Source organism: Electrona antarctica (genome assembly GCF_951216825.1).
Source record: "Electrona antarctica genome assembly, chromosome: 3".
Lineage (NCBI taxonomy): Eukaryota > Metazoa > Chordata > Actinopteri > Myctophiformes > Myctophidae > Electrona > Electrona antarctica.
In genome coordinates this window covers 54,395,098-54,467,186 of record NC_136808.1, presented here as the reverse complement: position 1 = coordinate 54,467,186, position 72,089 = coordinate 54,395,098, and the positions used below count along the sequence as shown (strand labels likewise).

The 72,089-nt window shown below is 41.6% G+C and overlaps 1 protein-coding gene and 1 long non-coding RNA gene across 2 annotated transcripts; one reads left to right on the top strand and one right to left on the bottom strand.

Moving 5' to 3' along the window:
- Positions 1 to 40,097: 40,097 nt before the first annotated feature.
- Positions 40,098 to 48,015, bottom strand: LOC306919863 (E3 ubiquitin-protein ligase TRIM39-like; the record flags this gene model as incomplete). The annotated part of the gene is made up of 2 exons (XM_079496412.1): positions 40,098 to 41,213; positions 47,827 to 48,015. 2 exons carry the CDS (start codon positions 48,013 to 48,015, stop codon positions 40,098 to 40,100), a joined length of 1,305 nt encoding a protein of 434 aa, XP_079352538.1.
- A 719-nt stretch (positions 48,016 to 48,734) lies between these two features.
- On the top strand, positions 48,735 to 55,180 carry LOC306920874. The gene is made up of 3 exons (XR_013789704.1): positions 48,735 to 48,915; positions 54,865 to 55,016; positions 55,049 to 55,180. It is a non-coding gene; the product is annotated as an uncharacterized lncRNA (long non-coding RNA).
- The last annotated feature ends 16,909 nt before the right edge of the window (positions 55,181 to 72,089 follow it).

Here is a 72,089-nt window from a genome sequence, read left to right as displayed (position 1 = left end):
GTGTCGTTTCGTCATGATACTGAGGACAAAGGGGGGACATGTAGCGTGGGACCTGGACGGATATGAACACAGATGGATTTTTGTTCATAACCAAATGAACACATTGGAGGCACGGTACATAACCCCCCCCCCCATGTTCTCCCTGACACTGCTTGACTGACTCTACTTACAAGAGAAGGGGGGGGGGGGGGGGGCTGAACCAGGACCCCTACGTAATGTGAGCTTTATTGCCCATTGGAATGCAGGCTACATAAGCATGCAGGATGCTGAGAGCAACCTCTCTAAGACTACACAATGAGACAATAAAGTTTGAATAAAACTGTTCACGTATTATGCCTTTGAACCACGAATATATATATATATTTGTATACTATCTATTGGGGTTCAACCATATATATATATATTGTGTTGAATTAATGTGATGAGTGTATTATATATTATATATATAATTATATTCTGGCTTGCCTGACTTCTAATTTACATACGGCTGTACTGTTTGATATCTCCACATGTGGAAATTCATGCTGAGTGCAAATATTTAGTCAGATGTATTAATAGGAGCTCCCCAGAACCACTAGTGACGAGTTAGTATTTCATGTGCTTTATGGTTCATGGGTTAAGGGGACAGCCCTTAACCCACACGTCCGGACCCTGCAGCTCCTTGCATGACAAGGAGCCAGTCTCCGCCTCTTCAATATATATGAGATGGCCAAGCAGCCATCTCTCTCTTAACTTCTACTGGGACGACGGAGGACAAGGGAGGGTTTGACGCACGTCCCCGCCCACACACACACAGCTGTCCTCTGACCAGGCCCTGGGTTGACTCTGTCCCCACCACAGAAGTTCCAAGTTTCTGGGTAAGACCTCAGCGCCACAGCGGCCGGTTCCCAGAGACCGTGAGGCAACCCAAAACTGACCAGACGACAGGTTCTCTCTCTACGAGACTCTCAGCGCCACAGCGAGGATAAGACATCCCAAGTCTCCTCTGCCGCTCGAATCTTCAAGAGGGTCAGCTTAAGCCAAGCGCCACCAAGCTGATTCCGACGAGGGAAACCGATGCCTGCACACAGCTGCCTCTGACGACTACTAAACCACTGCCCAGTGACATCCTTCTGGGCCTGCCATCCACCGCCCCTAGCCTCTGGCTAGCTCGACAGCACCACGGCCCAACTACCACATGGTCACCGCTACAGACAATGGCTGCCATCCACTGCTGACCTCTACACACAGGCGAGCATATGTCACATGATAGATGGCAACTGAGTGTAGCAGGCTAGGGTAGATGTTATTTTGGAAGGTAGATCTGCTATTTTCGAAACCTCTCTTTTATTATTTCATGTTTCTTTTCCCTTTATTCGTTTCATGAGCTATCACTATTTACCTTTACCTGACCTTACTTTGATCAAAAGGTTTCATTTAAACCTGTGTCCATTTTTGGGATTGTTTGTACACATTTGATATATTTTGTTATAATAAATTTATATGATTTTCATTAAGAAGTCGTTGTGTATTATATCTCAATATTTACAGTACAAGTACCGTTGGAATATTTATTGCAAGTCTGTCCAAGAATTCATGTTACATTACAGTGACGTGAGCAATATAATTATTATATTGTAATATTTTAATAATTAATATTCATAAATTATGAATATTGATATTTGAAATATTACGTCCTGACAGCTGTTACCCAGCTATATTACACCAGTGAGCCCCTGGGGTAAAAAAAACAAACGTAGGTTTCGTTTTTGGCTGGGTGGCCAAGTCTTCATCCAATCAGGATGAGAGGGGCCTTCCGCCAATCATGATCGAGCAGAGGCGGGCGTTGGTGTGCGTGCTGTTGGCCTGTTGCACTTCCCCCCACTGTAGAGAGTGTGCATGTGCACATCTTGTTAACGGGGCGGACCAGGGGGTTTTCCAAATCACCCAAATCACCGAATGGTCCTTTAATGTTTCTACTGTCGAAGAATGTGTACACGATTATGTACACACCTACATACCGTCTCTGCCGGCTGGAGTATGATAGGAGATATGAGGTTTCTGCCCGACAGCAACAATATTATGCTATTGTTCTAAACATGACACACTACAGTATCCTTATGTGTTTATTTACCCGCTTCTATCCCATGTTTCTTGATGTTTTCTCTCTTCTACTCTCACTCTACCCCTATATCCTCTCTCGTCTTGCGGGAACACCACAAAACGATGGCACTGGCATGAAAAATAAATACTTCCACCGACTCCTTTACAGCTGTACAGCTGTGTGATGTGACAACACCCAGAGGATTCCTCTGAGATCTTCAGCGAGGGACAGCTTTGGTGTTTTTTGCCGTTCTACCGTCGCTCGCACAAGAACGTCTGTCTTCTTCAAGGTCTTGTAATGTTCTTTGGCGCGTGGGCTGATGTGAATTCCACTTACCATGTCCTTCAGCTGTCCCTCCTCCTCACGTACCTGAACCCTTGATACCCATCATGCTTCCTCCTCTAATAAAAGTTTTGTTCCTCCATAGGGAAAGGCAATTAGCAGAAAATCAATGGTGTGCATACTTGCCAAGTTCCTTAAAATCTTAATTTGCACATCATACGGCCACCGTCTTTATACCTGCTCAATTTGCATATTATACCATACGGTATCAATGTCAAATAGAAGCTTCATTTACCATGCAGCATCTATATCGTATTCCTTCGCAGGGATGCTGAGCAAGCTGCACCAGGGGCACATGAAACTAGCTGCACCAGGGGCACATGGAACTCTGCAAGCTGCACCAGGGGCACATGAAACTCTGCAAGCTGCACCAGGGGCACATGGAACTAGCTGCACCAGGGGCACATGGAACTAGCTGCACCAGGGGCACATGAAACTAGCTGCACCAGGGGCACATGAAACTAGCTGCACCAGGGGCACATGGAACTAGCTGCACCAGGGGCACATGAAACTAGCTGCACCAGGGGCACATGGAACTCTGCAAGCTGCACCAGGGGCACATGGAACTAGCTGCACCAGGGGCACATGAAACTAGCTGCACCAGGGGCACATGGAACTCTGCAAGCTGCACCAGGGGCACATGAAACTCTGCAAGCTGCACCAGGGGCACATGAAACTCTGGAGTGAATTGTTGGTGTGCGTGCGTGCGTGCGTGCGTGCGTGCGTGCGTGCGTGCGAGTATATATGAATAGAGACGGCACCCGAGTTCTCCTCCCATCCACTTGCATTAAGTTGCTCAAAAGCGCATGAGGCTATTTCACTGTGCATTCTGGGTAGGAACAGAGTGCATTCTGGGATGGATTGGGACCAAACACATGAACGCGCTGCCGCTGACTATCATTGCAGGCATTCAGCGTTCACGTGTCATCGTGAACGTGCACAATGATAGTCAACGGACCAGCGCGTTCATGTGTTTGGGCCCACGCTGCAATATCAAATTCGGCCACTATGTCCATTTCGCCTCAGGGTTTCATCCGGGTGCCGTCTCTATTCATATATACTCTAAGGTGCGTGCGTGCGGGCAGGGAAGGGCCATAGGGGAGACTCATTGCAGGCTTATCCCCTGCCAGGTAATATCTGGAATGAAAGGTCTAAAAGTCAGAGGTGGGTCACGGGAGGCATGTAGGGCACTTTCACATACAGTATCGTGGCACTGTCAAACAAAAAGCTTGTATCTCCGTCTTCCAGCTTTTGATCTTGTATGTAAATGAATGCCCTACTTTGTCACACACGTTGTGATCTTGTAGATTATTTTTTAATTGTTTTTAAGTAAAGTGAAAGTGCTTAAGTATGTGTCTTATAAGTAAGTATGTGTTTTATACATATTGAACCAATAACATGAGCTTGTGACTATAACTTCGACTACATTTACAATTATTTTTTTTTAGCAGACACTCTTAATTCATCCAGAGCGATTGACAGTAAGCAACATAGAAATAGTCATCAAGAATCATAAGCAAGCTATAGGAACCTAATATCTGTCTAACAGTAGATTATCTGTGCAGTGACGCTATTAGCATGTAGGCCTATACATAGCCCCTTTCGGGACCCTCCGTAAAGATTTTCAGAATTTTGATCTCGCTCTACGTAGGGTCCCTGTGCTTTACGTAGGGTCCCTGTGCTTTACGTAGGGTCCCTGTGCTTTACGTAGGGTCCCTGTGTTCTACGTAGGGTCCCTGTGCTTTACGTAGGGTCCCTGTGCTTTACGTAGGGTCCCTGTGCTTTACGTAGGGTCCCTGTGCTTTACGTAGGGTCCCTGTGCTTTACGCAGGGTCCCTGTGTTCTACGTAGGGTCCCTGTGCTTTACGTAGGGTCCCTGTGCTTTACGTAGGGTCCCTGTGCTTTACGTAGGGTCCCTGTGCTTTACGTAGGGTCCCTGTGCTTTACGTAGGGTCCCTGTGCTTTACGTAGGGTCCCTGTGCTTTACGTAGGGTCCCTGTGCTTTACGTAGGGTCCCTGTGCATTTATTAAACGCTCTATGGTAGGCAGATGTACATACCCTCCGTTCAGGCCGTGCTGCGGCCTGGTGGTGTTGGGGAGATGTTTCAAAAGATGCATAAAGCGGCTATAGGAGACAATGGAACTTTGTTTGACCGTTTTCGCTTCTCTCTTCCTTGACTTCCTTATTGACTTCCCATTGTACCGCCTCCCGAGTGGCTAGCTGCGCATCCTTACGTTCCTGCCTCTGATCTGCTCTGTCTCAGCTGGGGCTAGCCTATACATTGAATCCATTCGATTTATTTTTTCTTTTCATTTCATGAAAAATTCGATTTATTTTTTTATTTCCATTTCACGAAAAGTAACAGTTTGGACATACAGTACAAGGTTTCCACCCGACAAGCGACTGTTTTGTTGGCATCCATTAACCAGTTTAAATCAGAACAGCATAGAGGATATAGTACCACGTATTGTTCAATGCCAACAGGTATTAAGTATCACCTCATCTTTCAGCTATAAAAGCATGAATTGGCTCTGCCTGCTTTTTAGTAGGTGACATGCCCTTGGACTGTTGCTTGCAAAATGTTGTCGATATGGTTTGTTGTTGTTTAAACAGTGCAGCTGTATTGGTTTTAGTGGCATATTCTTTTTATACAATACATCATCAAGGTCTCCTTCCTTACAGTGTTGCCAGCTGGTGACTTTCCATTATCCCTTTGGTGACTTTATTTTGAAAAGGAGGCTATAGTGATGAATCTAGCTGCTTTTTGAGCAGACATCAGCTAACTTTTCTGGGATGAGATTTGCACTGCTCTGTGAATCTGCAGTCTTCTCTGTGTTCACCATGGTCGTCCATAATGGAAACTGCTGAGGTTAGTGGGAGAGATGAGTGGTGGACAAAGTACTCAAACACCGCTGACAGTACTTGAGTCAAAATCTGCTTTGTCATTTGAACGGTGGAAAATGTCTGTGGAATCAGGTCGGCCTTTCACACATAACTGACGCACGTATTAGTTACCACTTAATACGTTAACGTTGCTGTATAACAGTGAGAAGAAGATGCGCGTATCGAATGCAATAATGTTTTTACTTCCTTCCACAAAACATGACGGATGCATTTAATTGCTTGCACCCATACATACAAAACAAAAACGAAACAGCTCTACTATAGGCCTAATGTAGACTTTGAGACCTATTACTTTTCATAAAAACGAGCCATCCTTCGAGCTGAAAAAATAGCATTGGTCTCTATGAACAGACAAGTGCACAATATTTCCAGCTCAAACGCTAACAAAAAGCAGAATGAAACTGAATTTCAGTTAACTATACTCTATCTCTCTCTCCAAACAGCTTTGGAGGAGGGGAGGCTCCACTCGTCGACAACAGAAGCACCATCAACACATCCACTCGTTGAATGTAAATTCACCTGACAATCACTGACTGCATCCGTTACCACACATTGAGCCATTTTGCGATCAATCGGACATTAACCAGACTTAACTTAAGGGTCCTGCCTGCATAAAGTCCGTTACAACATGTCCAATCCTACTGACTCGGAATGTTACATTCTCCTATCCCCTTGCATTGAGTTGCTCACTCAGGACATGAGGCATTTTCACCCCTTCTTCCTTGGTTGTATGCATTTAGGCCATGCGTGAACGCGTTGGGCCAAACACATGAACGAGTACCGTGCGTGCGTGTGCGAGCGAGTCATGAACGAGAGCCACCGTTGTTGAGTGAACTGCAGTACCTACTTTCGGCCACCATGACTTTTTCGCTTCAGTGTTTCCTCTCGGTGACGTCTCTATTAATATATACTCTAAGGCCTCTCCGCTTTCAGTCAAAAGTTTGAAAAACTCCCATAATACAGTGCATACCATAGAGTATAAAGAAGGATAGAGACTGAACTGGCGCGAAGCTCCGCCCCCCAAATTTGACCACCAAATTTTGGTGGTCAAATGCGGAAGTGCAACCGAGCGATCAATGTTAAAGCCCAGCTGCACGGGGTTTCCTCGTCATGAATCCACGGGTCCGCCTGCAGTCCTTCCTCTTACCACTAGGGCCCAGTGCTTCAACGTTGGAGCGCCTCACTGGCCCCTTGGTGCATACGTGTGAAAGTAACTAAGGTATCCTGATAAAATATTACTACTGAAAGATTGTCTTTAGGAAAGAGGTCAGGTATAGTGATTGACAGAGGTGACAAAATAAAGTGTAACAAACATTCAGCCCAAACCACAAAGCACATGAGTCCATAATGGGCCTTTGTTATCTTTGGATGGGTGATGATGGCAATGAGCAAACAATATGTTCCATGAGTTGCGCTGTATGGCAAAGTGCAAAGGGAAGAAGTGCAAAGGCCTTTCACTTCCACTCAGCCTTGATTGCTTGATTGAATTGATTGGCAGTGAGTCTCCATGAGCCAACTGCAATAGACCCTATTATATTGTATGTATTGTATGTCATGATGATGAATTGAGTACAATGGACCACGACTGTGGCTCAAGAGGTAGAGCAGGTCGTCCAATGATCCGTGGGTCGGCGGTTCGAATCCCGGCTCCTCCTGTCTACATGTCGAAGTGTCCTTGGGCAAGACACTGTACCCCAAATTGCTCCCGATGTGCTGGTTGGTGCCTTGCATGGCTTCCGCCGCAATCGGTGTATGAATGTGTGTGTGAATGGGTGAATGTAATGCACAATCTATGTAAAGCGCCTTGGATAAAGGCGCTATATAAATGCACCATTTACCATTTACCTGAAGAATCCAGGCAGTCAGGATTCCCACTCTTACTCAAGCCTTTACCAGATTGTCTTGTCAAGCTCTCAAGCCTTTTTGTCAAGCCTTTACACCGTGACCTGTCTTCTAGATGACTAATATGTTACCAAGCCTATACAGTATGTGCCTGCAACTCTAGCCTCGGAACCCCAGACGTTTTTATTTCCAGGGAGAAAAAAAAAAGTCTGGGTCCGAGTCCACTTCAATTCGGCATAGAGAGCGCAAACATCACTCACTCTCTGCTGATTACTGATCGTCTGCACCTTTGTTAAATTGACACACACGCACACATAATACACACACACACTCCTCTCTCTCTCTGTCGCTCTAATTAATTAGTCTCATGTCTAGCAGCTGCGCATAGTTTCTGCCGGCGGATCTTGCCGGGAGCTGCCTATGCCATAAAAAGCACAGGTGAGTTCCCGGCTACTGCAACTCTGACTCTCTGTCTGACCCTTAATTTGGAGGAAAAAAAAATGATATCGGCCTCCCCACAGTTTTTTGCTTCTGCCTGTTTTTTTCTTTTTTACTTTTAGTCGTTCTCTGTTTCTCAGTCCTCCCCACCGTGCCTGACCATGTGGCAGTCTGAGGAGATTACAGAACAAAATGTATTTGATGATAGTGAGAGACGCGGTGCCTTTCAACACAAACCGACGGCGATTACTGTCTACTGCCATGCTTGACTTGATCAAGCTAGACTGCAGCATTCCGTCAATGGCCACCATAACTATAGTCAGGTGTGAAAGTGAAAGAGCTGGAGCTGTAAAAAGCAGTTAGCCAAGTGCCAAGACCCCATGGCTCTGACAGCATGACAGCTGGACAGCTCTTAAAACGGGCAGCTATGTCTCAGATACATGCCACTATTAAAGGTCTGGCAGGTTAGATCAGACGTTCTGCAAACACCAGAGTGTGATTGGAAGATCGACACACCTAGGCGACAGCCGCTCCGACAAAGTTTACAGATGCTGCTAATACTAATACTGTGGACACCTGAGGGGACTGACTGGACAAGCGATTGCATTTTATCGGTGTGGGGCGGAAACCTTGTATGGCCAAAAGTGTTAGCCTGGCTAATAAGCCAGACCGAATCAGCCGTTGGCAAAAAAAAAATTGCCTGCCGACGGATTACGGTCTGGAGAGGCTCAATTGTACGCCCATTTCCTACACCAGAGAAATGGTGTGGCCAATCGGGACACGGTATGCAATATGAGCGGGCTTTGGTACAGTGACGTTCAATGCTTGAGACCTTTGACTGACAGTAGCTCTGACCAATTGCGTCAAAGAGAAAATTTGTGAACCCGCCCCCCGGGAAACAAGATCCATACACAGCATCTCCAGACTCAAATACCACACGACAGTGGGATTTGAGTCTGGCTTATTAGCCAGGCTACAAAAGTGTTACTTTTCAGGAAATGGAGGGGGGGATAACCTGTGTTCCAATGGATCCAAGGTAGTTAATGTAGTTTTAGTCACAAGCTCTTGTTAATACTTTTCATGGGTTCAATATTTATAAATACTAGTCCTTACCCGTTCTGAATATATGAACAGCAAATGATGTTCAGTGTGGGCAATCTATCTAATAATTTAGCGATCGCTCGCCCGCTGTCTATTTTGCTCGGTCGCTGTCCGTGTGGGTCTGTTACGCGGAAAAGTGTGTCCCAGTATTAATCTGTGTCCGTCCCAACAATTATTTCACTGGTGACCCGGAAGTGGAAGAACAGACAGCGACCGAGCAAAATAGATGGTGACCCGGAAGTGGACGGACAGACAGCGACCGAGCAAAATAGACAGCGGGCGAGCAATCGCTAAATTATTAGATAGATAGGCGTACAACCAACAGACAAAAACTTAACTGACTGAAATTAATTGACCAAAAAATCTGTACAGATACAAGGTTTCTGCACGACAGCGACGGTTATGTCCACAGCGATGCATGCAACACTGTGTCCACCAACGTGAACTGGTCTTCCGTTGTGTGCGTTTTTGCCTGCGCGCTACAAACAGCGGCGAAGGATGACTTTAACCCCCTAGACGCCAGTACTGTAGGGGGGGGGGGGGGGGGGAATAGTCAGAAAGTGCCAGACAAATCAGAGCAAGCGGCAGAGAAGGTGAGCAGTTGTTTACTTCCATTTGAACCGGAGGTAAAAGTCGGCCATTTCAGTGCCAGTGTAGAGACGATTCCCTATATTCCTATATATAGGCGGCTGTCTAAGGGCTGTGGTGTAGGCTTGTAGGAGGGAGTCTAGATGTATGCTTGAGCCTGGAGTATGTTGTCCCAGGTACCTCTCTTTGTACTGGTGATGATGATTATATATTATCTTTATATGAGCCGGCTCACTTCGTGGCGCTTCGAGTTAACCTCTTCGAGTTGAACTTCTGAGTAGAATCTCCTAGACACTTCTTGAGGTCAATCTGGAACACTTCTGAGTAACTTCCTGAGCTTATATCCTGGAATGCACTTTCTGATCGTCTGCGTCAGGTTTTATAGGGTAGCGTGACGCCGTGGCCCGTCGACGTCACACCACTGACCGTTTCCGTGGTAACAGTCACACCACTGACCGTTTCCGTGGTAACAGTCACACCACTGACCGTTTCCGTGGTAACAGTCACACCACTGACCGTTTCCGTGGTAACAGTCACACCACTGCCCGTTTCCGTGGTAACAGTCACACCACTGACCGTTTCCGTGGTAACAGTCACACCACTGACCGTTTCCGTGGTAACAGTCACACCACTGACTGTTTCCGTGGTAACAGTCACACCACTGACCGTTTCCGTGGTAACAGTCACACCACTGACCGTTTCCGTGGTAACAGTCACACCACTGACCGTTTCCGTGGTAACAGCCAGCCTGCAGACGGTGTTTTGCCGTCTGATCATTGTCATAGCTATGTCAAATTAGGGTCTATAGTGACCAGATTTGACTGAGAGACTGCCATCGCGCGAGGAGAAAACCTTTTTTTTTTTTTTTTTTTTTTTAATGGGTTTATAGCACAGGCAGACTCTTCACATACTAGAGCATGTCTGAAATAAGTGTCAGAGCTGAAATCGACATGTAAATATGAAATAAATGCTTAAACATGTAGCTAGGTGTAATGTTAGAGTCCACAGAAGTGAACATTTCAAGCCTGTTTTCTCAACTCGCTGTTTTCTGCAAGACATTACTCTATAAGCCATATCTCCAAAACTGGTGGGTCAAACTGAACAAACAATATGTCAATTTGAAGCTATAATTCCCTGCTTTCATATGACATGAAAAAACGAAAATTCAAAAAAATCCAATGGCAGTCCCTCATTCAAATTTAGTCACTATAATCAAGCCCTGAATATTGCATTTGAGCACATTATGAGCCTACTGTTAGTAAAGTCCACGTGCACGTGTCGTGCGTGTGAAAAGACGATTACGGATTTTGCCTGTTTCTCCCATGGAGGCTTGTGGGGGGGGGGGCTAACAACAACGCTAAAATCAGCTGAATATAACTTTTTAAACTCCGGATAAAGGCAAAAATTAATCAAATCTCAGGATCTCGTTCCCGCTACCTGTGCAAACGTAAGTTTATCTCGTTTTCGGGTCTCACAGAGTTAATGGGTTGCGGCTGCTGTCGGATGACCTGCTAGGCAATTTAAGCACAGCAACACAGTAAACTGGAGGCCGAGCACCACGACCACCATGCACCTGCCAAAGCTGCAGTCCTGTAGTAAAACAAGATGGAACTCGACGCGCAACATGTTTTAAAGGCTTGCCGAACAACTGGTGGGCCCCTCACAGCTGTGCGGTCTAACCTGAGAGTAATAGGAGCTAATAGGAAACCAGGAGACCGAGATTCCTTGATAAATACTGACTGATCATGGTGGAGATTACGATGAAAAGAGGTGTCCACACACACTGGGGTAACTTTAATGAGGACGACCTGATGAAGACCCACATTGGGCTGAAACGCCGTCCTTGTCCTCATTAAAGTGATTTCATGGGAGCTCCACTGCTGCAAGTTCCTGCCAGCGTGCGGTTCTTTTTGTCTTTGATGCCATTATCAGAGATCCACTTTTGAATAATACCTCAACAAAGAAAAAGAAAGAAAAGCAATTACTCAGAAGTAATCAACATAAAAATTGGTCACACATTGGTCAAATTGTCAAATAATATAAGAAAGAGGCTAGTCACAATATTTATTTGTGGAACTGAGTCAAACAATGCAATGCCTCAACTCAACTTGCTTTACAACGTACAATTTAGGCATTTAGCAAACACTCTTAATCCAGAGCGATTTACAGTAAGCAAGAACAAAAACATGCAGGTAATACATCATAGGCCTATATATATATATATATATATATATATATATAGTCAATGTGGCAGTTCACCTGACAGTTGACCTCTGAATTATTGTTTATATTGCAGAGAAAGACATTTGTTGGACTTTATATATATATTATTTGATGCTTGATTCAATTTGATTGATAATTGGTTGACTCCATTGTAGGGAGCAACTATCAGCTGTGGGGTGTGGGGAACATACCAACTATCAGCTGTGGGGTGTGGGGAACATACCAACTATCAGATGTGGGGTGTGGGGAACATACCAACTATCAGCTGTGGGGTGTGGGGAACATACCAACTATCAGCTGTGGGGACTGGGGAACATACCAACAGTATGAGGGTTTGTTTAGAGTACTCTGATTTATCATTGTGTATATTATGTAGATAATGGGTTGAATATTATGTAACACTTTAAATGTGTACGTGAAATGTGATGTCTCTGGACATTGAAAAGTAACTGGGGTAATTGTGGAATCAATTTAGGGTTGGTATGGTCCGTGGGAGGGGCTTAGCCTATATAAGTAGGGACTAAGGAGACTTCCTTCTGCCGATCAGTCAAAGCAGGACTGCAGATGTGTGTGCACCTATAGGGCCAATCTGCCCAGTTGCTGTGTAAATACCTTCGTTCTGTGAAAAGGTGAATAAAGAACCGACTTCTCTGCATCCAAGGTGTCTGTCTGACAGTGTTCTCCAGTTTTTGGCTGTTCTTCCTACATGTGCCTTTTATTTTTGGCAAACACTACCCACACTATAGGGCAAAGTGTGACAGTCATCATGAATCAACGTAATCTAAGAAGTGGAATATCTATAGGCCTATAATGAAACTATGCGTATATACTATAGAGTGCTATGTCTACATAAAATGCTATCTAAGTTACATAAGTTGAGCCTTTGCATACACCTGTAAGGTCGCCGAGGCTAGGGCAAGTGCTATGGGCTAAGGTGGAGTCTGAAGAGGTGGGCAGCGGTGGCCGAACGGTTTGCGGAGCGGTCTTGTTATCGGAAGGTCGCCAGTTCGTATCCCCGGACCGGCACGTTAAAAATTACCACCGCTGAAGTGCCCTTGAGCACCCCTACCATGAAATGTTCTATGAGCAGGGTCTGGCTGTAAACAAGCATCTCGAGCTTAGTCCATTCACCCTGGGTAAACAAAGAACTTTGTTTTGCTTTGCTTTAGTTCAGACTACGGCGGAAGATTGGGAGTGAGGTTTGCAGGCTTTGCAGGTTTGGGCGGTCCCCAGTTCAAATTATTTATTTTGGGGGGTCCCAGCCTGATAATGTTGAGAAACACTGATGTACTAAGTGGTGAGTACACTGTACTGTACTGTACTGTACTGTACTGTACTGTACTGTACTGTACTGTACTGTACTGTACTGTACTGTACTGTACTGTTCATTTGACAAACATATACTGTAGACTATATATAAGCTGGGTGTGGCTGTGATTTAGTAACTCATCTATTGAAAATCTATTTGCGTACTTTATCTCTGGGATGGGTTCACAGACAAAGCAATTTGCACTCTTTTTTTAGACTGTCCATTTAATGTATGCCTGTGATCAGAGGCAGACAAGTTCAATGTTGTTTTTTCAGTGGATTCTTGCTGACTGTCAATCTTCTGTGTTAAAGGGAAAATGGGCCAGTCTAGGGGGAAATTGCCTAGGTAGTCTTCAGAGAAAATTAACAACTACAGCATTTTAAGTACCCATACCCACCGGGAAAGCATATGTTTAGATTTTACCTTCTTAGCAAGTACAGAAAACTCTTAGGATTTATATAGCAAGTTATTCAGAAACTCTCGATTTAGTGGTTTAGAAACGGGGGTTCTCAACGTGTTTTGGCTGGGGACCCCTGGAAATGCTTTGGCCATGTCTCTGTCTTTATGCGATCTGACCATTATTATTTTGATTACACTATCATGCCATATGCTCGTTTGAGGACAGGTAGAGAGCAGAGCATACATGTGTTTTGGAATGTTGCTGAAGGTTATGTTATTTTGTCAGCTGACACCCAAATCAAAGAAACCATACAGCGTTTATATAATTATTATATCTCCAACAGTCAACAGGGCTACAATGGAAGCATAATTCTGACGGCCCGTGGTGGAATGGACCAGTTGGGATATAAAAACGGACAGGGCAGACCCATTACTGTGTGGATCAAGGTTGTTATTTTGTCACCCAAACATACAGTGTTTATTTAATTATTTTAAAATGGTATATGTCTCCAGTGAGGCTGGAAAATGTAGCCTATAGTCGCCTATACTACTATATTCAGTATTTTAGCCGTGACGTGAACGCCCCCTTCAGAGATACTTCCGGGTCCTACTTTTGTGTTGCTTTTGTGTCCCCATAGAGTTATACTGTGTCGCTCCGTCGGACTAAATCTGAGACAAAAACAACCACGAAAGTCTCATTTTACTGCTTTCCTCGCAACAACAAAGCTGCGCTGCTCTCCCAAATCTGGCTGTGACAGGTTGTCTGCCCCACACGGAATACTATCGCCATTTTATGTCATTGTGTCAACTAAATCCTCATTAATGCAAACTAGATTCAACATACTCAACTCTGCACACATTCTAAATATGCCCCCGAAATATTGTACTGAGCAAATGGACTGTTACCACCTTCAATAATAATGATAATAATAGTCTTTATTGTCTCCACATCGTATATTTTATTTGTCATGGACACTTGTACAGAACATTAATAATTCTACTCGAGTTGGAAGCATTAAGACCCATTTTAACCCTCAATGGCTTACTTTCTGAAAAATAACGTCATTGTAGATATTCTATTTACAATGAGATGCGGACGGGAGCTGGTGCCACTTGGACCCGGACGTAACGTAGGACTACAAAATGACGTCGGACTTAAATACAGAATAGCCTACTGGTAGGCAGGAAAATGGCAACCAGAAGAACCCATTCTGAGTGAAACTCCTCCCTGATCCCTGGCCCTGAGCTGGTCATTATTATTACTAAACATACTAACCTGTGTGTGTGTGTGTGTGTGTGTGTGTGTGTGTGTGTGTGTGTGTGTGTGTGTGTGTGTGTGTGTGTGTGTGTGTGTGTGTGTGTGTGTGTGTGTGTGTGTGTGTGTGTGTGTGTGTGTGTGTGTGTGTGTGTGTGTGTGTGTGTGTGTGTGTGTGTGTGTGTGTGTGTGTGTGGACTTCTACTTGTATCAGAGTAGATCTACATTGCAGTATTGGTACTTTTACTTATAGGTAAAACATGTGAGTATGTGTATATATACTTGAATGATGTGGTTAGAATGTACATAATGTGTATCCATTCAGGCAGCAGAGCAGCGTACAGTAGCACACTGCTATGGCTTTACATGCATAATTCATGACACATTATTTTTTTTCTCCCACCTCAGAAGGACACATTAAATATTTGTTAACTTATAAAAGCATCATGCAACTCTCTGCGCCTATAAGAACTATTAATTTTCCGCACACGGCTTGCTGTAAAGTCCCATCTGCCTCTGTCATCGCCTTTTACTGACATCATGTATTATGGCAAAGAGTGGGAATAAGGATTCAGATGTCGTCGCGCGGAAAACCTTGTACTGTATGTTCACAAACGTTACTAAAGAAATAACCTGTTCTCAATATTAGTTATAATTTAGTCACGTGGACGTGCTCCTTGTTTTTCATTGGTTCAGTATTCATAAAACCCACAGACACACTTAACCCATTTTGACCTGAGATCAGATTCTAAAAATGTCTTCTACATCCTGACAGTTTTCTGAAAAAGCTATGTTTCTATGTCCGTGGTTCTTCGATTTTTCAAAAATAGCAGACCTACAAGGTCGTAGCGCGCCACTCGGTGAGCTTGTAGATCGGCTATTTTTCAATAGCTAACACCAAAAGGGGGCCCAAAATGGGTTAAACACTTGTACTTCAAATGAGCAGATATACTGTAGCAGATCTACAGTCTGAAAACCCACCTTTTCAGACTCCATCATGGCCCATAGCACTTAATGTACCCCCTTAGATAACACCTTTTAGACTTAGGTAGCATTTGAAACAGACTTATAGCATGTCATGTAGACAGCACAATAATTGCATTGTATGTAGTCATAGCACGTCATAGTACATATGTATAGCATAGTATAGTATACCGGTATATGTATAGTTTATATGTATAGTGTCATTATATAGATATGTTCTAGTTACGTTCTTAGCTTGTGCATGTTTCATGATAAATGCATTTTATATATGTGATGTATTCCCATGCTTTTTTTGTTCTTGCTTAATGTAAATTGCTCTGGATTAAGAGCGTCTGCTAAATGCCTAAATTGTAAATTGTATGATGAAATAGTCCCAAAACATGGGAATATGGAGATATGAGGTTTCTGCCTGAAAGTCAATAATGTATATGGTCTACCATGATGGTTGAAATTGGTCAGTCTAATCACAAATTCGTAAATGGGAATAATTGTCTTCATACAATGTTTGCACCGATAAGAGTTTTCTTTGAAATCCAATTATGTCATTTATTGTTTCATATTATGCTCCATTGTTAAATGGCTTCTGGAACCAGGGGTAACTTTCAATACTTAACAAAAGTATAACAATAAATCATCTTTAATCCATTTAGGCCTGACCTCGAAATTTAAAAAAAAATCTTCTAAATCCTCCAATTTTCTGAAATAAATATTTTCACAATTTTTCAGAAATAGCAGACCTACAAGCTCATAGCGCGCCACTCGGTGGCGCGCTATGAGCTTGTAGATCTGCTATTTTCAATAGCTAAATTATAACAATGTTTAAAACACCAAAAGGGGTTCCCGCCCAAAATGGGTTAATCACTAAACAGCCAGTCTAAGTATAATCAATGTTCATTCCATGCATGTAGAATGGGTAATTACATTATAAATAGAATAAGGCTTTTTTCCCCCCTCCCCTCCTCCTCACTGTGATTAATTGGGTTTGATAATATTGCACAGTAGAAACATTTCATTACACATTCAAACATCTTCAGACAAATGAACATGAAAGAAGCCTCTAAACAGAATGGACTACAATGCTACTTATTTTTCCGCTTTCAAAATCCAAACAAAGCATATTTACACGTAAATTAGGTCATACTGCAGAGTTAAAAGCAGGACATCCAGAATGTAGGCTATCAACTGAGCTGGCACAAGCTGTATATGTTTCTTTTCCCTTTTTACCTCCATTATGATGAATTCCTGTTCTGTTCTTTGTCTATATAGAAGTGTCTATTTGTACGTCTCTAAATGTTTTGATGAATTGAACATGGTGGACCCTGTTTTAACAAGTGTAATGCTTAATTGGGTCGTCCACTACAGTTAACAGCCTTTGTATTGAGTTTGTGATTGAAATGTACTGTAATTCTGCAAACTGTTAATAACATTTTCAATCAATCAATCAAAGAGAGTCAAAATTATTTTTATCATCTGTCTTTTAAAGCAAAACTGATCTTACAGTAATTGTCCAAAAAAACGGTTTCTTAACCCATTTAGGCCTGAGATCAGATTCTAAAAATGTCTTCTACATCCTGACAGTTTTCTGAAAAACCTATGTTTCTATGTCAGTCGTTCTATGGCAGACCTACAAGCTCGTAGCGCGCCACTCGGTGGCGCGCTATGAGCTTGTAGATCTGCTATTTTTCAATAGCTAAAGTATAACATAATGCTAACACCAAAAGGGGTTCCCGCCCAGGGCCCACTTCATGGTCTCTCCACTGGTGGGCCATGGTGGGTATTGCAAATGGGCCCCCAATTAAACCCTGCAAACAATTAGAATAAGCATGTTAGTTGTTCCATTGATCCAAGCTGGATAACAATCGATTGATTGATCATAACATGCTCTGAAAATACTCCACAAAAATGTCCGGGGCCCACCCATCTGAGACACTGAATATCGGCTGCCGTGTTAAGTGTTCAGATGGGTGGGTCCCAAACATTTTGGAGATTATATATATATATATATATATATATATATATATATATTCATCTATTAATGACCTACTGTACTTGATCATAATACAGCGTCACACACAAGCATCAAAAGTAGCAGACGTGTTTTATTGATTGATTGATTGAAATATGTATTAACAGTTTGCAGAATTACAGTACATTTCAAGCACAAACGCAATACAAAGGCTGTGGATCTGCGTGTAGATCTGCTACATTCGCTATTTATATATCCAGTTATAACAGATTATACAGAGACCAGGCTTGTACAGATACAAAAAATAGATATAGGTAGGCGTGTGTGACTGCGTGGGCTTTGGGCGTGTGACTGCAGTCAGTGAGACAGAGTGCAGAGAGCAGGTACAGTTCTTCTCCTGCTTGGCTGGGGATGATGTGTTGATTGAGTTTGGCAGTTGAATCTGGGTTTTCTACACTATAGCGTATACCTACAGAAGGAGACTATATGCTCAGTTTGACCTCAGGATAGCAGCTTTTCACCAGCCAAGCCCAGGAATAGATCTGCTCGTTGGAAAACTTCAACCAACTACCACATATGCCTCTCATTAGTTTCCATTGTGCCCTAGATTAAATATTACACGCACATATTCTCAGTGGCGTGCACAGACATTTAGAGGGGCAGGTGCTCAAGTTAAAAAAGGGCACCTTGTGCAGCGTGTGGAACCGGCCGGTTGCCTTAATCCATTTTGGGCGGGAACCCCTTTTGGTGTTAGCATTATGTTATGCTTTAGCTATTGAAAAATAGCAGATCTACAAGCTCATAGCGCGCCACCGAGTGGCGCGCTATGAGCTTGTAGGTCTGCTATTTTTGAAAAATCTAAAAAAAAAAAGAGAGAAAAAAATCTTTTTTTTTCAAAAGGGCACATTGCCAAAAGGGCAGGGGGTGCTCTAGCACCCCCTAGTGTCTATCTGTGCACGCCACTGCATATTCTGTCGGGCAGAAACCTCTTATCTCTATATTGTAACTTTTTGTGCTTTTCTTTTGTAAATGAATGCCATACTTGATCATACTACAGCGTCACACAAAAGTATCACGAGTAGCGGTGGCCGAACGGTTTGCGGAGCGGTCTTGTTATCGGAAAGGTCGCCAGTTCGTATCCCCGGACCGGCACGTTAAAATTACCACCGCTGAAGTGCCCTTGAGCAAGGCATTGAACCCCTACCATGAAATGTTCTATGAGCAGGGCCTGGCTGGAAACAAGTTCGTCGAGCTTAGTCCATTCACCCTGGGTAAACAAAGAACTTTGCTTTGCTTTAGCAGATCCATAAACTCGAAACTGCTACTTTTGCACACAAAACATTTACAGTAACAGTTTTCTTGCCACCCGACAGAAACAGATGTACTGTACTGTACTGTACTGTACTGTACTGTACTGTACTGTACTGTACTGTCAGGTCAATGTAATTTCAAAGTAAGTCAGTAAAATAAATCTATGAGAATATTGTAGAGCCTGGTCGAGATATTTTCTGACATTTTAACCACTTTCAACCAGACAATTTTAAAAGATAAAATGAAATAAATTGTTTTCATTGTTATTATTAGTGTTATTATTTGTATTATTATTATTATTATGTATGTATGTATGTATGTATGTATGTATGTATGTATGTATGTATGTATGTATGTATGTATGTATGTATGTATGTATGTGTATGTATGTATGTATGTATGTATGTATGTATGTATGTATGTATGTATTTTCCATCCACAAGCTCACAACACATTGCAATGTGACACATTGTATTGTTTGCTTAGTGGTCCTCGAATACAGATTTAAAGATTTACACCACTTGTTCATCTAAAAGTATTACAACATTGTATGAGTTGGTGATAACCCCTAGCATGATCAAATGTTGGGTTGTTCAAATAGAAGGCCCACTTTAAGATCTACCCAACAGGAAATGTATTATAGCAGGTGTGTGCAAAAGGTATAGATCGCGATCTACCAGTAGATCACAAAGGCTGTGCAGGTAGATCACATGACATGCCCCTAAAGAATATTGAATTTAAATCTAAAAACAACAAAACTACGAGCTTGTAGGTCTGCTATTTTTGAAAAATCGTGAAAATGCGGCACAAATCTTTGAATATATATTCTTTCAGAAGACTTTTCTTTTCATTCCGACGTCAGGCCTAAATGTCAGCGCCGCTATTCCAAAGCCATTTTCAGCAATGTTTGCGGTGGGTAGATCTTGTTGAGCTGGTCATTTTGAAAGTAAAAAGTCAAAAAGTGGGGGCACCCCTGTATTATAGACATACATATATACGTAATGTAATTATGACATTTGTCTTGTTCTAGTCAGGCTCACCAATTAAGACCCTTGTCATTTGACTTTTCATCACACACTTCATTTACTCCCAAAAGCAACCAAATCAATTAAATTAAATGCATAGGCTAATTTGAAAAATGTCATGATCAATATGCAAACCACACCGGAAGCAAAATGAATTGTATTCCTTCTGGATGATGAACAGTATGCCCTGTTGTCAAACATTGGCAGTTTTTAATCAATCATCAATACCAGTGTGATATGGTAGGCTGCATATGTCCAAAATTGTTACTTTTCAGGAAATGGGGAAAAAGTGTTGCAATGGATCTAATGTAGTTATTATTTAGTCACATGCTCTTGTTGATACTTTGCATTTGTGACTTAACCCATTTTGGGCGGGAACCCCTTTTGGTGTTAGCATCATGTTATGCTTTAGCTATTGAAAAATAGCAGATCTACAAGCTCATAGCGCGCCACCGAGTGGCGCGCTACGAGCTTGTAGGTCTGCTATTTTTGAAAAATCGAAGAACGACTGACATAGAAACATAGCTTTTTCAGAAAACTGTCAGGATGTAGAAGACATTTATAGAATCTGATCTCAGGTCAAAATGTTAAACAAATAAATAAAATAAATCTCAAGCACCCCCTAAATTGCCGATCTCCAAGCTCACAAGGCATCACATTGTGGCATGTAGTGAGCTTGTAGATTTAGCTACATTTGTATGACGTTGTAATTTGTAATTTGAGGAAGTAGGGTATTCACTAAAATATGGAGATACGAGGTTTCTGTCCGTATGCCAGTGGGGGTAAAAATGGTTGCAAGACTTTGGCAGCTTGTAGATCAGCTATTTCCGGCAAAATGATTTATCGTAGGGCGAAAAGAGGTGCTAGTATAGAGCCCTTGGGAATCCGGTCAGTTATACAGTTGGGTGCCACCGATATTGTCCCTTATCATTTGACCCATTTAGGCCTGACCTCAAAATTTTTAAAAATCCTTCTAAATCCTCCAGTTTTCTGAAATAAATATTTTCACGATTTTTCAAAAATAGCAGACCTACAAGCTCGTAGCGCGCCACTCGGTGGCGCGCTATGAGCTTGTAGATCTGCTATTTTTCAATAGCTAAATTATAACAAAGGACAATATCGATGGCCTCCAACTGTAGGTTGAAGTGGATTGAACAGGGAATCCGGTCAGCTATAGGGTGAAGTGGATTGAACATAGCCTGGGTAAACCCCTCCCCCAACAGGGCACTTTGAAACAATTCCACACTTCAGCTCTTTTCCCTCTCAGCAACATAGTGCCATAGTGTTGTTCTAATTAAGCAATCTGGGTAAGTTAATTAATAACGGTGAAAAAGCGTAATCCATCTCAATTGTTATTGAATTTGATAGGATATCAATTTCCATTTTCGCTGCTAATTGAAGCTATGTTTCAGAAAAGATGAAAATCAATACATCATGATCACGGTCTCCTTCCCGGTGACTTTCATGTGTTCCTGTAAGTCGTTTAGCCTCTACTGAGCACTACTACTGTAGATATATACTGTATACTGAGCACTACTACTGTAGATACATACTGTATACTGAGCACTACTACTGTAGATACATACTGTATACTGAGCACTACTACTGTAGATATATACTGTATACTGTATACTGAGCACTGCTACTGTAGATACATACTGTACTGTATACTGAGCACTACTACTGTAGATACATACTGTATACTGAGCACTACTACTGTAGATATATACTGTATACTGAGCACTACTACTGTAGATACATACTGTATACTGAGCACTACTACTGTAGATATATACTGTATACTGAGCACTACTACTGTAGATACATACTGTATACTGAGCACTACTACTGTAGATACATACTGTATACTGAGCACTACTACTGTAGATACATACTGTATACTGAGCACTACTACTGTAGATACATACTGTATACTGAGCACTACTACTGTAGATACATACTGTATACTGAGCACTACTACTGTAGATACATACTGTATACTGAGCACTACTACTGTAGATACATACTGTATACTGAGCACTACTACTGTAGATACATACTGTATACTGAGCACTACTACTGTAGATATATACTGTATACTGTATACTGAGCACTACTACTGTAGATACATACTGTATACTGAGCACTACTACTGTAGATACATACTGTATACTGAGCACTACTACTGTAGATACATACTGTATACTGAGCACTACTACTGTAGATACATACTGTATACTGAGCACTACTACTGTAGATACATACTGTATACTGAGCACTACTACTGTAGATACATACTGTATACTGTACACTACTACTGTAGATACATACTGTATACTGAGCACTACTACTGTAGATACATACTGTATACTGAGCACTACTACTGTAGATACATACTGTATACTGAGCACTACTACTGTAGATACATACTGTATACTGAGCACTACTACTGTAGATACATACTGTATACTGAGCACTACTACTGTAGATACATACTGTATACTGAGCACTACTACTGTAGATATATACTGTATACTGTATACTGAGCACTACTACTGTAGATACATACTGTATACTGAGCACTACTACTGTAGATACATACTGTATACTGAGCACTGCTACTGTAGATACATACTGTATACTGAGCACTGCTACTGTAGATACATACTGTATACTGTATACTGAGCACTACTACTGTAGATACATACTGTATACTGTATACTGAGCACTACTACTGTAGATACATACTGTATACTGTATACTGAGCACTACTACTGTAGATACATACTGTATACTGAGCACTACTACTGTAGATACATACTGTATACTGAGCACTACTACTGTAGATATATACTGTATACTGAGCACTACTACTGTAGATACATACTGTATACTGTATACTGAGCACTACTACTGTAGATACATACTGTATACTGTATACTGAGCACTACTACTGTAGATACATACTGTATACTGAGCACTACTACTGTAGATACATACTGTATACTGAGCACTACTACTGTAGATACATACTGTATACTGAGCACTACTACTGTAGATACATACTGTATACTGAGCACTACTACTGTAGATACATACTGTATACTGAGCACTACTACTGTAGATATATACTGTATACTGTATACTGAGCACTACTACTGTAGATACATACTGTATACTGTATACTGAGCACTACTACTGTAGATATATACTGTATACTGAGCACTACTACTGTAGATACATACTGTATACTGAGCACTACTACTGTAGATACATACTGTATACTGAGCACTACTACTGTAGATATATACTGTATACTGTATACTGAGCACTGCTACTGTAGATACATACTGTATACTGAGCACTACTACTGTAGATACATACTGTATACTGAGCACTACTACTGTAGATGCATACTGTATACTGAGCACTACTACTGTAGATACATACTGTATACTGAGCACTACTACTGTAGATACATACTGTATACTGAGCACTACTACTGTAGATACATACTGTATACTGAGCACTACTACTGTAGATACATACTGTATACTGAGCACTACTACTGTAGATACATACTGTATACTGTATACTGAGCACTACTACTGTAGATATATACTGTATACTGAGCACTACTACTGTAGATACATACTGTATACTGAGCACTACTACTGTAGATATATACTGTATACTGTATACTGAGCACTGCTACTGTAGATACATACTGTACTGTATACTGAGCACTACTACTGTAGATACATACTGTATACTGAGCACTACTACTGTAGATACATACTGTATACTGAGCACTACTACTGTAGATACATACTGTATACTGAGCACTACTACTGTAGATACATACTGTATACTGAGCACTACTACTGTAGATACATACTGTATACTGAGCACTACTACTGTAGATACATACTGTATACTGAGCACTACTACTGTAGATACATACTGTATACTGAGCACTACTACTGTAGATACATACTGTATACTGAGCACTACTACTGTAGATATATACTGTATACTGTATACTGAGCACTACTACTGTAGATACATACTGTATACTGAGCACTGCTACTGTAGATACATACTGTATACTGTATACTGAGCACTACTACTGTAGATACATACTGTATACTGAGCACTACTACTGTAGACACATACTGTATACTGTATACTGAGCACTACTACTGTAGATACATACTGTATACTGAGCACTACTACTGTAGATACATACTGTATACTGTATACTGAGCACTACTACTGTAGATACATACTGTATACTGAGCACTACTACTGTAGATACATACTGTATACTGAGCACTACTACTGTAGATACATACTGTATACTGAGCACTACTACTGTAGATACATACTGTATACTGTATACTGAGCACTACTACTGTAGATACATACTGTATACTGAGCACTACTACTGTAGATACATACTGTATACTGAGCACTACTACTGTAGATACATACTGTATACTGAGCACTACTACTGTAGATATATACTGTATACTGTATACTGAGCACTACTACTGTAGATACATACTGTATACTGTATACTGAGCACTACTACTGTAGATATATACTGTATACTGAGCACTACTACTGTAGATACATACTGTATACTGAGCACTACTACTGTAGATACATACTGTATACTGAGCACTACTACTGTAGATATATACTGTATACTGTATACTGAGCACTGCTACTGTAGATACATACTGTACTGTATACTGAGCACTACTACTGTAGATACATACTGTATACTGAGCACTACTACTGTAGATACATACTGTATACTGAGCACTACTACTGTAGATACATACTGTATACTGAGCACTACTACTGTAGATACATACTGTATACTGAGCACTACTACTGTAGATACATACTGTATACTGAGCACTACTACTGTAGATACATACTGTATACTGTATACTGAGCACTACTACTGTAGATATATACTGTATACTGAGCACTACTACTGTAGATACATACTGTATACTGAGCACTACTACTGTAGATACATACTGTATACTGAGCACTACTACTGTAGATACATACTGTATACTGAGCACTACTACTGTAGATACATACTGTATACTGAGCACTACTACTGTAGATACATACTGTATACTGAGCACTACTACTGTAGATACATACTGTATACTGAGCACTACTACTGTAGATACATACTGTATACTGAGCACTACTACTGTAGATACATACTGTATACTGAGCACTACTACTGTAGATACATACTGTATACTGAGCACTACTACTGTAGATACATACTGTATACTGAGCACTACTACTGTAGATACATACTGTATACTGAGCACTACTACTGTAGACACATACTGTATACTGTATACTGAGCACTACTACTGTAGATACATACTGTATACTGAGCACTACTACTGTAGATATATACTGTATACTGTATACTGAGCACTACTACTGTAGATACATACTGTATACTGTATACTGAGCACTACTACTGTAGACACATACTGTATACTGTATACTGAGCACTACTACTGTAGATACATACTGTATACTGAGCACTACTACTGTAGATACATACTGTATACTGAGCACTACTACTGTAGATACATACTGTATACTGAGCACTACTACTGTAGATACATACTGTATACTGTATACTGAGCACTACTACTGTAGATACATACTGTATACTGTATACTGAGCACTACTACTGTAGATACATACTGTATACTGTATACTGAGCACTACTACTGTAGATACATACTGTATACTGTATACTGAGCACTACTACTGTAGACACATACTGTATACTGTATACTGAGCACTACTACTGTAGATACATACTGTATACTGTATACTGAGCACTACTACTGTAGATACATACTGTATACTGAGCACTACTACTGTAGATACATACTGTATACTGAGCACTACTACTGTAGATACATACTGTATACTGTATACTGAGCACTACTACTGTAGATACATACTGTATACTGTATACTGAGCACTACTACTGTAGATACATACTGTATACTGAGCACTACTACTGTAGATACATACTGTATACTGTATACTGAGCACTACTACTGTAGATACATACTGTATACTGAGCACTACTACTGTAGATACATACTGTATACTGAGCACTACTACTGTAGATACATACTGTATACTGAGCACTACTACTGTAGATACATACTGTATACTGAGCACTACTACTGTAGATATATACTGTATACTGTATACTGAGCACTACTACTGTAGATATATACTGTATACTGTATACTGAGCACTACTACTGTAGATACATACTGTATACTGAGCACTACTACTGTAGATACATACTGTATACTGAGCACTACTACTGTAGATACATACTGTATACTGAGCACTACTACTGTAGATATATACTGTATACTGTATACTGAGCACTACTACTGTAGATACATACTGTATACTGAGCACTACTACTGTAGATACATACTGTATACTGAGCACTACTACTGTAGATACATACTGTATACTGAGCACTACTACTGTAGATACATACTGTATACTGAGCACTACTACTGTAGATACATACTGTATACTGAGCACTACTACTGTAGATACATACTGTATACTGTACACTACTACTGTAGATACATACTGTATACTGAGCACTACTACTGTAGATACATACTGTATACTGAGCACTACTACTGTAGATACATACTGTATACTGAGCACTACTACTGTAGATACATACTGTATACTGAGCACTACTACTGTAGATACATACTGTATACTGTATACTGAGCACTACTACTGTAGATACATACTGTATACGGAGCACTACTACTGTAGACACATACTGTATACTGTATACTGAGCACTACTACTGTAGATACATACTGTATACTGAGCACTACTACTGTAGATACATACTGTATACTGTATACTGAGCACTACTACTGTAGATACATACTGTATACTGAGCACTACTACTGTAGATACATACTGTATACTGAGCACTACTACTGTAGATACATACTGTATACTGTATACTGAGCACTACTACTGTAGATACATACTGTATACTGAGCACTACTACTGTAGATACATACTGTATACTGTATACTGAGCACTACTACTGTAGATACATACTGTATACTGTATACTGAGCACTACTACTGTAGATACATACTGTATACTGTATACTGAGCACTACTACTGTAGATACATACTGTATACTGAGCACTACTACTAGATACATACTGTATACTGAGCACTACTACTGTAGATACATACTGTATACTGTACACTACTACTGTAGATACATACTGTATACTGTATACTGAGCACTACTACTGTAGATACATACTGTATACTGAGCACTACTACTGTAGATACATACTGTATACTGTATACTGAGCACTACTACTGTAGATACATACTGTATACTGAGCACTACTACTGTAGATACATACTGTATACTGAGCACTACTACTGTAGATACATACTGTATACTGAGCACTACTACTGTAGATACATACTGTATACTGAGCACTACTACTGTAGATACATACTGTATACTGTATACTGAGCACTACTACTGTAGATACATACTGTATACTGAGCACTACTACTGTAGATACATACTGTATACTGTATACTGAGCACTACTACTGTAGATACATACTGTATACTGTATACTGAGCACTACTACTGTAGATACATACTGTATACTGTATACTGAGCACTACTACTGTAGATACATACTGTATACTGAGCACTACTACTGTAGATACATACTGTATACTGTATACTGAGCACTACTACTGTAGATACATACTGTATACTGTATACTGAGCACTACTACTGTAGATACATACTGTATACTGAGCACTACTACTGTAGATACATACTGTATACTGTATACTGAGCACTACTACTGTAGATACATACTGTATACTGTATACTGAGCACTACTACTGTAGATACATACTGTATACTGTATACTGAGCACTACTACTGTAGATACATACTGTATACTGTATACTGAGCACTACTACTGTAGATACATACTGTATACTGAGCACTACTACTGTAGATACATACTGTATACTGAGCACTACTACTGTAGATACATACTGTATACTGTATACTGAGCACTACTACTGTAGATACATACTGTATACTGAGCACTACTACTGTAGATATATACTGTATACTGAGCACTACTACTGTAGATACATACTGTATACTGAGCACTACTACTGTAGATACATACTGTATACTGAGCACTACTACTGTAGATACATACTGTATACTGAGCACTACTACTGTAGATATATACTGTATACTGTATACTGAGCACTACTACTGTAGATACATACTGTATACTGAGCACTACTACTGTAGATACATACTGTATACTGTATACTGAGCACTACTACTGTAGATACATACTGTATACTGAGCACTACTACTGTAGATACATACTGTATACTGAGCACTACTACTGTAGATACATACTGTATACTGAGCACTACTACTGTAGATACATACTGTATACTGAGCACTACTACTGTAGATACATACTGTATACTGTACACTACTACTGTAGATACATACTGTATACTGAGCACTACTACTGTAGATACATACTGTATACTGAGCACTACTACTGTAGATACATACTGTATACTGAGCACTACTACTGTAGATACATACTGTATACTGAGCACTACTACTGTAGATACATACTGTATACTGTATACTGAGCACTACTACTGTAGATACATACTGTATACTGAGCACTACTACTGTAGATACATACTGTATACTGAGCACTACTACTGTAGATACATACTGTATACTGAGCACTACTACTGTAGATACATACTGTATACTGTATACTGAGCACTACTACTGTAGATACATACTGTATACTGAGCACTACTACTGTAGACACATACTGTATACTGTATACTGAGCACTACTACTGTAGATATATACTGTATACTGTATACTGAGCACTACTACTGTAGATACATACTGTATACTGAGCACTACTACTGTAGATACATACTGTATACTGTATACTGAGCACTACTACTGTAGATACATACTGTATACTGAGCACTACTACTGTAGATACATACTGTATACTGTATACTGAGCACTACTACTGTAGATACATACTGTATACTGAGCACTACTACTGTAGATACATACTGTATACTGTATACTGAGCACTACTACTGTAGATACATACTGTATACTGTATACTGAGCACTACTACTGTAGATACATACTGTATACTGTATACTGAGCACTACTACTGTAGATACATACTGTATACTGAGCACTACTACTAGATACATACTGTATACTGAGCACTACTACTGTAGATACATACTGTATACTGTACACTACTACTGTAGATACATACTGTATACTGTATACTGAGCACTACTACTGTAGATACATACTGTATACTGAGCACTACTACTGTAGATACATACTGTATACTGTATACTGAGCACTACTACTGTAGATACATACTGTATACTGAGCACTACTACTGTAGATACATACTGTATACTGAGCACTACTACTGTAGATACATACTGTATACTGAGCACTACTACTGTAGATACATACTGTATACTGAGCACTACTACTGTAGATACATACTGTATACTGAGCACTACTACTGTAGATACATACTGTATACTGTATACTGAGCACTACTACTGTAGATACATACTGTATACTGTATACTGAGCACTACTACTGTAGATACATACTGTATACTGAGCACTACTACTGTAGATACATACTGTATACTGAGCACTACTACTGTAGATACATACTGTATACTGAGCACTACTACTGTAGATACATACTGTATACTGTATACTGAGCACTACTACTGTAGATACATACTGTATACTGTATACTGAGCACTACTACTGTAGATACATACTGTATACTGAGCACTACTACTGTAGATACATACTGTATACTGAGCACTACTACTGTAGATACATACTGTATACTGAGCACTACTACTGTAGATACATACTGTATACTGAGCACTACTACTGTAGATACATACTGTATACTCTACACTACTACTGTAGATACATACTGTATACTGAGCACTACTACTGTAGATACATACTGTATACTGAGCACTACTACTGTAGATACATACTGTATACTGAGCACTACTACTGTAGATACATACTGTATACTGAGCACTACTACTGTAGATACATACTGTATACTGTATACTGAGCACTACTACTGTAGATACATACTGTATACTGTATACTGAGCACTACTACTGTAGATACATACTGTATACTGAGCACTACTACTGTAGATACATACTGTATACTGTATACTGAGCACTACTACTGTAGATACATACTGTATACTGAGCACTACTACTGTAGATACATACTGTATACTGAGCACTACTACTGTAGATACATACTGTATACTGAGCACTACTACTGTAGATACATACTGTATACTGTACACTACTACTGTAGATACATACTGTATACTGAGCACTACTACTGTAGATACATACTGTATACTGAGCACTACTACTGTAGATACATACTGTATACTGAGCACTACTACTGTAGATACATACTGTATACTGAGCACTACTACTGTAGATACATACTGTATACTGAGCACTACTACTGTAGATACATACTGTATACTGAGCACTACTACTGTAGATACATACTGTATACTGAGCACTACTACTGTAGATACATACTGTATACTGAGCACTACTACTGTAGATACATACTGTATACTGAGCACTACTACTGTAGATACATACTGTATACTGTATACTGAGCACTACTACTGTAGATACATACTGTATACTGAGCACTACTACTGTAGATACATACTGTATACTGAGCACTACTACTGTAGATACATACTGTATACTGAGCACTACTACTGTAGATACATACTGTATACTGAGCACTACTACTGTAGATACATACTGTATACTGAGCACTACTACTGTAGATACATACTGTATACTGAGCACTACTACTGTAGATACATACTGTATACTGAGCACTACTACTGTAGATACATACTGTATACTGAGCACTACTACTGTAGATACATACTGTATACTGAGCACTACTACTGTAGATACATACTGTATACTGAGCACCGCTACTGTAGATACATACTGTATACTGAGCACTACTACTGTAGATACATACTGTATACTGAGCACTGCTACTGTAGATACATACTGTATACTGAGCACTACTACTGTAGATACATACTGTATACTGAGCACTACTACTGTAGATACATACTGTATACTGTATACTGAGCACTACTACTGTAGATACATACTGTATACTGAGCACTACTACTGTAGATACATACTGTATACTGAGCACTACTACTGTAGATACATACTGTATACTGAGCACTACTACTGTAGATACATACTGTATACTGAGCACTACTACTGTAGATACATACTGTATACTGAGCACTACTACTGTAGATACATACTGTATACTGAGCACTGCTACTGTAGATAGGTTTAGGTTTTAGGTTTATTTATTTAGCATGTAGTACAAAAGATAGACAATACATATCAAAAAACAAAAATACAATGCAAGGAAAGGAAGAAGCCAGCTGGCTTATTTGGAATCCTTTCCTGTATGAGGTCAATTGATTTAAAACAGATTAAAAGTTCAATTAAGAACAATACAAAAGTCTAAGAGGTTTGGCAAAGGGGGGCAGATGTGCAATAAAGAAATAAAAAACAACAGAATGCACAAAAAAGGGAAATAAACAAAACAAACAACAAACATACAAAAGAAAATATAACACATAAAAGTAAATCATGTAATCTACGGAGAGGAAGACATAAGATATTTCTTTAGATGTTTTTTGAATATTGACAGGGATAATGAGGATTTAAGTGAAGCATCTAGGGAATTCCAAAGATGAGGGCCTCTAAATTTGATGAAAGATTGATGTTTTGAAGTACGACAAAAAGGTAATTCAAAATCATCTCTTTGCCTTGTGGGGTAGGAGTGAATGTCAGAAGTAACACGGAAAAAATTGTGAAAAGAAGAGGGAATGTCTTGTATGCATTTTTTGAATTTAAACATAAATAAACAGGTCTGAAAGACGTTTACTTTGTCAATGGGTAATAGTGAATATTTGATAAAGAGCGGGGCAGACGGTTCATACCGATTTGAATGTGAAATCATTCTCAGAAACCTTTTTTGAATGATCAGTAATTTAGAGAGATGTGTTGAATATGTAGCAGCCCAGACAATATTACAGTAATTAATATGAGGGAAAATTAAGCTATAATAGAGTGTTAAGTGACATGAAGGAAGAACAAAAGGGCAGATTTTTCTCAATATACCAAGCATCTTCATAGACTTCATACATACAGAATCAATATGTTGTTTCCAATTTAAATGTTCGTCTATAATGACACCCAAGAATTTAGTATGTGGAACCTGGTAAATTTCAGAGCCATTGATTACAATTTTAGGTTTTTCTTTGGGAAATGTTTTGTTAATATTGCTAAAAATCATGAAGTTGCATTTTTTTATATTGAGAGTAAGCTTATTCAATTGAAACCATTTGAAAACATCCAACAATTCATCATTAACATATTTAACGAGAGTATTTAAATCCCTGTGTGAGGCAATGAGATTGGTATCATCTGCAAATAAAATAGGAAGCAACTTATTGCAGTTCATGGTTAAATCATTAATATAAATCAAAAATAATAAAGGACCAAGTATGGAGCCCTGTGGCACCCCGACTGAGATTTTCAACTTTGCAGATATGCAGCCATTGATACATACATATTGGTCTCTGTCTTCTAGATAATTAGAAAACCACTTGAGAGCAACATCCTGAAGGCCATATCTATTAAGTTTAGAAACAAGAATTGTATGATTTACAGTATCGAAAGCTTTGGTTAAATCCAAGAAAACCCCAAGAACAAATTTCTCATCTTCTAGAGCAGAAGAGATATTGTTTGCAAGCTGTAACAGAGCTTGTTCAGTTGAGTATTTCTTGCGAAATCCATATTGGTGGCAATAGAGGATGTTGTTCTGAAGTAAGTGGGCTGAAATTCTGGAATAGATAAGTTTTTCCAAAATCTTTGAAAAGCAGGGAAGAATTGATATAGGACGATAATTGCTAAAATTATTTGAATCTCCTGATTTATGTAGCGGTACAACTTTTGCTATTTTGAGTTCATGCGGAACGACACCAGATTGTAAAGATAAACCAAAAATATGCGTTAAAGGTTGAATAATAAAATCAATTATTTCTTTGATGAAACTACTTCTGAACCCATCATGCCCTTCAGCAGAATTCTTTAAGTTTAAGACAATGCTTCTCACTTCAGCAATACTGGGGGGCTCAAAACTGCAGAGTGGAGAAAACTGACCCTTAATCAGACTAGCTGGTATTTCATCAGAATCATTTATGTTTGCTGCCAGCGAGAGGCCAATATTGACAAAGAAATCATTTAAACCATTTGCAATCTCTCCCTGATTGAGAGGAGAACCTTCATTTCCTAGTACATACTGTATACTGAGCACTACTACTGTAGATACATACTGTATACTGAGCACTGCTACTGTAGATACATACTGTATACTGAGCACTACTACTGTAGATACATACTGTATACTGAGCACTACTACTGTAGACACATACTGTATACTGAGCACCGCTACTGTAGATACATACTGTATACTGTATACTGAGCACTACTACTGTAGATACATACTGTATACTGTATACTGAGCACTACTACTGTAGATACATACTGTATACTGAGCACTACTACTGTAGATACATACTGTATACTGAGCACTACTACTGTAGATACATACTGTATACTGAGCACTACTACTGTAGATACATACTGTATACTGAGCACTACTACTGTAGATACATACTGTATACTGAGCACTACTACTGTAGATACATACTGTATACTGTATACTGAGCACTACTACTGTAGATACATACTGTATACTGAGCACTACTACTGTAGATACATACTGTATACTGTATACTGAGCACTACTACTGTAGATACATACTGTATACTGAGCACTACTACTGTAGATACATACTGTATACTGTATACTGAGCACTACTACTGTAGATACATACTGTATACTGAGCACTGCTACTGTAGATACATACTGTATACTGAGCACTACTACTGTAGATACATACTGTATACTGAGCACTACTACTGTAGATACATACTGTATACTGAGCACTACTACTGTAGATACATACTGTATACTGAGCACTACTACTGTAGATACATACTGTATACTGAGCACTACTACTGTAGATACAAACTGTATACTGAGCACTACTACTGTAGATACATACTGTATACTGTATACTGAGCACTACTACTGTAGATACATACTGTATACTGAGCACTACTACTGTAGATACAAACTGTATACTGAGCACTACTACTGTAGATACATACTGTATACTGTATACTGAGCACTACTACTGTAGATACATACTGTATACTGTATACTGAGCACTACTACTGTAGATACATACTGTATACTGAGCACTACTACTGTAGATACAAACTGTATACTGAGCACTACTACTGTAGATACATACTGTATACTGTATACTGAGCACTACTACTGTAGATACATACTGTATACTGAGCACTACTACTGTAGATATATACTGTATACTGAGCACTACTACTGTAGATACATACTGTATACTGAGCACTACTACTGTAGATACATACTGTATACTGAGCACTACTACTGTAGATACATACTGTATACTGAGCACTACTACTGTAGATACATACTGTATACTGAGCACTACTACTGTAGATACATACTGTATACTGTATACTGAGCACTACTACTGTAGATACATACTGTATACTGAGCACTGCTACTGTAGATACATACTGTATACTGTACACTACTAATGTAGATACATACTGTATACTGAGCACTACTACTGTAGATACATACTGTATACTGAGCACTACTACTGTAGATACATACTGTATACTGTATACTGAGCACTGCTACTGTAGATACATACTGTATACTGAGCACTGCTACTGTAGATACATACTGTATACTGAGCACTACTACTGTAGATACATACTGTATACTGAGCACTACTACTGTAGATACATACTGTATACTGAGCACTACTACTGTAGATACATACCGTATACTGAGCACTACTACTGTAGATACATACTGTATACTGAGCACTACTACTGTAGATACATACTGTATACTGTATACTGAGCACTACTACTGTAGATACATACCGTATACTGAGCACTACTACTGTAGATACATACTGTATACTGTACACATAGCAGACCTACAAGTTCATAGCGCGCCACTCGGTGGCGCGCTTTGAGCTTGTAGATCTGCTATTTTTCAATAGCTAAATGATAACATAATGTATGTAACCACCAAAAGGGGTTCCCGCTCAAAATGGGTTAATTCAATCTATACGTAAATTAGACAAAAATATTCAAAGAGAAGCATGACGAACAAACCCAACTTTCTTTTACATGATGTAATTGTGAATATTACATGACTTTGTTCTGCATCGTGTCTGACTCTTGGGCAGGCCTTTTTTTTTATTATAAATGATTTATTGGGAGATGTCCGAGGACAATAATAATTGTGCCCCGTTTACAGTATAGTTTTTGTTGGGTTATTTGCCAAGTACATTTGCACATACCATGGAATTTGACCTCTGCATTCACCCATCGTAAATGTTAGGTACAGTGGATGCTATTAATACAGCCCCTGGGGAGTGGTTGAGGATCAGTGTCTCGCTCAAGGACACGTGCCTGGAGGGGGGATCGAACCCGGGACCGTGCGATTCCCAGGCGGTTGCTCGTGCTGGCCCATCAGGTTACCCTGTCCTGTTTTTACGGTTCAATAATTATTATGCAACGCAATTAGTGAGAATGAATAATAAATCAAAGTGTCATTGTTCTTTGTGGAGGTGAGGTGAACTGTGAGCTGGAATGGAAAGTGAGAGTCTAAAATAATTTGTTTGCAATGTTCACACATTTGAATTACTTTCTCCCTCAGTACTCGGCTTGGCACAGATCTCGCAATACAAAAACCAATTAGCCTTCCGTGTGTGTGTGTGTGTGTGTGTGTGTGTGTGTGTGTGTGTGTGTGTGTGTGTGTGTGTGTGTGTGTGTGTGTGTGTGTGTGTGTGTGTGTGTGTGTGTGTGTGTGTGTGTGTGTGTGTGTGTGTGTGTGTGTGTGTGTGTGTGTGTGTTAGGGCATTCACTTCTAGTCATTTGTACTAGTTGACTAGTTGCCTAGTTTACTAGTCGACTAGTAACTGCCTATTATGTAAAAAAAAATATATATATATATATATTTGTACATTTAAAAACGGTGTACATGGTGACTATAACTATATACCTGATCTTGAGGCCTACAAAATCGGGAAAAAAATAAAAAAAAATATAACTTTTTTTCTTATCAACTAGTCAACTAGTACCAACAAGGTTGACTAGTGGATTTACTAGTCGAAAAACTAGTCGACTAATTGCTTAATGCAACTAGTCGACTGTGTGTGTGTGTGTGTGTGTGTGTGTGTGTGTGTGTGTGTGTGTGTGTGTGTGTGTGTGTGTGTGTGTGTGTGTGTGTGTGTGTGTGTGTGTGTGTGTGTGTGTGTGTGTGTGTGTGTGTGTGTGTGTGTGCGTGTCTCGAGGTTAAAGAGAGACATTTAGAAACCCTGTATGAAGTTCATTGTCGCACCACAATTTTACAGGTGTAAAAACTTGGGTGAAATCTTTTGGGGTTTTTTTTGGTACAAGCTCCCAAAACTCTCAACCAAGGTTCATGTTTTAGGATGTTATTAGAGAAAGTAAAAGATGAGTGTTACATTTTTTTCATTTGCTGCTTTCGAGCATGGGGCTAAATATGTATTTCTTTACAAAATGTTATAGCGATTTCTTTTTTTATTATTTACTATAGTCCTACTAGACCCCAATAATTTACATCTGGCCACAGAAGATCACAGGATCTACTGAATGTGAAGGTAGCCTACTGGGGGGGAAGCCACACTGTGTGTCATAGGCTCAATATGCCAGTTTGACACATTCAGTAGATCCCGTGATCTTTTGTGGCCAAATGTAATTTCTTGGGGTCTAGTAGGACTAGAGTAAATACAATTTTGTAAAGAAATACATAATTTGCCCCCGTGCTCGAATGCCCCCGCCCCCCTGTCAAAAACAGCTAAAATCCCTAAAACGAAAAAAAGCAGCAAATGAAAAATAAATGACACTCATCTTTTAGTTTCTCTAATAACAACCTAAAACATGAACCTTGGTTGAAAAAAACTAAAGTTGTCCTTTAACTATAGAAAGGTGCTCTCAGTGGAGCTTTGTTCCAGGAGGCACTCCATGCGTCTCTCCGTCTGCCTGGGTCAGACAATTTGACAACAACTATGAAAAGGTAAAAGTGTGATGATGGGTTGAAGCCATTAAGTCAAGTATAAAATAATGGGCTGCCATAAATCATTATGGGTTAGTCAGAGTCACTGGCCGTACGGAGACAAGTCTTTGGACAGTAAACACATTGAAAAGTGTGGCATGTTGTCATCATCATCAATAGAACAAACATGACATTACAAGGCCAATGCATAGTCCAGACAGGAGTATAGCAGCTAGGCTACGTGTTCACCTATCATAAATCATGTCATTTAGATACTATAGCCTATACTGTTTGCTGTTTCCTTCCTTTCGCTCCCATGCCACAACAATGTGGAACGCCCTACCAACAGTTGTAAAGGAATGTGAATCGCTAGTAACTCTCCTTCAAAAACGCTCTCAAAGATCACTTATACGGGTGAAATTGGGCTACAGTGAAATCCAAATCCATAGCTAAAATAATGCAAACAGTGACACATTATCAATGATGTTAAAACGTGCTAATGATGCATGTTCGGACTAACAGGACTTCGGATCTATGTGCAGTCCCCATTATGAAGCCGGGTACATCAAAGTCTTAGTTGTGCGATTACACACACGTTACCGCAGTGAAATTTGTTCTCCGCATTTGACCCATCTCTTGGAGCGGTGAGCCGCAGCGTGCGCCGCGCTCGGGAATCATGAGTTGATTTGACCCCCAATCCAACCCCTTGATGCTGAGTGCCAAGCAGGGAGGCAATTGGGTCCCATTTTTACAGTCTTTGGTATGACCCGAGGGGATCGAACCCCTGACCTCCCAGTTTCAGGGCAGACACTCTAACCACAAGGCCACTGTCACTGCCACTGACTTGCAGGTAATACAGGGAAAAATCTTATTGCCAGCTTCAATAGCTACTTTATTTTTGTAAATCAATAACTTAGCTAATCCATTGCCACTCCATCCAATCCATCCAATTCCTTCATTATGTGCATTATAATCAACTTTCTTTTAGTTTAGTTACGAGAAGGAGAAGGTGCGTTTACTCTGCAGATTCATGTGCAGGTGACAGTGTCAGTCTGTATAGTGCTGTTACAAGAATCTGTGCCTCAGAAACCAGCAGTATAAGAGCCATTCACTCGGATGCATCAGTGATTTCCTCTGGATGGACTCCAGGTGTGATGTTGAAAACAGCCAAAGAAAAGTTTTATTCTCCACTTATCGCAATTGCTTACAGTTAATTTCAAAAGAAGTGCCCAGCAGGACTTGAATGAAGGTGTATACCAGGAACCGGGCTAAAGTTTGTTGCTGTCTATAGCCTCGGAAACCCAGACGTTTTAGTTGCTGTCGGACGGGAGCCTTTCTTTTCATCCGTATTTTGTGCATGTCGTTATTATTGGCAACAGCTTGTCCGACACCATCATAATACAAAGTATAAAATAGGGCATTAAAAAATAACCATAACATAATAACTTGAAATGAAAATGTACATACACAAAACCATTAGAATTTGTTTAGGAGATTCAATTGTTTTCTTCCTTCTATGTTTGTATTATATTAGGCCTTCAAGAACACTCACCCCATGATTTAACCCTCTATGATATGCACACATCCACCCTCATCGCACAGGCCCGGCACAGCCACTTACTTTGCCACTGCTCAAGTCCACTTCTGTGTTTTTGAGTGGTGTAAACCACTCCAACAACTGGCTTTTTACCTGTGTCTGTTCGTACCAAAAAAAATCACACCCGTGTGAACTGAGTGGTGTAAGGTCTTAAATAGCCTGTCTGACGTAATGAAATCATGTCTGACGTAATGAAATCACACCCGGGTGAACAGGGTGAACATAGCAACCATGCTCATTTTTTCTGCACAGACTAACAAAGCCAGTTGTAGGAGTGTAAACCACTCCTACAACTGGCTTTGTTACCATGCTCATTTTTTCTGCACTAACAAAGCCAGTTGTAGGAGTGGTTTACACCACTCAACTAACAAAGCCAGTTGTAGGAGTGGTTTACACCACTCAAAAAATGTACCCGTGTCTGTTCGTACCAAAAATAATCACACCTGTGTGAACTGAGTGGTGTAAGGTCTTATATATAGACTGATCAGCTGTGGTCTGACGTAATGAAATCACACCCGTGTGAACTGGGTGACCATAGCAACCATGCTCATTTTTTTGGTACGGACAGACACGTAAACTAACAAAGCCAGTTGTAGGAGTGGTTTACACCACTCAAAAATGTACCCGTGTCTGTTCGTACCAAAAAATATATGCCAGGGACCCCCATAGGAGAAGAGGTTTGTGGCTCTAGCAGTGATTCTAAAACATTTAAATTTCAAGGACCCCCAGTTTGACAGGCATTAGGCTACGGACCCCCATTTAATGGCCTTTCTATCTCTGGGACCACCAATTTATATTGTAAAATCAATGTTAATTTAACTCTGAGATTGTACCCTAATGGGTCCATTTGGTTCCATGTGTACACTCTCTGAGTTACAGAACCATAAGGATCCATTTTGGTTCCTAACTATCATTTAGCTGGGGACCCCCTGGAACTCCCTCAAGGACCCCTGGGGGTCCCCGGACCCCACTTTGAGAACCAATGATATAATCCTTAACACCTTTTCCTTATTTTTATTTATCTTTTCTCCTTTTTTGCATTAATGCACAGGAACTATAGCTTCATTATTTATTTTAGTTTGTTGATGTGTTTCTTCTTTTTTTCCACTTGATTTTGCATCAGTAGACTTTAGTTAGCCTATATGAAATATAAACAGGATTTATGTTTAATCATTTACTGGAGACTGGAGACATGTTCCCACCGTCCTCCCCGAGCCCAGCGTCCATGTTGACTCCTCCCCGAGCCCAGCGTCCATGTTGACAGGAGAGATGATCAGAGGAGCAGAGTTTATACCACCAGCACTAAACTCAGGACAGAAGAATGGATAGAGTCTCTCAGTGAAGGAGCAGCCAGTGAAAGAGTAGAGATTTACTCTGGTCTCCACATCATAAAAGGAGACCAGACCCTCCTCATAATCCACAAACACTCCCACTTTCTGGAGCTCCTGTCTTACAGCTGGGAGGAGGACAGCAGGGCCAGCATGAGCCGCATACTCATCTCCATTCCTCAACCTTATAGTCCAGTAACCATAGTTGGGTCCCAGATAGATTGGTCCCTTCCTGTTGATGGACTCTCTGGCCACTCCTATTGTCCACTCAGTCTTCCCTCCAACCTGGACCTCATAGTAAAACCTTCCTGAGGAGAAGCTTTGTTGTCCTAAGACATAGAGACATGGAAAGAATCTCTCTCTGTTGTCTGGGAGATTCTTCCTTACGTTTCCATCACTCACTTGTTTTCCATCCTCAGACAGGATGAGGTATGGATGTGCTGTATCAGGGTCCAGAGTAACATCCACCTCATATTGCTGGATCCTCTTCAGCTCAACATCACACAGCTGCTTCTTCATCTCTTGACTGAGTGTCTTCTCCAGCTGAGACACAGCTGTCCTCACTGGCCCCACATGTGAAGACTGATGGACATTGACCTTTGCCCAGTCCTTGGTGGGTCTCCACCCTGTGTTGTTAGAGGTGAAGTTTTGGAGGAGGTGGCGGTGGTCTTCAGTGTGTGAGAGCTGTTTCAGCTCAGAGCTTCTCTTCTCTAACTGAGTGACTTCCTGTTGCAGATCTTCAATGAAGCCTTCAGCCTGTTTCTCTGTTGCTTTCTGCTTCTCTTCAATCACACCAATGAGCTCAGCCTGGCTTCTCTCAACACAGCTGATCAGAGCAGTGAAGACCTGCACACTGTCTGCTATCACTGTGTCTGCATCTTTCCTGCTGAGCTCTACTGAGCGTTTGACCTCCTGAATCTTCACTCGTCTCTCCTGGATCATCTGCTGGATTTCAGCCTCTGTCTCTGCTTCATATTCTTCTTTCAACTTGTTGCTCCTGAACTGTTGAACCATCTCAGAAATAAAAGTATTGACAGATACGTCTGGCCTCGCATTGAATATCTTTGCACACAGTGGACACTTGCACACATCACTAGTGTCCCAGTAACGTGTGATACAAGCTTTGCAGTAGTTGTGTCCACACGGAGTGGTGACTGGATCAGTGAACACATCCATACAGATGGAACACAGGAAGTGCTGTTCAGACAGGAGACCGCTGGCGGACGCCATTTCTACAGCGCTGAGAATCAAAGTGAAAGTGGAGGAAGCGTCAGGTTGAAGTGGTGAGAACTAAGTGCTGTCTTGGAGAGAAACACTGCTTCTATAGAGCTCTGATGGATGCCACGTCACATCTCGCTGATGTCACCATGAGTCACGTGTCTACATATCCATATATGGAGTTGTTTTACATCAGCATGATGTCATCAGCACTAGACGTCTCTGCCGTCTCCATATATGGAGCTCCAGATCAACCCAACGCCCAAATATGGAGTGTCAATACTCAGTGTGTAACCGTGGCAACCTATCAAATGCCTTAATATGGACATACCGGGTTTGTTTATGGTTATGTCTGAGTCAGAGTGCCGTGACCATTAAAGACTATTTTAATATAGGACTACTGGCCTACTTGGAACGATGCAAGTTGGAAATGAATGCCCCACCCAGTTATTATGTCTGTTCCTGTTATGCCCATATATGGAGTTCTTTGTCAGGCATGCCCAAATATGGAGTCCATGCAGATGTCAGAACAATTATTGTGATTGTAGAAAATTCCCCATAGCTTCATTTATTTGCCCTGATTTTGTGCAGGCCTAATTTGGGCAACCTTCTAGTCATCTTTAGGACCCAACCTTTTCTACTTTAGTTCAGGCTTCTGTTTGGGCACTCCCTAATGCAACAGGACCCCAGTTGTCTGTACTGTGCAGTTTTACATGCAGCTGCACAGACAGACCTGACCAACACAATGTGTTCTAGAGGAAGGAAGACTCTGTTCCTGGTTCTCAAACATTTTCATGTCAAGGACCCCCAGTTTGACAGGCATTAGGCTACGGACCCCCATTTAATGGCATTTCTATCTCTGGGACCACCAATTTATATTGTAAAATCAATGTTAATTGTCTCCACCAGGCCGAAGGCATGGGGAGAGAGTATGTTTTGCACTCCGTCCGTGTGTGTGTGTGTCCGTCCGTGTGTCCGTGTGTCCTTCCGTCCGTCCGTTACCAGCTAATCTCCGGCACCGTTAACCCGGTCGATGCCAAACTTTGCACACACACTCCCTGGATGCCAACGATGAACCTCTGCCCTGCATTTTCCAGAACGGCCTGTTATAGCGCCACCATGAGGCAGCTTTTCACATTGTTTACCTAAAACTGCACCGATCTGCGTGAAACATTGCATGCACACTCCCTAGAGGCCAAGGACAAACCTTTCACCTGCATTTTCCGCATCTGCCTTTCATAGCGCCACCAGGAGGCCGACTTTTGTAAAACACATTTTTTGATATTACTCCTCCAGATTCTGTCCAAAAATCTCACAAATCGTTACACAGTATCTCTATGGTCATGTGCTCAAGTCGGATCTGTCCGATATTTCATATTCCATCCTAATTGGCTATAATTGGCTTTCACAGTTTGCAAGATTGCCCCGTTTTGAACAAAAGCCTCAAATCATGAACGCAGCATGCAATTTACGTGAAATCTTTCACACATTTTCTTACTAGGCTGAGGAATATATCCCACCCTTTTCACATTGGCCTGTTATAGCGCCACCAACAGGTTGATTTCTGCAAAACACATTTTTGGAACAAAATGCCTCAAGTCATCCAATTGCCATCAAAAGCAAACATGTTTATATTACTCCTAAACATTTTGCCAAACATCTCACACAGTCCTATCCTCCTGGTGGAGACCTGTGCCCAGAAGGGCACTTTTTCTAGTTTAACTCTGAGATTGTACCCTAACGGGTCCATTTGGTTCCATGTGTACACTCTCTGAGTTACAGACCCATAAGGATCCATTTGGTTCCATGTGTACACTCTCTGAGTTACAGACCCATAAGGGTCCATTTGGTTCCATGTGTACACTCTCTGAGTTACAGACCCATAAGGATCCATTTGGTTCCATGTGTACACTCTCTGAGTTACAGACCCATAAGGGTCCATTTGGTTCCATGTGTACACTCTCTGAGTTACAGACCCATAAGGATCTATTTGGTTCCTAACTATCATTTAGCTGGGGACTTCCTCAAGGACCCCTGGGGGTCCCCGGACCCCACTTTGAGAACCAATGATATAAGACGATCGTCTGTCCCAACACACAGCGTCTTGTCCTCGGGTCCCGGAAACAATAATTCATGTATCAACAAATACAAACACTTATGTACAAAAAACATGGAGGAAATTATATGTACCTCCCCTTGTGTTCTCCTGATAGATGGTTTATTTTTTTTGCTAGTGAATTATTAGTGTGATTTGTGAGCTTTACCATAATCACAGTAATCCTTCAACACTTTTTCATTATTTTTGATTATCTTTTATAGACCAATTATTTGTTTACAAACATTGAGACTGGGTGCACGGGTGACTGTTTCATGTAATCAATTCCCAACAGATCTCCAAACCTGTTGTTTTGGGGAGCGCTGGTTTCAGTCCATTCAATCTCTCTTGTGTGTTGGCTAGTAAGATGCACCCTAGGAGACATTTATACTTCATTGTGTGTTGGCTAGTGAGATGCACCCTAGGAGACATTTATACTTCATTGTGTGTTGACTAGTGAGATGCACCCTAGGAGACAGTTATACTTCATTGTGTGTTGGCTAGTGAGATGCACCCTAGGAGACATTTATACTTCATTGTGTGTTGGCTAGTGAGATGCACCCTAGGAGACATTTATACTTCATTGTGTGTTGGCTAGTGAGGTGCACCCTAGGAGACATTTATACTTCATTGTGTGTTGTCTAGTGAGATGCACCCTAGGAGACATTTATACTTCATTGTGTGTTGACTAGTGAGATGCACCCTAGGAGACATTTATACTTCATTGTGTGTTGGCTAGTGAGGTGCACCCTAGGAGACATTTATACTTCATTGTGTGTTGGCTAGTGAGATGCACCCTAGGAGACATTTATACTTCATTGTGTGTTGTCTAGTGAGATGCACCCTAGGAGACATTTATACTTCATTGTGTGTTGGCTAGTGAGATGCACCCTTGGAGACATTTATACTTCATTGTGTGTTGGCTAGTGAGGTGCACCCTAGGAGACATTTATACTTCATTGTGTGTTGACTAGTGAGATGCACCCTAGGAGACATTTATACTTCATTGTGTGTTGGCTAGTGAGATGCACCCTAGGAGACAGTTATACTTCATTGTGTGTTGGCTAGTGAGATGCACCCTAGGAGACATTTATACTTCATTGTGTGTTGGCTAGTGAGATGCACCCTAGGAGACATTTATACTTCATTGTGTGTTGACTAGTGAGATGCACCCTAGGAGACATTTATACTTAATTGTGTGTTGACTAGTGAGATGCACCCTAGGAGACATTTATACTTCATTGTGTGTTGGCTAGTGAGATGCACCCTAGGAGACATTTATACTTCATTGTGTGTTGACTAGTGAGATGCACCCTAGGAGACATTTATACTTCATTGTGTGTTGGCTAGTGAGGTGCACCCTAGGAGACATTTATACTTCATTGTGTGTTGACTAGTGAGATGCACCCTAGGAGACATTTATACTTCATTGTGTGTTGTCTAGTGAGATGCACCCTAGGAGACATTTATACTTCATTGTGTGTTGGCTAGTGAGATGCACCCTTGGAGACATTTATACTTCATTGTGTGTTGACTAGTGAGATGCACCCTAGGAGACATTTATACTTCATTGTGTGTTGGCTAGTGAGATGCACCCCAGGAGACATTTATACTTCATTGTGTGTTGTCTAGTGAGATGCACCCTAGGAGACATTTATACTTCATTGTGTGTTGTCTAGTGAGATGCACCCTAGGAGACATTTATACTTCATTGTGTGTTGGCTAGTGAGATGCACCCTAGGAGACATTTATACTTCATTGTGTGTTGACTAGTGAGATGCACCCTAGGAGACATTTATACTTCATTGTGTGTTGGCTAGTGAGATGCACCCTAGGAGACATTTATACTTCATTGTGTGTTGGCTAGTGAGATGCACCCTAGGAGACATTTATACTTCATTGTGTGTTGACTAGTGAGATGCACCCTAGGAGACATTTATACTTCATTGTGTGTTGACTAGTGAGATGCACCCTAGGAGACATTTATACTTCATTGTGTGTTGACTAGTGAGATGCACCCTAGGAGACATTTATACTTAATTGTGTGTTGACTAGTGAGACGCACCCTAGTGAGACATTTATACTTCGAAGTCCAACAGTATTGCGCACAGAGAACAGCTGATACAAGCTCACATCGCATCGCGGATGTGACTGCTGTGAGCGTTAGGGTTTAATACCGGGATCCCAGGATCGGTCTGGCTTGATGAGTTGTCAAATGTCCAATCTGAACCCTCCCATCATTTATCTATGAGTGGTCAAATGTCCAATCTGAACCCTCCCATCATTTATCTATGAGTGGTCAAATGTCCAAATCTCACAAAAAACGGCACACATGATCTCCGGACCCATCCGATTACAACACCAACTGCAGAATTTTGGTAGTGCGTGTCGTTCGGCCGTAATCGTCGTCCGAAGATAGTAGGAGGGGCCTATTTGACAAAAAATGCAATAAATCACGAACGGAATGTCCAATCCATCCCAAATTTGAATCACATGTCGCGGGTGGTTCAATCAACCAAAAGCAATTCCATTTTCATCCATAGGGGGCGCCACAAATGCCAAAAATGTAACCGTATGGTGTAAAAACATGATTTTGGGGGGATAAATCCCCTCCGAATTACTTACGCATGATCACAAGGTTGACGCAACATTGTAATTGGCTAGCAATATCAGTGGGAGGGGCATATGTAAGCGACTGCGGCAACCACACTTTGCAATTTTTAAAATTGCGACCTTTCTAGTTTAACTCTGAGATTGTACCCTAATGGGTCCATTTGGTTCCATGTGTACACTCTCTGAGTTACAGACCCATAAGGATCCATTTTGGTTCCTAACTATCATTTAGCTGGGGACCCCCTGGAACTCCCTCAAGGACCCCTGGGGGTCCCCGGACCCCACTTTGAGAACCAATGATATAATCCTTAACACTTTTTCCTTATTTTTATTTATCTTTTCTCCTTTTTTGCATTAATGCACAGGAACTATAGCTTCATTATTTATTTTAGTTTATTGATGTGTTTCTTCTTTTTTTTCCCACTTGATTTTGCATCAGTAGACTTTCGTTAGCCTATATGAAATATAAGGATTTATGTTTAATCATTTACTGGAGACTGGAGACATGTTCCCACCGTCCTCCCCGACCCCAGGAGAGATGATCAGAGGAGCAGAGTTTATACCACCAGCACTAGTCTCAGGACAGAAGAATGGATAGAGTCTCTCAGTGAAGGAGCAGCCAGTGAAAGAGTAGAGATTTACTCTGGTCTCAACATCATAAAAGGAGACCAGACCCTCCTCCTCATAATCCACAAACACTCCCACTTTCTGGAGCTCCTGTCTTACAGCTGGGAGGAGGACAGCAGGGCCAGCATGAGCCGCATACTCATCTCCATTCCTCAACGATATAGTCCAGTAACCATAGTTGGGTCCCAGATAGATTGGTCCCTTCCTGTTGATGGCCTCTCTGGCCACTCCTATTGTCCACTCAGTCTTCCCTCCAACCTGGACCTCATAGTAAAACCTTCCTGAGGAGAAGCTTTGTTGTCCTAAGACACAGAGACATGGAAAGAATCTCTCTCTGTTGTCTGGGAGATTCTTCCTTACGTTTCCATCACTCACTTGTTTTCCATCCTCAGACAGGATGAGGTATGGATGTGCTGTATCAGGGTCCAGAGTAACATCCACCTCATATTGCTGGATCCTCTTCAGCTCAACATCACACAGCTGCTTCTTCATCTCTTGACTGAGTGTCTTCTCCAGCTGAGACACAGCTGTCCTCACTGGCCCCACATGTGAAGACTGATGGACATTGACCTTTGCCCAGTCCTTGGTGGATCTCCACCCTGTGTTGTTAGAGGTGAAGTTTTGGAGGAGGTGGCGGTGGTCTTCAGTGTGTGAGAGCTGTTTCAGCTCAGAGCTTCTCTTCTCTAACTGAGTGACTTCCTGTTGCAGATCTTCAATGAAGCCTTCAGCCTGTTTCTCTGTTGCTTTCTGCTTCTCTTCAATCACACCAATGAGCTCAGCCTGGCTTCTCTCAACACAGCTGATCAGAGCAGTGAAGACCTGCACACTGTCTGCTATCACTGTGTCTGCATCTTTCCTGCTGAGCTCTACTGAACGTTTGACCTCCTGAATCTTCACTCGTCTCTCCTGGATCATCTGCTGGATTCCAGCCTCTGTCTTTGCTTCATATTCTTCTTTCAACTTGTTGCTCCTGAACTGTTGAACCATCTCAGAAATAAAAGTATTGACAGATACGTCTGGCCTCGCATTGAAGATCTTTGCACACAGTGGACACTTCCACACATCACTAGTGTCCCAGTAACGTGTGATACAGGCTTTGCAGTAGTTGTGTCCACACGGAGTGGTGACTGGATCAGTGAACACATCCATACAGATGGAACACAGGAAGTGCTGTTCAGACAGGAGACCGCTGGCGGACGCCATTTCTACAGCGCTGAGAATCAATGTGAAAGTGGAGGAAGCGTCAGGTTGAAGTGGTGAGAACTAAGTGCTGTCTTGGAGAGAAACACTGCTTCTCTCTAAACTCAGGGAGTGACGGACGTCCTTTATATAGAGCTCTGATGGATGCTACGTCACATCTCGCTGATGTCACCATGAGTCACGTGTCTACATATCCATATATGGAGTTGTTTTACATCAGCATGATGTCATCAGCACTAGACGTCTCTGCCGTCTCCATATATGGAGCTCCAGATCAACCCAACGCCCAAATATGGAGTGTCAATACTCAGTGTGTAACCGTGGCAACCTATCAAATGCCTAAATATGGACATACCGGGTTTGTTTATGGTTATGTCTGAGTCAGAGTGCCGTGACCATTAAAGACTATTTTAATATAGGACTACTGGCCTACTTGGAACGATGCAAGTTGGAAATGAATGCCCCGCCCAGTTATTATGTCTGTTCCTGTTATGCCCATATATGGAGTTCTTTGTCAGGCATGCCCAAATATGGAGTCCATGCAGATGTCAGAACAATTATTGTGATTGTAGAAAATTCCCCATAGCTTCATTTATTTGCCCTGATTTTGTGCAGGCCTATTTTGGGCAACCTTCTAGTCATCTTTAGGACCCAACCTTTTCTACTTTAGTTCAGGCTTCTGTTTGGGCACTCCCTAATGCAACAGGAACCCAGTTGTCTGTACTGTGCAGTTTTACATGCAGCTGCACAGACAGACCTGACCAACACAATGTGTTCTAGAGGAAGGAAGACTCTGTTCCTGGTTCTCAAACATTTTCATGTCAAGGACCCCCAAATTGACATTTATTAGCCTGCGGACCCCCATGTGACAAATATATGCCAGGGACCCCCATAGGAGAAGAGGTTTGTGGCTCTAGCAGTGATTCTAAAACATTTTAATTTCAAGGACCCCCAGTTTGACAGGCATTAGGCTACGGACCCCCATTTAATGGCATTTCTATCTCTGGGACCACCAATTTATATTGTAAAATCAATGTTAATTTAACTCTGAGATTGTACCCTAACGGGTCCATTTGGTTCCATGTGTACACTCTCTGAGTTACAGACCCATAAGGATCCATTTAGTTCCATGTGTACACTCTCTGAGTTACAGACCCATAAGGGTCCATTTGGTTCCATGTGTACACTCTGAGTTACAGACCCATAAGGATCCATTTGGTTCCATGTGTACACTCTCTGAGTTACAGACCCATAAGGGTCCATTTGGTTCCATGTGTACACTCTCTGAGTTACAGACCCATAAGGATCTATTTGGTTCCTAACTATCATTTAGCTGGGGACTTCCTCAAGGACCCCTGGGGGTCCCCGGACCCCACTTTGAGAACCAATGATATAAGACGATCGTCTGTCCCAACACACAGCGTCTTGTCCTCGGGTCCCGGAAACAATAATTCATGTATCAACAAATACAAACACTTATGTACAAAAAACATGGAGGAAATTATATGTACCTCCCCTTGTGTTCTCCTGATAGATGGTTTATTTTTTTTGCTAGTGAATTATTAGTGTGATTTGTGAGCTTTACCATAATCACAGTAATCCTTCAACACTTTTTCATTATTTTTGATTATCTTTTATAGACCAATTATTTGTTTACAAACATTGAGACTGGGTGCACGGGTGACTGTTTCATGTAATCAATTCCCAACAGATCTCCAAACCTGTTGTTTTGGGGAGCGCTGGTTTCAGTCCATTCAATCTCTCTTGTGTGTTGGCTAGTAAGATGCACCCTAGGAGACATTTATACTTCATTGTGTGTTGACTAGTGAGATGCACCCTAGGAGACATTTATACTTCATTGTGTGTTGGCTAGTGAGATGCACCCTAGGAGACATTTATACTTCATTGTGTGTTGACTAGTGAGATGCACCCTAGGAGACATTTATACTTCATTGTGTGTTGGCTAGTGAGATGCACCCTAGGAGACATTTATACTTCATTGTGTGTTGACTAGTGAGATGCACCCTAGGAGACATTTATACTTCATTGTGTGTTGGCTAGTGAGATGCACCCTAGGAGACATTTATACTTCATTGTGTGTTGGCTAGTGAGATGCACCCTTGGAGACATTTATACTTCATTGTGTGTTGACTAGTGAGATGCACCCTAGGAGACATTTATACTTCATTGTGTGTTGGCTAGTGAGATGCACCCTAGGAGACATTTATACTTCATTGTGTGTTGACTAGTGAGATGCACCCTAGGAGACATTTATACTTCATTGTGTGTTGGCTAGTGAGATGCACCCTAGGAGACATTTATACTTCATTGTGTGTTGACTAGTGAGATGCACCCTTGGAGACATTTATACTTCATTGTGTGTTGGCTAGTGAGATGCACCCTAGGAGACATTTATACTTAATTGTGTGTTGACTAGTGAGATGCACCCTAGGAGACATTTATACTTCATTGTGTGTTGGCTAGTGAGATGCACCCTAGGAGACATTTATACTTCATTGTGTGTTGGCTAGTGAGATGCACCCTAGGAGACATTTATACTTCATTGTGTGTTGACTAGTGAAATGCACCCTAGGAGACATTTATACTTCATTGTGTGTTGACTAGTGAGACGCACCCTAGTGAGACATTTATACTTTGAAGTCCAACAGTATTGCGCACAGAGAACAGCTGATACAAGCTCACATCGCATCGCGGATGTGACTGCTGTGAGCGTTAGGGTTTAATACCGGGATCCCAGGATCGGTCTGGCTTGATGAGTGGTCAAATGTCCAATCTGAACCCTCCCATCATTTATCTATGAGTGGTCAAATGTCCAATCTGAACCCTCCCATCATTTATCTATGAGTGGTCAAATGTCCAATCTGAACCCTCCCATCATTTATCTATGAGTGGTCAAATGTCCAATCTGAACCCTCCCATCATTTATCTATGAGTGGTCAAATGTCCAATCTGAACCCTCCCATCATTTTCAAACATGTTTGATATTTATATGGAATTATGGATCACTCTCAACTCGAGGGCTGCAACGGGAACGGGAACGGGAGCCAGCGGGACCCAACGTAAATGTTGGCGGCGCTCAGCGGGACTCCGCGAATCCTGCATCCTCCTGCAATAGAGCACCGAAGTCCTGACGTCACTTTCAGTAGAGGGCGTCAGTCCCCAGGTTCATGTATTTTTTTATTTGCATTGTAATCTCCATAGGGGGATTTTAGATTGCCTCATATAAGAACTGTGTTACCGATCACCCAGGCCTTTTCACTCATATGGATATGAAGCATATGGACTGAAGGTGGACTGAAGGTGGAAATGTACAAAGAGTAACAAAATAAGCGTTAGAAACGAGCCAAACAACCCATAGACTACATTTCCCGGTAGGCGGGTGGCTGCATCTACAACAGAAACTGAATGTCTATTACGTTTATTTTTATTTTTATTTTATTGATATTTAATGTTTCGTGGTTAGTACGAGTCGAGTCACCACCAGCTGAGCTTACGTCAACGAGGAATCTCAGGAACGCAATGTGTTGACAGCTGGGCATGACGTATATTAGCAGCGACATTGCCTTCATACGTAGTTTCAAGGCTTTGGAATTATTCTCCAGAAACTGGCTGTATCAAATATGAATAGACATCATTAACGACGCACAGCCACTCCCCTGACAGAAAGGCCGGGGTGGTCGGTTTATTTTTCAAACACAGTTCTTATATGAAGCGACCTAAAATCCCCCTATGGAGATTTCACTGCAAATAAAAAATCACACCCGTGTGAACTGAGTGGTGCAAGGTCTTATATAGCCTGATCAGCTGTGGTCACTGACGTAATGTCAGTGACGTAATGTCTCATTCCGGCCAATCACAATGCACCATGCTCATTTTTTGGTACGAACAGACAGACGGACAGACGGACAGACAGACACGTAAACTAACAAAGCCAGTTGTAGGAGTGGTTTACACCACTCAAAAATGAGCATGGTTGCTATGGTCACCCAGTTCACACGGGTGTGATTTCATTACGTCAGACATTACGTCAGACCACAGCTGATCAGTCTATATAAGACCTTACACCACTCAGTTCACACGGGTGTGATTTTTTAAAGATGGAGTGGCATGATGTTTGTATTTTTTCCAGTTTTTCATGTGTTTATGATCATGTGACAGTACTTCATTACACCCCTTGGTGTGGTTGTTATAAAAAGCAGTGATACAGTGACATCACAATATCATCCCCTCCCCTAACCCCTCCCCCTTTATCATACAACCCCAGCTGTGGGTGCGGCTTCAGTTCAGGTGGATCCATCACCACCCATCAGGCAAACGTAATGAACATAAAAACTACATTTTAACAAATACTGTACACTTTTCTTCCTCCTTATTTAATAATAATACCTGATGATCATGTTTTAGGGTGGAAAAAAATAACGGCACTCCATCTTTAAGCAGACTATTGTCAGTTGGTAGAGAGAGCGGAACGCGGAAACCACTTAATCGGCCACGTAGGCGGACTAACGCATGCCCCCTACTGGGAGCCGTGTGAAATGGCGTGACGGCCGGGGGGTCCTGTCATGTCGGAGACACGTTTTCGACTTTTCGCAACTCAACACTATAGAGAGTATGACTATATGACTTTGTATGACAAAAAAGGTTATTTACTCAATAAAGCACACTTTCCCCCCTTTAAAACATCATGTCTTAATTGTCTTAGCCCTTTGGAAGACCCAAAGTTTGCGACTTCCCCAGTACTGTTGCAAATCAATAATTATTAGTTATATTCACATTAATCATAACAAAAAGAATTAGCGCAGTAGGACTGTACACACAGGGCACTGATGAATGGGAATCAGATATACAAAGACATTACTGTTTCATTTCTAAATCATTCACAGTAATTAGTAGTATTAATCATTTTTAAATGATCAAAAAATGAATCAATTAAACATTAATTTACCATTTTGTTTTTAGAGAATTACACAGGAGATCAGGGACAGGTGTAATATGTAGCAACACACTATACTATTACTAATGGCTTATTGCAGTGATTCTCAAAATAGAATTTCAAGGATATGCATTAGGGAAACTTTGACAGGAAAAGACTCGCTCACCGTATAGAAAATAGAAGTAAAACTCCTTAAACTGAGACTTAGAAAAATATTTTTTCTTTATTTTAACATGCTCAAAGTGCTCGTGCTCAAAGTGCAATTAAAAAGCAAACGTTTCGGTCCTAGGACCTTCGTCAGTGCTATAAGGATATGCATTAGGCCACTCACGGACCCCCATTTGATACCCTTTGTCTGGGACCCCAATATACAGTACACTGTGCTATTTTAACTCAGAGAGTGTATAAATACATGTGTACACTCTCAGAGTTACAGACCTGTTATGGTCAATTTCGAACACCTGGTGGGCCCCGGACTTGATGTTGAGAACCAGTGACTTGAATGGATGCACCTCATTGCATTGCATGCACTTTATTCTGGACAGACTCTGGGTCTGACGTTGAAAACAGACAAAAATAAACGTTTAATTGAATGACCACTCTGGGTTGATAATTATGAATTATTGGAGGGGATCTCAGATGCTGTCATGCTAGCACAGAGAAGTGCAACGTGGTTCCTTATTGGAGGGGATCTCAGATGCTGTCATGCTAGCACAGAGAAGTGCAACGTGGTTCCAGTAGCTGTCATGCTAGCACAGAGAAGTGCAACGTGGTTCCAGATGCTGTCATGCTAGCACAGAGAAGTGCAACGTGGTTCCCATGCTGTCATGCTAGCACAGAGAAGTGCAACGTGGTTCCAGATGCTGTCATGCTAGCACAGAGAAGTGCAACGTGGTTCCAGATGCTGTCATGCTAGCACAGAGAAGTGCAACGTGGTTCCAGATGCTGTCATGCTAGCACAGAGAAGTGCAACGTGGTTCCAGTAGCTGTCATGCTAGCACAGAGAAGTGCAACGTGGTTCCAGATGCTGTCATGCTAGCACAGAGAAGTGCAACGTGGTTCCAGATGCTGTCATGCTAGCACAGAGAAGTGCAACGTGGTTCCAGATGCTGTCATGCTAGCACAGAGAAGTGCAACGTGGTTCCAGATGCTGTCATGCTAGCACAGAGAAGTGCAACGTGGTTCCAGATGCTGTCATGCTAGCACAGAGAAGTGCAACGTGGTTCCAGATGCTGTCATGCTAGCACAGAGAAGTGCAACGTGGTTCCCATGCTGTCATGCTAGCACAGAGAAGTGCAACGTGGTTCCAGTAGCTGTCATGCTAGCACAGAGAAGTGCAACGTGGTTCCAGATGCTGTCATGCTAGCACAGAGAAGTGCAACGTGGTTCCAGATGCTGTCATGCTAGCACAGAGAAGTGCAACGTGGTTCCAGATGCTGTCATGCTAGCACAGAGAAGTGCAACGTGGTTCCAGATGCTGTCATGCTAGCACAGAGAAGTGCAACGTGGTTCCCATGCCTTTCAGCTCGAGACCCAAAAGATACATTTACACAAGAGAGATGTACACAAATATCATGGTGTCCTATTTCAGAAATAGTGAAAAAAGCAGATCTACAAGCTTACAACGTGTCGCAAGGCGACGTGAGCAAAAAAAAAAAACGAGTCCCGACCCATTGTTTGCTAAACACTGACTGCTGTGTGACGGTATAGCCAGATCCAATGCAATGTCATTGCAATAAATAGTTTCATTAAGATGAAAGTGTCCTGACTGGAGGTTTGTTGATGCCGCCTAGAGGCTCATTAAAGCAGTCTTTCTCTGTTCTTGAAAGCCTTTCCTCGGGCAAAGAGTGGTGCATAGAAACTCTCCAAACCAACACAATATTTTTACTGTCTTTCAGATCGATGCCCGGGGGTGAGGAATGGCGTCAACACATCTGACCTTTGATCTGGCCCTCAACAACAGGAGTCCAGACAGTGGCCTTGTGGTTAGAGTGTCTGCACGGAAACTGGGAGGTCGGGCAGTGGCGTGCACAGACATTTAGAGGGGCAGGTGCTCAAGTGAAAAAAGGGCACCTTGTGCAGCGCGTGAAACCGTCCGGTTGTCTTAATAGTGTGATATTTATAGATTTTGGGGCCTAAATAATATATTAGAAGCTTTTTATCAAGAATTGATCAATGTCACCTTGGTCCACATACTGTACAAAAAAATAAAAGTTATAATAATTATAATTTTTTTTTTTTTTTTTTTTTCCAAAAGGGCACATTGCCAAAAGGGCAGGGGGTGCTCTAGCACCCCCTAGTGTCTATCTGTGCACGCCACTGAGGTCGGGGGTTTGATCCCCGGCTGGGTCATACCAAAGAATGTAAAAATCGGGACCCAATGCCTCCCTGCTTGGCACTCAGCATCAATGGGTTGAATTGGGGGTCAAATCAACGAATGATTCCCGAGCGCGGCGCACGCTGCGGCTCACCGCTCTAAGAGATGGGTCAAATGCGGAGAACACATTTCACTGCGGTAACGTGTGTGACTATTCGTACGACTTTGAGTCCTGCAGGGCTGTCCTAGCCTGGGCAGCCAGCATTCCTTTTCGGGTTTATGATCTGGTCGGAGCGACTGGAGCGGATGATATCGTTACATCATGTTGTAGTCACTGTTTTGTAGTCATCAGGTCGGAACCCTCGAAACCAGAACATCCTTTCCCTCAGACCGGAAGAATAATACCTTCTCAATGAAAGCGTGACTCGCACAGTCGCACAATTGGGAAGGTATTATTCTTTCGGTATGAGGGAAAGGATGTTCTGGTTTAGAGGGTTCCGGCCTGATGACTACAAAACAATGACTACAAGATGACATAACGATATCATCCACTCCCGACCGGATCACACGGCAATTTAGTAATTTAGTTCGACATGCGCACTTTAGCGTGCTCGGTGATGTCTCTCCAAGTTTGAGGCCGTTCGGTCATGCTGTGCCCAGGACATACGGACAGATAAACAGACACAGGTTTTCAGAATAGACAAATAGTATATCGACATGTAAACAAAGGCACCTTACATTGTGCAGTTGTTATTGTATTGTATTTGTACGGCTATTTCTATTCTTCTCGCTGCTGTAATGTCGAGGACCCGAAACCAGAGAATTGTACTCTCTTATAGTTGTATAATGGAGTGCAATACTAAAGCATCTTGAATCGTGAATATTTCATTAGTGGCCTTGAATATTTCATTTGAATATGCGACTTTGGATGCATTTCCTCTTTCCTCTCTCATACATTATAATTAAACACGCTCATCTGCATATGAAGGGCAGTCTGTCTAGTAATCCCTGCCCAGGTCTAGAGTGCATGCAGCTCAATATATTCTGTACCCATCATTCCAAGGGAAAATAGCTCTGAAACCAGCAGATCTATGGGCTCACAATGCTCGTTGTGAGCTCGTAGATCTGCTGTAGAATATAGTAGATCGGCTATTTTGGCACGGGGCAGTGAAAGGCTGTGAGGAAATTGGTCTATAGTCCATGAGGAGAAGGGGATTGATCGAGATTGGGTTTCTCGAAATAAGGCGTGTTTAAACGAGGATGGGACAGAACCAGAGACTATGGAGTGGTTAATTATGGTAAGATTGGATGGACTGACTGTTTCAATTACCTCTTTCAAAAGAGAAATTGGAATTGTGCCCAGATTGCAGGACGAGGAGATCATTCACCAGATGTGATGTGGTTTTGGTGAGGAATTCTTCTGACAGGGTTATATGTTCAAACTGATGTAGAGGAGCTGGAATGCTGGGTGAAATTGAGGTGCCATATCAGTGGTGGATGGCATCTAGCACTTTCCACTTTATTGATGATGGCTCTAGTTGTTTAGTGACAGAGTTGATTTCTGAGAACAGGGTCATGGGGTTATTGCTGTATTTTTGAGGGGCACTAGCCCCTCCTATATACAGCTTTTGTCCACCACACATCTCAATATTTGCCATTGACGATGAAAGGAGAAATTAGGTCAAATGTAGACCAGCAAATCGGCTAACCGATCACATAAATTCAGTTGTTCATGTATAATGATAAGAGCACCCTCGCTTCACACGGATGTGATTGTGTAATAATATCGGAGTAATATTGAAATTTGGCAGTGATGACAGCCTCCTGGTAGGTTTTCATGAGTTGTTTTGAATTATCAAATGCCTGCCTCATCAAGGTACACAGTACAACAAAGCGGGCCAATGGGTTGCCTCATCAAGGTACACAGTACAACAAAGCGGGCCAATGGGTTGCCTCATCGAGGTACACAGTACAACAAGCGGGCCAATGGGCTGCCTCATCAAGGTACACAGTACAACAAGCGGGCCAATGGGCTGCCTCATCAAGGTACACAGTACAACAAGCGGGCCAGTGGGCTGCCTCATCAAGGTACACAGTACAACAAGCGGGCCAATGGGCTGCCTCATCAAGGTACACAGTACAACAAGCGGGCCAGTGGGCTGCCTCATCAAGGTACACAGTACAACAAGCGGGCCAATGGGCTGCCTCATCGAGGTACACAGTACACTACTGTATGTGTGACGTACAGTAGGCCTACACCAACATGCAGCTTTGCACGCCCGTCACGTCGCCATGGTAACTGCTCTCCTGCTCACAGCCGATCACTGCTTCTCTTTCACTCCTTCAGCCTCTCTCTCTCTCTCTCTCTCTCTCTCTCTCTCTCTCTCTCTCTCTCTCTCGCTCTCTCTCTCTCAGCCACTTTCAGCTAACCCATTTTCAAGCTATCTTCATCACACCGTGTGAAGTGAGGGGCGCCCTTATCATCATACATCATCATCATACATCATTTCATTCCGGCCAATCACAAATTGCGTCCTCACCTTCGTCATCAATGTAGGTGTTACGCAATGTTTGTGTTTACACAAACACTCAAAATTGTCCATTCATTGTCAATGGGAATTTAATGTTTGGTTTAGGACAAAGTTTGTGCCCACACACAAAATGCTAGACATAGGAGGGGCTAGCACCTTAGAGTATATATGAATAGAGACGGCGCCCGGAGGAAACCCTGAGGCGAAATGGACATAGTGGCCGAATTTGGTATTGCAGTTTGGACCCAAACACATGAACGCGCTGGTCTGTTGACTATTATTGCGCACGTTCATGATGACACGTGAACGCTGTGTCATACGTGAACGCACGTGAACGCGTGCAATGATAGTCAACGGCAGCGCGTTCATGTGTTTGGGCCCAATCCATCCCAGAATGCACTCTGTTCCTACCCGGAAGGAGGAGTGAAATCGCCTCATGCACTTTAGAGCAACGTAATGCAAGTGGATGGGAGGAGAAATCCGGTGCCGTCTCTATTAATATACTCTAAGACTAGCACCCCTGGAAAATGCAAATATTTATTTCAGCATACTAACTTTCCAGGAACAGAAAGCCTTCAGTTCACTATTAGCTTCAATTCACCATTGATGATGTCACTTTCCACTCCACTGCATGAGACACGTACTAGACAGAAATGGTACATTACGTATAATGAGGTCCAATTATACGAAGATAGCCTAGTTGAAAATGGTTGAAGTGGACCTTTAAGATAATATATAGTGGTTGGTATCATGTGATTTAGTAGCAACATGAGCTACATAAAACAAAACTGTGGACAACAGCATATTTTAAATTCTTGGGAACATGATGGCGTGGCTGCCTTTAAGAGATAAATTAACTACAGCAACTACAGTTTAGCTTCCATTAGTTATTTATTCTTCGACAAGTCAGCAACTATAAACGGTGCACTTCTGGCACACAATCCATCTGCTTCAGAGACCCCAAAGCGTTTGGAAAGATTGGAATTATATTTAGTTTATGCGATGGAACTATCGCGCCATAAGGCATCCAGCAAAATGAACACGTGGTCTCTCTGTACTTTCTAATGAGAGTTGATGTTGATAATGTCATGATCGTGCAAAACTGTCTATTAAATCGTCGATCTCAGGTGTAAACTTTTTGTGTTTGATGGATCTAATGTAGTTATGATTTATTCACAAGCTCTTGTTAATATTTTTTCATCGGTTCACATATTTATAAAACCCACAGATGGACTCAACCAGCTGTACACTTTCAAATATTGTCCAACATCGTGAAAAAATATGATCCACAAGCTCACAGCGGTGCTTGCCTTGCACATCAGCTATTTTTGCTACTTTCACAAACTTTCGCTACTTACTCAAAAAAACTTTGAAATAAGGGATATACAAGGTTTCTGCCCGATAGTGGGAAAACAACAACAAAAAATAAACAAATAAACAAAATAGTATCCTGGTACTCACACGCACCGTTTGTCACCACCAAGCTGACCCAGCTAGTGATAGAGTTCTCAACGGTCCTGAAAATTAAGGCCCGGCCCTGGGCCTTAATTATTAGCTTTCTAGCTGCATTTTACTGTGGGAGGGGCCTAACAGCGTGTGTTCAAGTCCCGTTCATAACGACCTTTGCTGCATGTCTCTCCCCTTCTCTATCTCCCTCTTTCCTGTCCATCTTCACTTGATACTCTCAATAAAGGCAGAAATAATAGGCTATTAGCTCAGTGGTAAAACATTCAGCACTTACGCAGGAATGAAACCATGTAGCTTTCCTCTTCTACACCGGATTTGAACACGGACTGTGTTCAAATCTGGGCAGAGGAAACTTCCATAGTGCAGCTTTAAGTTTGGATTAATAATATAGGTATATTTCCAAAATGAATAAAAGTGTGTACATTTCAAAGACAACATTTTGTTTGCAAGGATCTCTAAATTTCGCTACAGAAAAGAGAGCATATTTCACCTCCCTGTTGAGGCAGCATTTCAACAACATCGACAGTACAGCCTCATTATGACGGAGCAATTAAATACTGTATTAATTACACAACTAATGGATACTTCTCACCAGCTGTTGCTTGTTGACTATTGCTTCTTTTCGCTGTCATTTAAAGCACATTGCTGCTTACATAACTCTGGTTACAATTAAACGTGTCTGGAAACATTCCTTAAAGGACCACTTCACCACTTTTCAACCTATTTTCATATAATAGGTCCTCACTAATAATCGTGAAAAAATGGCACAGTTTTTTTCTACTCGGTCCGTGTCTCATAGGAGGGCTGTGGGCAGTTCAGAAACCGTCCTCCAGTGACATCATCGACGATGGGGAATACAAGCTAATAGAAACTGCAGGCTTTCTAGTCCTGAAAAGTTGCAACGCGAAAATGGAAGCCATCGTTCTCACGATAATGAAAATCTTTTTTTGTAAAGATCTGCCTAATGATGATGTCACTGGAGGACGGTTTCTAAACTGCCCACAGCCCTCCTATGAGACACAGACTGAGTAGAAGAATATCATGCCATTTTATCATGATTATTAGACCTATTATATGAAGATATGGTTGAAAAGTGGTGAAGTGGTCCTTTAACTTGCAGATAAAGATTCGTGAAAGAGACAAATAGTGCAAATAGTGCCCCTGTCTAAAGGCCATGCTGGCCGCCCTACAGGCCTATAGAGACCATTATGTGCTGTGGGGTACGTGGGGGGTGTTGTAAATTAATTTACATTCCATTCAAACCGCCGCATTCTCAATCCCGTGCCGTCAAACAGGTGATGGCTGCATGGGGGACGGATTTGACCTTTGGGCACTATTTTACATTTCGGGGGGAACCTGCGCCATCGCATGCTGATGAGATTCATGATGATTTATACGTTTTTTGAGAACGGCACTTCCTTCCGCATTGCAGTGTGGCTGGGAATATCGGCACCTTGTAAAATGATGTGACATAATGGGCTCCCGTTAAAGGACCACTTCACCACTTTTCAACATCTCTTCATATAATTGGTCCTCCTCACTAATGTTCATGATAAAACACCACCATTTTTTCCTGCTAGGTCTGTGTCTCATAGGAGGGCTGTGGGCAGTTCAGACATCCGTCTTTTATGTTTTAAAATATATTTAGATTTGTATTATCGTGAGAACGATGGCTTCCATTTTTGCATTGCAACTTTTCAGGAAAAGAAAGCATGTCGTTTCTATTGGCTTGAAATCCCCATCGATGATGTCACTGGTGGACGGCTTTCTGAACTGCCCACAGCCCTCCTATGAGAGACAGATTGAGTAGTAAAAAATTGCGGTATTTTATCATGATCATTAGTGAGGAGTCTGAGGACCAATTATAGGAAGAGAAGTTGAGAAGTGGTGAAGTGGTCCTTTAAGTCAGGGGTTCTCAACGTTTTTGGCCGGGGACCCCCGGAAATGCTTTGGCAATGTCTCGGGACCCCCGCCCCGCCCCCTCCCGACCCCCAATATAAATTGACTGCTACAATAACCTTAAACCATTTTGGGCGGGAACCCCTTTTGGTGTTTTAAGCATTGTTATAATTTAGCTATTTAAAAATAGCAGATCTACAAGCTCATAGCGCGCCACCGAGTGGCGCGCTACAAGCTTGTAGGTCTGCTATTTTTGAAAAATCGTGAAAATAAAATTTTAAAAAAAATCTTTTTTTTTTTTTTTTTTTTTAAAATAATTTGGGGACCCCCTAAAATAATTTGGCGACCCCCCGAGGGGTCGCGACCCACGGGTTGAGAACCCCTGCTTTAAGTCAACTGTTGCCATTTGATGTTGTCCCATGCATGGTCTGGCTTGAGTGTGAGAATATGTCCCATTTAGGCCTGACGTCGAAATAAATAAAAAGTCTCCTGAAAGAATATTATATTCAAATATTTGTGCCGCATTTTCACGATTTTTCAAAAAATAGCAGACCTACAAGCTCGTAGCGCGCCACTCGGTGGCGCGCTATGAGCTTGTAGATCTGCTATTTTTCAATAGCTAAAGTATAACATAATGCTTAGTTAAAACACCAAAAGGGGTTCCCGTCCAGAATGGGTTAAAACACTATGGTAAACAACAGGAAAAGGTTTATGGCAAGTAAAAGACATTACCATATAAAAGCTGTCTTATAAAAGTGCCTTTAATACAGCAAATGTGTGGAAATTGTACCTTAACCAACATTCTCTCAGCACAGAGTGGCGCGCTACGAGCTTGTAGGTCTGCTATTTTTGGAAAAATCGAAGAACCACTGACATAGAAACATAGCTTTTTCAGAAAACTGTCAGGATGTAGAAGACATTTTTAGAATCTGATCTCAGGTCAAAATGGGCTAGTACCCAAAAGTACAGTACTTGAGTAAACATACTTATTTCTACAACTGCGTTTCATTGTAGAGAGCTGCAGACCAAGCACTCGTCTGTTGCATTTAAAGGTGGATGCTGGTGCTTTTCATTCTTTTCATTGTTTGGTGTGAGTGGGTTCTTTGTTTGGTTATTGATAGCTGGGGCATTTCATACAGCTAGAGAGAGCCACTGCTCCGCTTAGCTGTCAACACTGTTCTCACATAAAACATCAATATGATTGCTTTATTACATTAACCCATTTTGGGCGGGAACCCCTTTTGGTGTTAGCATTATGTTATGCTTTAGCTATGGAAAAATAGCAGATCTACAAGCTCATAGCGCGCCACCGAGTGGCGCGCTACGAGCTTGTATAGTCTGCTATTTTTGAAAAACAGAAGAATGACTGACATAGAAACATAGCTTTTTCAGAAAACTTTTGATTGATTGATTGAAATATTTATTAACAGTTTGCAGAATTACAGTACATTGCAAGCACAAACTCAATACAAAGACTGTTAACTGTGAGTGGACGACCCAATTAGGCATTACACTTGTTTACAAGAGGGTCCAGTCCACCTTGTTCAATTCATCAAAAACATTTAGAGACGTACAGATAGACACTTCTATATAGTCAAAGAACAGAACAGGAATTCATCATAAGGGAGGTAAAAAGGGAAAAGAAACATGTATAGTGAGGGAAAAAAGGGGTGAGCGGTGGGGGGGGGGGGGGGGGGGAATGGGATTCAGACTGTCAAGATGTAGAAGACATTTTTAGAATCTGATCTCAGGTCAAAATGGGTTAAGTTGTTTTTCTACTTAGAAAAGTGCCATTATTCTGATGCATCCATTTTAAAAGGCCACACTTGTTTGTATGGCAACGTGGCTGCATGGCAACTAATACCAGTGGTGGACACAGTATAACTTACATTTACCGGGGCACGGTGGCACAGTTGGTAGTGCTGTCGCCTCACAGCTAGAAGGTCCTGGGTTCGATTCCCGCTCGGGACGCTGTGGGTGCTGGCGGCGTGTTTCCTCCTCCGCGTCATCAGTGCCCATACCCGAAGGCGGGGTTGGCGAAAGGGCCTTTCTGTGTGGAGTTTTGCATGTTCTCCCCGTGTCCCCTAGGGTAGGTACCCTCACAAAAACATGCAGTAATCCTGGTCTCTAAACTGCCTCCCCCTGGCCAGCCGGGGCGCCTGATGGAGGGGAAAGGAACTGGTTGGAATAACGTGTTCCTTCCACGCGCTACGTCCAACCAGGGAAACTCCCCCCTGTCAGGTGTAAAGGAGCAACTTGGACACTCAGGCATGAAGGAAGCATGAGTTCAAGTCCGCGTTGCTCTCCCCATGTCCCCCATATATGGGGACTAGGTTGGCGGAGGGTGTGTAGAGCCCAGGATCACATTAGATAATTGACACAGGGGTGAAAAAATGGGTTACAAAATCATGGGATAAAAATTATAAAAAAAAAAAAAAACTTACATTTACTTGAGCACTGCATTTAAGTACGTTTTTTGAGTATCTGCACTTCAACTTCAGTAATTTGCATTTTTGGGATACTAAAATTACTGTCACTACATTTCAAATAGGCTTGTCCCCGAGCCGATCACATCATTTTCAAATGATCGGAATCGGATCGGGAGCTAAAAGAACGTGATCGGGACATCCATAGTATCAATATTATATCCAAATTATGATATTACACTGGATATTGTCTGCTATTTCTGATATTGTACTATTGTGATATGGCATAAGAGTTCTATCAAAATCGGCAGATCACTCAAAATCAAATGATCGGAATTGGATTGGGAGCAAATAAACGTGATCAGTAACACCCCTAATTTCAAAGACAAAATGACAATATTTGTAAAAGTAAAAGTACCTCAGGGATGTACTTAAGTAAATGAGTAAATGTACTTATAGTTACTATACTTTCCACCACCGGAGAAGACGTTTCCAGTATCAGAGGACATGTCTGAGAGCGACCACACCTTAGAGTATATATGAATAGAGACGGCACACGGATGAAACCCTGAGGCGAAATGGACATAGTGGCCGAATATGATATTGCAGCGTGGGCCCAAACACATGAACGCGCTGGTCCGTTGACTATCATTGTGCACGTTCACGATGACACGTGAACGCTGAATGCCTGCAATGATAGTCAGCGGCAGCGCGTTCATGTGTTTGGGCCCAATCCATCCCAGAATGCACTCTGTTCCTACCCAGAATGCACAGTGAAATCGCCTCATGCGCTTTTGAGCAACTTAATGCAAGTGGATGGGAGGAGAACTCGGGTGCCGTCTCTATTCATATATACTCTAAGGCGGCCACACAGAAAGGAGAAAGGCTCCACCATGTCAAATCCTGAAATATTTATTTGCTACAACAGAAGCTTACGGTACAATGCAGCCATAACTCACTTTATTTCAACGAAATTGGATATAAATAACGTATGAACTGCCCCCCCCCCCTCCTATTATTATCAGTTACCTTCCATAAAGCCAACCAGGGCTTTGAAGTATAATTAACCCATTTTGGCCTGACGTCGAAATTTAAAAAAATGTCTTCAAAATCCTGACAGTTTTCTGAAAAACCTTATGTTTCTGTATCAGTGGTGCTCAATATTTCATGTCAAGGACCCCAAAAATTATTATGTAATATCCCTCCGCCCCCCCATCTGAAAACATGTTGTTCCAGGGACCTCCCCAGAAGCAAAGATTTTAGTTAAAAATGTTCATTCTGAAATATATATTCAAAGATTTGCGGCCCCTTACTCACGACTTTTCAAAAATAGCAGACCTACAAGCTCGTAGCGCGCCACTCGGTGGCGCGCTATGAGCTTGTAGATCTGATATTTTTCAATAGTATATTGTTCAATAGTATTTTTCAAGTATAACATAATGCTTTAAAACACCAAAAGGGATTCCCGCCCAAAATGGATTAATCAATCTGTTGACTTTATTTTCCACCTGGTGTGACTTTTTGTTGTTCTGCTTGACACATTGTTGCGACGCTGCCTCAGATGAGTTCTTATTAGCCGTCTAAAAATACTCTCCTGGTTACAAGGTCTGTAATCTGACAAGCACAGAGGGAGCGTCATGAGCAGCGCCAAGACGCTAACCAGCTGCTACAACCACAATGAAAACAGTAGGAGGAAAAACATACAGTGCATTCTATTCTAACCCATTTACTGTAGGCCTGACGTAGAAATAAAACTAACGTTCGCTCTGAAAGAATATATATTCAAAGATTTGTGCCGCATTTTCACGATTTTTAAAAAATAGCAGATCTACAAGCTCATAGCGCGCCACTTGGTGGCGCGCTATGAGCTTGTAGATCTGCTATTTTTCAATAGCTAAAGTATAACATAATGCTTAGTTAAAACACCAAAAGGGGTTCCCGTCCAGAATGGGCTAAATACCATGCAGTGGCGGAAGAATACGTTTGCAGATCCTGAGGTCGATTCTACAAATGCCTATATAGTTCTCACACCTTTCAACATTTTTCAAAAATGTTCAAAAGTAGCAAAGCAAAGCAAAGCAAAGTTACTATATTTACCCAGGGTAACTGGACTAAGCATCAGATACTTGTTTACAGCCAGGCCCTGCTCATAGAACATTTCATGGTAGTGGTTCAATGCCTTGCTCAAGGGCACTTCAGCGGTGGTAATTTTAACGTGCCGGTCCGGGGATACGAACTGGCGACCTTCCGGTATCAAGACCGCTCTGCAAACCGTTCGGCCACCGCTGCCACTAGCAGATGTACAAGCTCGCAGCGCGGCACAAAGTGACATGCTGTGAGCTTATATATTAGCTAGTTTTGAGTAGCCAACACTAAAATCTAAATAGTCACAGTCACACCCCACGGAGACTTGAATTCATGGATATGTTTTTGGTTTCTGTATGGAGACATAAAGGAGACTCTTTGTGTCTCCATAGGGAACCACTGCTGGTCATCAAATTATTGGCTTGGGTTAACAGTGTTTGTATTGACCTGTGCTTTCATTTGAAATGTACCCATTCTGCAAACTATTAATACATTTTCAATCAATCAATCGTGACACGTTGTGAGCTTGCAGATCGCTTCTAGATCAGCTATTTTCGGATAGCAGAATATAAGATATAAGCCGGGCTTAAGTGGTAGGTATCCAAAGCTAATAAGTAGTGGACTAAAAAGTACAATATCTGCCTCTGAGATGCATTGCAGCGGAGTAGAAGTATAACGTTTAGATTTATTTTCAAGTACAGTTCGTACTTATGACATAGTATATACTTTCCAACCTCTGCCAACCAGCTGCCATGACACACAATGAAAACATTTATGAGGGGAAAAAAGGTACATTATATTATAAATGTGTGGTGGAATATCCAACAGCAGTGTGTAAGGTTCAGTGGAGCAGATAACTGAGACGGGAAGCTGTTCTGCCATTTGTCTTCCGTGATGGGGCTGCTGCTGGTAATTGATAGTTGCTGTATGTTTTCGGAGAGAGTACTCATAGAGCTCAGTGCTCAGCATAATTCATAATAGTTGTGTTTCGTTTTGCCAATACCAGTATCATGAAGGTACTGTATATGGCTATTATAACATCAGCCTGGTTTTTCAGACTTATACACGTTTGGCTCGTACGTTTGTTGTTGAGATTAGCGTGGTCGAGACAAAGGGATAACACAGGAGATTACGACAATACAAATACACAAATTGTACGAACGAGAGCGTACACATTGTACAGAATAGGGAGTGAGGGGTATTGCAGGGGTGGATTTCTGCAGTGGTTCTCAAAGTGGGGTGGGGGTCCTTGCGGGGGTTCCTGGGGGTCCTCAGCAAAATGAGTTGATATAGGCTACTGTGGCATTAAAATCAGTTTAACCACTTGTCACACAAAGTCACAACTTGTAGCTAAAGGCATAGGTGTAAGTTATAGGTCACAACATGTTGTGAGTTTGTAAATCTGCTATTTCTCAATAATCTTGAAAACATTTGAATAATATATATTACATTTTAACAACACATCTTGTGGGGGTCCCCCCTGAACAAAGTCAGGGGGGAGTCAGCGGCCAAATACATGTTAATTTATGGGTCCTTGTAAAGAAAAAAGTGTTGAGAACCACTGGATTACAGTCCCAGGGGGGGGGGGGGGGGGGGGGGGGGGGCTGTTGGTTATGTAATATTCATGTTTTCAGTGTACTGTACATGGGCAGCAGTGACTCAGGAGCTAGAATGGCCACCTGGGAACATGAATGTCCCCCCGGTGCGATCCTTGGGTCCCCAAAGTGTCCCTGAGCTGAATGACACTTAACCCATTCAGGCCTGACGTCGAAATAAAAAAAACGTTCGCTCTGAAAGAATATATACCTATTCAAAGATTTGTGCCGCATTTTTACGATTTTTGAGTGGTGCAACCACTCCAAGGAACAGCAATGTCTGTGTTAACCTATGTGACTGTGTGGCTATGTGTGTGGCTATGAGTACCAGTAGGGGCAAAAGTGGCGCTGTTGTGCCAGAAACAGAGAGAGAGAGATAGTGTTGCACTGTTGCCTAGTGATAATTACAGAGAGAGAGAGAGAGAGAGAGGGAGAGAGGGAGAGAGGCGAGGGGAGAGGGGGGTTGCATCACTCAGTTCACACAGGTGTGATGAGCTTGTAGATCTGCTATTTTTCAATAGCTAAATTATAACATAATGTATATGTAACACCAAAAGGGGTTCCCGCTCAAAATGGATTAACCCCTAACTGCTCCCTGTGTGCCACCTGGGGCTGTACGCTTCTGCAGTATAGCCTACATGGATGCTTCAAATGAACCAATTTCCCCTGAGATCACTGCAAATAGACCCTTTCTGTTTCACAATGCCATTATCTGCATGCATCTTCTTTATTGAAATAACACTTATGTGTGATGTTGTGTTTTTCTTATTACCAGGCCATTTTGCAAGTAATAAAATCTTGCAAATTGCTTGTAATAGTGTAGAAATGTGTGAGTGTTATGTGTGTGCCATGCTGGATGCAGCTCCACACCTCCTTAGCCCATAGGATGCAGCTCCACACCTCCTTAGCCCATAGGATGCAGCTCCACACCTCCTTAGCCCATAGGATGCAGCTCCACACCTCCTTAGCCCATAGGATGCAGCTCCACACCTCCTTAGCCCATAGGATGCAGCTCCACACCTCCTTAGCCCATAGGATGCAGCTCCACACCTCCTTTAGCCCATAGGATGCAGCTCCACACCTCCTTTAGCCCATAGGATGCAGCTCCACACCTCCTTTAGCCCATAGGATGCAGCTCCACACCTCCTTTAGCCCATAGGATGCAGCTCCACACCTCCTTAGCCCATAGGATGCAGCTCCACACCTCCTTTAGCCCATAGGATGCAGCTCCACACCTCCTTTAGCCCATAGGATGCAGCTCCACACCTCCTTTAGCCCATAGGATGCAGCTCCACACCTCCTTTAGCCCATAGGATGCAGCTCCACACCTCCTTTAGCCCATAGGATGCAGCTCCACACCTCCTTAGCCCATAGGATGCAGCTCCACACCTCCTTTAGCCCATAGGATGCAGCTCCACACCTCCTTTAGCCCATAGGATGCAGCTCCACACCTCCTTTAGCCCATAGGATGCAGCTCCACACCTCCTTTAGCCCATAGGATGCAGCTCCACACCTCCTTTAGCCCATAGTGTAATGTGCCATGCTGGATGCAGCTCCACACCTCCTTAGCCCATAGGATGCAGTTCCACACCTCCTTAGCCCATAGGATGCAGCTCCACACCTCCTTAGCCCAAAGGATGCAGCTCCACACCTCCTTAGCACATAGTGTAATGTGTGAGTGTTATGTGTGTGCCATGCTGGATGCAGCTCCTCCTTAGCCCATAGCGTCATTGTATAATGGCTTGCCAGTTGCCACTATGCGGCCTGAAAATCTTATTGAGCTAGTGTCATATTTAATATTTAATTTTGTTGTTTGATTGTGTGTGACATACTGTACATGTATACAGTACATGTCATGGTGTTCTTAACGTTCCCTCGCCATGTCTCGCGACCCCAACGAGAACCCCTGCTATAGAGCGTCGCAGTCCCGCCCCCTACCATGGACCAGGAAATTAATCCCAATGCATTTTTCCCATAGACATTTCAAAAAGTATTTATTTAAAGACGGTTACGCCGCGGACAAAGCCAACTCGAGTCGTGACAACTCATGACAACACAAACAATATTTTGGACCAAACAAATAATTACAAAGAAGAAAAACAACAAAAAAAGGGTTGTAACCTGCCGTTTTTTTCTTCTTTCTAATTATTTATTATTCAGCCCAAATAATTGTGTTTGTTGTCATGATTTGTCACGACTCGAGTTGGCTTTGTCCGCGGTGTAACCGTCTTTAAATAAATACTTTCTGAAATGTCTATGAAGAAAATGAACGGAGAATCATTTCCTGGTCCATGGTAGGGGGCGGGACTGCAACGCTCTATAGAGCACCGATGTCTGACGTAATTTACACATCCTACCTGGGGCATGTTTTTTTTCTCCTTTTTCAGGGGCACCAGCCCCTCCTATACACAGGTTTAATGTTTGTCTTTAATTCAATGTTTGTTTTATAAACGCATTGACAACTAGAAAAAGTGCCCTTCTGGGCACAGGTCTCCACCAGGAGGATAGGACTGTGTGAGATGTTTGGCAAAATGTTTAGGAGTAATATAAACATGTTGTTTATTTGTTTTTTGCAACAATTTTCTTCATTTTGTTGAGGAAATGCAGAGCCAGATCACTCATAGCATCGTTCCAAAAATGTGTTTTGCAAAAATCAACCTGTTGGTGGCGCTATAACAGGCCAATGTGAAAAGGGTGGGATATATAGCCTAGTAAGAAAATGTGTGAAAGATTTCACGTAAATTGCATACTGCGTTCATGATTTGAGGCTTTTGTTCAAAACGGGGCAATCTTGCAAACTGTGAAAGCCAATTATAGCCAATTAGGATGGAATATGAAATATCGGACGGATCCGACTTGAGTACATGACCATAGAGATACTGTGTAACGATTTGTGAGATTTTTGGACAGAATCTGGAGGAGTAATATAAAAAAATGTGTTTTACAAAAGTCGGCCTCCTGGTGGCGCTATAAAAGGCAGATGCGGAAAATGCAGGTCAAAGGTTGGTCCTTTGCCTCTAGGCAGGGAGTGTGCATGCAACGTTTCACGCAGATCGGTGCAGTTTTAGGTCAAAAATGTGAAAAGCTGCCTCATGGTGGCGCTATAACAGGCCGTTCTGGAAAATGTGGGGCAGAGGTTCATCGTTGGCATCCAGGGAGTGTGTGTGCAAAGTTTGGCATCGACCGGGTTAACGGTGCCGGAGATTAGCTGGTAACGGACGGACGGAAGGACGGACGGACGGACGGACACACGGACGGAGTGCAAAACATACTCTCTCCCCATGCCTTCGGCCTGGTGGAGACAATGAAGGGAAAATGTACGTCATAATGTGATCATTTACGTCATATTGTCTCTTTATTGCTAATGGCGTTTAATGTTTGTGTTTGCGCCGTTTGTTTGACATCACCATTACATCACCTAATCAACATGAGTTAGACTTTAATATATTAGCGCCCCTCACTTCACACGGGTGTGATTTCTCTCCGACTTTTAAAGTGAACGCGTATGGTGGCCCCTGGAACTGGTATTTGTGCTAACAGCTAGCCGCAATAAAATAGTTAAAGTGGTTATTATTCAGATTCAAGCACATCTTGACACAGACCTAGACCTGTGCTCATGTGTTATATCCTTCATGCATGCATGTCATTAGATATAGACAGTCCGTCAGAGGAAAGAAATATGCTTGTTAACTCCTGAAGGGCGGAGCAGAGATCAAAGAGAGAGCTCCCATGACATCACCTTATTAGCGCCTTGTTTTAAGTACCTGACAGGCTTTCATTTCATTGATTGATTGATTGACTACTTTGTTAACAGTTTGCAGAAACAAATCACAGGAAAGTACAGTTCAATAAGAGGATTTATAACTATAGGAAATGATTTATGAATGTACCAATATATTTGATGTCTTATATTGTATGTACCAAGTATCCCAGAGAGGATGTGATCTATGTGTTGTCGAATATAGAATCGGCCTTGTATAATTCACTTATTAGGATGTACACATTAATTAACCATGGAGTGACGCAAACATGTCAGACTAATTGGCCCCATACACATACATGCACATACACACACACATGCACACACACACACATGCACACACACGCACACACATGCACACACACGCGCACACACACACACACGCACCCACACGCACACACACGCATACAGACACACACACACACACACACACACACGTTATGTTCGAGATCTTTATATGATCAATGCAAACAGACGAGAGCCAGTCATACGAGCCACAACGAGACGCCGTCATCCAGCTGAGCTACTGTTCAACTCTGTTCAACTCTGTTTAGCTCTGTTTAACTCTGTTTAACTCTGTTTAGCTCTGTTTAGCTCTGTTTAACTCTGTTTAACTCTGTTTAACTCGGTGACTCCTTAGCAACTAATAAAATACTTGCTGAGTATACGACAACATCAAGCCTCGTCTTTTCAACCTGACGGCCATAAAATTAACCAATATAACCCAAGAAAGCATAACGCCCCATTCAGACAAAAAATCACTGCAGAAAAAAAGCACACAGAAATAATTTTGAAGCAGCTTTTTGTTTTCTCAATAAGTGGGCGTGTCCAATTTACCTGTCACTCAACTCGCAGCTGGAGTGCCCTTTGAGATGAGACAAAAATAGTCTGACTCGTTTACTCGTTTGAACAGGCGTGCATTTTGAATCTAAAATGTAATTAAAATAGTGTCTGTAGAGGAGAAATAAGTCTATATTTAGTTACTACAGTTACATAACCTATTTATGAGTAAATAAATAATATAATGTTTGTAAAACATGCTG